At 60.8% G+C, this 66,083-nt stretch overlaps 4 protein-coding genes across 5 annotated transcripts in view; 1 reads left to right on the top strand and 3 right to left on the bottom strand.

The window, feature by feature from the left end:
* The window catches only part of PUF60 (poly(U) binding splicing factor 60), a 21,091-nt gene extending 20,156 nt beyond the window's left edge, over positions 1-935 (bottom strand). The window contains exon 1 of the mRNA XM_054385641.1: positions 903-935. Within this exon, the coding sequence (XP_054241616.1) occupies positions 903-929 (27 nt within the window). The 5' untranslated portion in view covers positions 930-935. The remainder of the gene's footprint in view (positions 1-902) is intronic.
* Positions 936-5,768: 4,833 nt separating this feature from the next.
* Positions 5,769-31,619, bottom strand: NRBP2 (nuclear receptor binding protein 2). Of its 2 annotated transcripts, none has more exons than XM_054385677.1 (18): positions 31,422-31,619; positions 21,295-21,417; positions 20,853-20,954; positions 20,611-20,700; positions 19,839-19,879; positions 19,665-19,759; positions 18,951-18,974; positions 18,460-18,543; positions 17,223-17,278; positions 16,537-16,632; positions 15,625-15,757; positions 15,311-15,413; positions 11,251-11,301; positions 10,795-10,930; positions 9,343-9,396; positions 8,661-8,724; positions 7,974-8,029; positions 5,769-5,854 (listed from the first exon to the last, which is right to left on the bottom strand). In XM_054385677.1, the coding sequence occupies exons 1-18, from the start codon at positions 31,536-31,538 to the stop codon at positions 5,786-5,788; spliced, it is 1,494 nt and encodes a 497-aa protein (XP_054241652.1). In that variant the 5' UTR covers positions 31,539-31,619; the 3' UTR covers positions 5,769-5,785. The 2 variants fall into 2 exon arrangements, with proteins under 2 accessions (XP_054241652.1, XP_054241651.1); XM_054385676.1 differs by having other exon boundaries at positions 15,625-15,754; positions 31,422-31,588.
* A 13,153-nt stretch (positions 31,620-44,772) lies between these two features.
* GRINA (glutamate ionotropic receptor NMDA type subunit associated protein 1) lies at positions 44,773-49,653 on the bottom strand. The gene is made up of 6 exons (XM_054385383.1): positions 49,332-49,653; positions 48,427-48,539; positions 48,124-48,324; positions 47,084-47,212; positions 45,966-46,109; positions 44,773-44,963 (listed from the first exon to the last, which is right to left on the bottom strand). Exons 1-6 carry the CDS (start codon positions 49,651-49,653, stop codon positions 44,814-44,816), a joined length of 1,059 nt encoding a protein of 352 aa, XP_054241358.1. The 3' UTR covers positions 44,773-44,813.
* A 4,353-nt stretch (positions 49,654-54,006) lies between these two features.
* On the top strand, positions 54,007-59,260 carry PARP10 (poly(ADP-ribose) polymerase family member 10). Its single transcript, XM_054385430.1, has 10 exons — positions 54,007-54,267; positions 54,411-54,653; positions 55,131-55,364; positions 55,721-56,283; positions 56,379-56,591; positions 56,711-56,786; positions 56,888-57,838; positions 57,974-58,113; positions 58,204-58,381; positions 58,693-59,260. The coding sequence occupies exons 1-10, from the start codon at positions 54,060-54,062 to the stop codon at positions 59,022-59,024; spliced, it is 3,138 nt and encodes a 1,045-aa protein (XP_054241405.1). The 5' UTR covers positions 54,007-54,059; the 3' UTR covers positions 59,025-59,260.
* The last annotated feature ends 6,823 nt before the right edge of the window (positions 59,261-66,083 follow it).

The following is a 66,083-nucleotide window of genomic DNA, read 5'->3' as shown; positions in this document are numbered from 1 at the left end:
TTTCCATTTTACAGCCCATAAGATGAATGGTCCAAGTAAGGCTGAACCGTGCCCTAAGGAAGTACTTTTCTACTTAAGGTTAATTCCTAAAGAAAATAAACAAGCCTCTGAAACGAGAGCTCCCTTCTCTGCTCTGGAAAGCTCTAAAGAACGTTCCCGAAACTACGAAGTACTCACAAAGATCGACGTTGTTGCGATCTTCTCTTGAGCGCATGAAAGCAGCGATAGGAAGCACAAAGCTACCACCCCCAACCAGGCACCAAACCCGTTCTGCCAGGAAGGGCGGCCCGCAGCTCACCCGTTAACCGCAGGCTTCAAGCTAAATACTTGTATCGGACCTCCAGCACCTGGCTGGGTGTTTGGAACCCAGCAAACAAGCCCCAAGAGAGCAGCGAGCGCGGATTCCAGCACCGTGAAACCTGCTGCCAAAGCACCGGCACAAAGCACAAGGCAGACACCGACGGGTAAGCACAACGCTGCTGACAGAGAAAGCCGTGCGGAGCCTTGCACCGCTCGTTCGGACCCGCCGCCGGCCCCGGCTTTGGCAACCTCAGCCAGCGAGGCCCCCTGGGTCGGCGGCCCAGAGCAGCGGGGCCTCGGCTGCGCCAGCTGGACCCTCACCACACAGGGCCGCAGGGGGGCCGAAAGGGCCGGTGCCGGCAGGAAGACCTCCCGCGAACAACGATGGGCCCGAAACTCCCTCGGTCCTCCACAGAGACCCAGTAGAGTGAAGGCCCCGTCCAGCGGCCAGACGCGAAGTCCCAGCCCGCCCCAGAACCCAGCGGGGTTCAGCAAGGCTCAGCGCATCCGCATCCCCTGGGCCGAGCAGAAGCGAGCCACTCTCCGTCAATACGCCCCGGCCAGCGGCGCGCAGAGCAGGCCAGGCCGGGCTCGACACTCACCAGAGCGATGGTCGTCGTAGCCGCCATCTTGTCCACCCCGTCAGCTCCAGCAGCGACTCTCGCGAGAGCCCCGCGGGGCGCGGGAAAGGGCGAACTGTCGCGAGAGCTGCGGCGGTAGGGTTGTGGTAGAGGAAATCTCGCGAGAGCTACGAGGGGCATGTGAAGGTGTGGGGTTGGTGCCAGGCGCTTTCTCTGCTGCCGGCTGCGGGCTCCTGGGTTCAGCCTTCAGCGTCCCCCCAACCCCGGGGATGCCCCTGGCCTTAGCGTCTCCTCCATCCCCCGCCCCGGGAGTGCCCCTGGCCTCAGCGCCCCGTGGCCCTGTCTGCGTCAGTACCGGCGGCTCAGTCGGCGCTGGGGCTTGTTAGGGTCCGGCGGACCTCGGCTCGGTAGCTGCGGTTTTCAGCGCCCCCTAGGGCTGTTTGTCCTAGCCCTCGGAGGAGTCTTTGGCCGCACCGGTCCGGGCCTAGGGGCGTACGGAGACCGGGGGACCCCAGCGACGTTTATCGCCCCGGAAGCGCTGTCGGCCCCAGCCCCGGGGAGTCCTTCCCTGGCCGCGCCGCGTTTGTGCGGGCCGGTACGGTGCGGTGGTCACTGCAGGGACCGGGCAGTCCCAGGCTACAGCCATGCTACTGCCGCCGGAATCCTCTCGGGGGTGCCGAGGAGCTGCCAGCGCTGCCGGACCCGCCTGGCGGGCAGATTCTGGGCGGGACCCTGGTGAAAGCGGGGCCCCGGCCGCCCCAGGGCAGTGTGCGGTCAGTCTGTTGACATCCCGGGCTAAGAACCTCCGTTACTTGCCGTGAAGTTCCGTAGCTGCTGGCTGTGCGGGTGGAGGTCCAGCCCTCACTCGTGAGAAGGGAAAGGACACCAGCTACCCCTCCCGTCCACCTTTATTCTTGGCTCTGCCAGGTGGATCCAATTCTTGATATCCCAATTTGGGTGCATCGGGAGGGGCAGGCAGCCTGGGCACGGCTGAGCCCTGGAACAGGAGTGGAGGTGCTACCCTGAAATAGGGCCCCCAAAGAGCTCACCCGCAGTTGTGATTGTGCTGTAACGGGAGAATGCCCCTTGCAAGGGGCTGAGATGAGCTATGGCATCTTCATTAACCACAATTAACCTGGCAGGAAGGTGGCCACGCTCCAGAAGTGATGCAAGACTGGAGAAAGGCTACCAGAAGTTCCAGGTTCTGAAAGCCTGAAAGGTTTGAGTCAAGCCAATAAAGCTTGGCACAGCTAAAAGATGGTTTGGTGTGTAGAAAGTCTGCCACTGCAAAGTTCTTCAGATAAATGTACAGGGCAGGGGGTGACCACCTGGGAAGCTGCTCCAAGGAGAAGGGCTTGGGAATGCTGGGTTCACCACCAGCCAGCAAGGTGGCCAAGAAGGCCAATGGTCCGGGGGCATGAAGAAGAGTGTGGCCAGCAGGTCAAGGGAGGTTCTTCTCCCCCTTTGCTCTGCCAGGCTGAGGCCACAGCTGGAGAACTGGGGCCAGTTCTGGGCTCCCCAGTTCAAGCCAGACTGGGAACTATTGAACAGAGTCTAGTGGATGCTGGGGAGCTGCTGAGGGGCCTGGAGTATGTGTGAGGAGGAAAGGCTGAGACCTGGGGCTTTTTAGCCTGGAGAAGAGCAGCCCGAGAGGGGCTTTTCCCAATGCTAAGAGCTAAAGGGTGGGGAGGAAGAGGCTGGAGCCAGACTCTTGCCAGTGCTGCCCAGGGACAGGCCAAGGGGCACCAGGCACAAACTGGAAGCCAGGAGGTTCCCTCAGGAGCAACCTTTTAGCTTGTAGGGTTCCAAGCCCTGGAGCAGGCTGCCCAGAGAGGTTGTAGAGTCTCCTTGTGTGGAGAGCTTCCAAACCCACCTGGGTACTGTGACCCCTGGCACGCAGCTGTGGGTGACTGCTGGAGCAGGGGGGTTGGACTGGGCAAGCTCCAGAGGTCTCTTCTCACCTCACCACTCTGGGATCAGGGGATCCCATGAGGTGGAACACGCAGTGGGCCTTCTCTCCAGCCAGTCTAAGTGACTGCTACTGTTGAGACACAACAGACTCCTCCATGATGGAACCTTTATCTGCAGCTGCTCTGCCAGGAGCTACACACCCAAGCCATGCTGTACCTGATGCTGTTAACCCTGTCCCACTTGATGCCAAGACAGTGCCAGGACACAGAGGCAGGAATTCCAACCCTCAGCAGCCACTCAGACTCGATCCCAGAGTCTGAGGACAATCCCTTCCTGTAGAACTGGACTCCAACAGCTGGGGCCATTCAGCCTGCAGAAGGCTCAGGGTGATCTCAGTGGGGACAAATAACCTGAGTGGTCCCATCCCACCCTGGGGGCAGCCTGTGTGTGCTGGCACAGGCTGGTGACCAGCTCACCATGGGTGCAGTCCCACAAGGTGGGACCAATGAATGAATCCAGTGGGTGAAGTGTGCCAGTGCTGAGCTGACCCAGCTACCCGGAGAGCTCTCTCCCCTGGCAGAATGCCAGCACCTCCTGCAGAGGGCATTTCTGAGTCAGCAGCTGCCTGGTGCCTCTCCACTAAACTTCCTCTTGCCCAGTTTGTCTGATGCTGGGGCACACATCAGCCTGGGGATGCCACCTCAGCCCTGTGGGCTGGCAATTGGGGAAAATCAAGTGGTCCAGGGCATGCTCTGCCCAGAGGCGTTGTTCAGGGGCTTTATTGATTTGTCAGCTGGCGAGGCTGGCACACAGAGCACAGCTGGCAGACAGGGCACCAGCTGGCAGCTCAGCAAGGCATCCCCGCGCAGCAAGGTACAGGCTGAGCGAGGTACAGTCGGTGCCATGGTGGAGGCAGTGCCACACGGAGCACCTGGCACGGCACAGAGCACAGGCAGTGCCTCATGGAAGCATCCAGCACAGTGCAGAGCATTGGTACAGCACAGAACATTGGTACAGCAGAGAGCACTGGCACAGAACATTGGCACAGCGCAGAGCATGGGCAGCACAATGTGGACAGTGCCACATGGAGAGCCTGGCACAGTCCACAGCATTGGTACAGCACAGAGCACTAGTGCAGTGCAGAGCATGGGCAGCACAATGCAGGCAGTGCCCACATGGAGGACCTGGCACAGTGCAGAGCACTGTCACAGAACACTGGCACAGCACAGAGCACAGGCAGCATAATGTGGGCACTGCCACACAAGAGCACCTGGCACAGCACAGAGCATCGGCACAGAGCACTGGCACAGTACAGGACACTGGCACAGCACAGAACACCAGCACAACGTGGAAGACTGGCACAGTGCAGGACACTGACACAGTGCAGGACACTGGCACAGTGCAGAGCACCAGCAAAGTGCAGCATGATACAGCTGGCTCCCAGGGCACAGCACGGCACAGCACAGCATGGCATAGCACAGCATGGCTTTGGCATGGCATTGGAGAGTTCCTGTTCACAGTCCCTGCCACCCGAGCCCAGCGTGGCAGTGCCAGGGATGGTCCTTTTCTCCTCCCCATTCCCCAGATCCACCCCAGGAGAAGCAGGCAGGAAGGGCCCAGGGTGCCCCCTCCAGATGCCAAGAGGCTTTAGGAGGCTGTGAGAGAAACTGGGGAATGAGAAGGGTCCTGTCGAGCACCCGTGAGGCTTCTGCTGCTCCTGCTGGATCCAGCTGATGGGTTTGGGGTTTGGACGCCTTCTGCCAGGTCAAGTCCAGCTCACAAAGTCCTCTCCTCGGCCAATGCCAAGGCCTGCAGATCTACCATGGCATCGCCATGGCTCTTCTGTGCTGGGGGAACCTGGGCAGAACGGGAGGAACCGGCAGTAAAGGATGGAGGGAGATGAACCAGAGGTCCTCTCCTTGTTCCTCCAGGTGCTACCAGCTGGCAAAGAGGAAGCACAGCTCTGGGACCTGCAGAGAATAAAGCTCCTCATTCTGAGGGACATCTGTGACCTAGGGGATCCTGCAGCAGCTGCCATCCTCACACACCTCTGGGAAAGGCTGCAGGGAGCTGCCCCCTCCCCAGCCCCTCTCAGCTGCCTCTGGCTGGCTGCTTCAGGAGCGGGCAGCAGAGCATCTTCTGCTGGGGCCCAGCTTCTCTTGGCGCAGGGGAAATGTCTCCTGGTGGCTCCTCCAGGTGCTGCTGCCTCCCCACAGCATGGCTCCAGCGGGCACTGCTGGTGGGCTGCAGGGGAGGGTGGGCAAGAGTCTGGCAGATCCCTGGCTCTGGGCACCACGCTGCTGCGGGGGAGGGTGGGTAGGAGTCTGGCAGACCCCCAGCTCTGGGCACCACACTGCTGCAGGGGAGGGTGGGCAGGAGTCTGGAAGACCCCTGGCTCTGGGCACCACACTGCTGCAGGGGAGGGTGGGCAGGAGTCTGGCAGACCCCTGGCTCTGGGCACCACACTGCTGCAGGGGAGGGTGGGCAGGAGTCTGGCAGACCCCTGGCTCTGGGCACCACACTGCTGCAGGGGAGGGTGGGCAGGAGTCTGGCAGACCCCTGGCTCTGGGCACCACACTGCTGCAGGGGAGGGTGGGCAGGAGTCTGGAAGACCCCTGGCTCTGGGCACCACACTGCTGCAGGGGAGGGTGGGCAGGAGTCTGGCAGACCCCCAGCTCTGGGCACCACACTGCTGCAGGGGAGGGTGGGCAGGAGTCTGGCAGACCCCCAGCTCTGGGCACCACACTGCTGCAGGGGAGGGTGGGCAGGAGTCTGGCAGACCCCCAGCTCTGGGCACCACACTGCTGCAGGGGAGGGTGGGCAGGAGTCTGGCAGACCCCCAGCTCTGGGCACCACACTGCTGCAGGGGAGGGTGGGCAGGAGTCTGGCAGACCCCCAGCTCTGGGCACCACACTGCTGCAGGGGAGGGTGGGCAGGAGTCTGGCAGACCCCCAGCTCTGGGCACCACACTGCTGCAGGCGCCGGGAGCAGGCTCACAAGGGAGGGGAGCGGTGCTTGTGGAAGGCATTTTCCAGGAAGGTCGCCAGCTTCTCGCAGTCATCCTGAAATAGAACACAAAACATGCCAGGGCACCAGCGTGGCTTGGCTGCCGTGGACATGGGTGGGAAGAGACCTTAAAATCATCCAGCTCCAACCCCTGCCATGGGTAGGGACACCTCCTCCTAGACCAAGTTGCTCAAGGTCTCATCCAGCCTGGCATAGAACACCTCCAGGGAGGAGACATCCACAAGGTTGGGCTGATCCCCAAACTGCTCCTTGCAGCTCTGAAGGTATCTCCAGCATCACCCCTGGGGTGGCACCAGCTTCTGCAGATGCCTCAAGGCCAAGAGCCCCTGGTGAGGGGTTGCAGAGCCCACAGTGTCCCAGCCCAGCTGGCTGGAGCTGTGCCCATGTCCCCCGGCAGCTCCCCCCCAGGGCAGGACACGTGTCCCCAGCTCCTCCATCCCTGGGAGGGAAGCCAGGTGTGACCACCACAGCGTGGGTGTGCTGGGTGAGGAGGACATCTGCCACTGGTCACATCAGAGCCAAAAACGGGATGGAATCTGCTCAGGAGGAACCATCCACCCACAAAGAGCAGGGGCTGGGGGACAGCTTGGAGCCTCTACAGCTTCCCTGGGCAACCTGTTCCAGTGTCTCACCACCCTCCTAATGTCTGATCTAAATCCAGCTTCTTCCTCAACCTCCTTCCTCAGATGGTTCCATCTCCAGCCACTGAATCCCCATCTGAGTTTTGCTGGGGGAACAGAACAACTCACAGGCACATCTGGACCATGCTCTGCATGTGATATTCACTGAGAACACCAAAAATTGGCCAGGAATAGAGCCTTTGGGTCAGTTTAATTTCAACTTAATTAAGTGGCCACTGAATCTCAGGTTGTTCCTATGGCCAGCTGTCACGGGTCCTCACTTGGTCAGTGTCCAGCCCTTGGTCACCCCTGCTGCTGAATTGCTGATGCCAGGCAAGTTCTTGGCTCCTGAGGGCAAGATGTGTGGCCCAGGTGGGATCTTTTGTTAGGCTGCTGGAAAACCAACATCTGGGAGCAGGACTCCTTCAGATGAGAGTGGTGAGACACTGGAACAGGCTGCCCGGGGAGGTTGTGGGTGCCCCCTCCCTGGAGGTGTTCAAGACCAAGCTGGATGAAGCCTTGAGCAACCTGGGCTAGTGGAAGGTGTCCCTGCCTACGGCAGGGGGGTTGGCACTGCATGATCTTTAAGGTCCCTTCCAACCCAACACATTTCCTGATTCTATGATTCTAGGTCAGGAACGGGCAGCAGAACTCCAGGCTGGGAGTTTGAGGTTTAGATCAGATGTAAACTTCAAACCTCTGAGAGAAAAGTCTGGGACCTGTGGGGTAGGGAAGATGCCAAAGAGGGGAAGATGGGTTAAAAGGAGGTCATCTCCTTGGAGGAAGCAGGAAGTACTTTACAGTCCATGGGAGAAGGACCTGTGTGGGCTGTGTTCTGCAGCAGGAGCTGCCCCAGCCCCACACACTCTCCATGGTGCAGGAGAAAGCACTGCAGCAGCACATCAGAGCTGGGCTGCAGGGTCACCACGCTCGGATGCAGGCAAGGAGAAGGTCTGACTGCCCTTCTCCCCAGGTGGACTCCTGACTCTCGCTCACTTGCGCTGCCCTGTGCCTAACGTCAGCACCCACAGGGAGGAGTCCTCCCAAACTCTGCCTCCACCCCAGAATCCCAAACTCAGACAAAATCACAGGAAATGGGGTTTGATTTCTGCTGCCTCTCCCCAAGCTCTGGGTGGGCTGGGTGGACTGGGCTGCTCCCAGTTGCTCTTGGGACTCTCTGCAGGCAGCTGAAGGAGCAGCTGAGTGCTGGGGGGCCACCTCCTCTGGCACAGTGAGTTCAGAGATGTCCAGGCAACACTGGGACAACTCTGGCAGATGGGAGGTGGCCTCAGCTTCCTGCTCTGGTTCTCACCCTGAGACTGAGGACACCAACCCCACCATCATGGTAGGACTGTCCCTTCAAAACAGCAACCCAGGGCCAGGCATGAGCAAAGTATGGAGGCAAAAACCCAGACAGCCCAAACTCCACTCTCTGGGTGATGGAAGTGGGGTGGAGGAGCTCATCCTCTGCAGTGTCACACGGGCTTGGGGACTGCAGCAGCACAATGGAGATGAGGAGTGGTGAGGGCCTTACCTCGTGGATGAACCCATAGTGCACCAGCTCCGTAGCTAAGTCCTTGGAGTTATCAGCTGCAGAGACAAGGCATGGTGAGGACATGGAAGCTCCTGCATCTCCTAGCTCCTCCCCTACCAGCAAAGCACCGATCCCAGCCCACAGCACACCTGCTTCACACCTCACCACGCTTCAGGGCACATGTTGGGCTGGTTCAGGAACTGCTGGGTAGCCCTGGGGCACTCAGAGCTGGGCAGGGATGGAGCTGCACAAGGTCCAGGGCAGGAACGAGCCCCAGTCCCACCATGCCCCACAGCCTTGGCAATGTGGCACTTTGGGATGTGCCCCATGTTTGGGCTCAGCTCGTGGAGAGCAGCCAGGCCAGGACCTGGGGCAGCAGAACACAAGGAGCCGGTGAGGCAGCAGCTCCCATGTTCATTCCCAAGCTTTGTGCTTCAGTGGGGCAGTCCAGGGGCTCCAACACCCTCCTTAGGGTGCAGGTTACCACCACGTGCCAGGGGCTCCAAGCCCTGGGGCAGAGCAGACAAGAGTTGGTTTCACAGAGATCTGAGGGTTTGCTCTGCTCTCCCAACAAAAGGAAGAAGGAAAAGATGTTTGGAAACCCAACCTCTGTCTAACCCACCCTGCCCAGAGCCACCAGGCAATGCTTCTGCACTCACACACAAAATGCCCTTGCAGGAAACCTACTGGGCAGCAGGTCATAGCTCAGCTGGCGGTGCAGCTTGTCCTCCAGGATCAACAGAAGGGTGAGCTGCAGGAAGAAGAGAGGGCTCCTTACCACACACAGCTTCTCCACAGGACAGGAAGCTGCTGAGTGCCACCAGCACCCATTACTGTTGGCAGTGGTGGGCTGGGGACTGCCAGGTGCTGGGTGTCTGAGGCAGGGTGGTGTGAGTGTCTTGGAGGGAAGTTCTCTCAACAGTGACTCCACCTGCAAGTGTCCGGCTAGAAAGGAGTAGTTAAAAGATGTCCAAAGACATCGAGGTCTCCCTGCCCTGCAGCCAGAGGGGGCTGGTGGCTTTGTTCTTCTCTGGGCTTCTTTTATGACAGAGGGAAAGGGGTAAGTGAAAGTGGTCAGGCACTGGAACAGGCTGCCCAGTGAGGTGGTGGAGTCATCATCCCTGAAGATGTCCAAGAAATGAGTAGATGTGGCACTTCAGAACATGGTCTAGTGGTCATGGAGGTGTTGGGTAGAAGATTGGACTTGATGACCTTAGAGGTCTTTTCCAGTCTTAATGACTCTGAAATCCTTTGGGTTCTGCAGTAAACTACTTGAGACCAGCCTTCATCCCAGCCAGATGCCAGAGGTGGGTTCAAGACCTGCATGTCTTGCCCAGTGCCTGGCATGGAGCAGGAGCTGGATACTTACATGCCACTGGGTCTTGTCCTCGTTCAGCTCCATGTTGCATTGCATCTGCACCACCTGGAGGAGCAAACAGCAGGCACCAGATGGGGTTAGAGCTGCACATGCCCAGCAAGCTCCTCTGACTGCCTACAATGATGGCCAGGAGACAGAGGACAGGGCAAGAAGAGTGGCTGATGATGGTGGCTCACAACGTCTCACTGTGTGCATGACAGCAAAGGACAAACACCAACCCCTGCCCAAGGGGAGCAATAAACTCTGGCCAGCACACAGGCAGCAGTGGCCTGGCTGGCAGGAGGCTTCACTGCTGGAAAGACTCTGGGGCCATGGTGGGCAGCAAGCAGGACATGAGCTGCAACGTGTCTTGGCAGCAGGAGAGGCCAGCAGTGTCCTGGGGCACAGCCAGGGTGTGAGGGAAGTCATTGTTCCTCTTGTTGAACTTCATCCAGGTGCTGCAGCTAATTCTGGGCCCACAGAACAAGAAGGACATTGATGAACTGGAGCAAGTTCAGGGAAGGGCCATGAAAGTGATCCTGGGCTGGAGGCCTGAGGGAGCTGGGCTTGCTCAGCCTGGGGACAGGAAGGCTCTGTGGGATGTGACACCAGCCTGCCCCTACCCATGAGGGGGCTGTGCTGCAGCACCAACCTGCTCTGCTCAGGGCTGGATTCCTCAATGGTTTGGGGTGCTTCACTTCCCTACAGAGGAACCTGGAAGGGCTGGATTGATGGGCAGAGGACAGGGCAATGAGGTGCCAGGCCAAGCCCTTGGGTCCCACCAAGGCCAGGAAGGCTCCAGGCTGGGGGCAGGAGGGGCTGGAAAGTGCCTGGTGGGAAAAGCCCTGAGGGGTTGGTGGCAGCATCTGAAAAGGAGCCAGAGTGTGCCCAGGTGGCCAAAAAGGCCACCAGCAGCCTGGCCTGCAGCAGCCCCAGGGTGGGCAGCAGGAGCAGGGCAGGGATGGTGCCCCTGGACTGGGCACTCGGGAGGCCACCCCTTGAGTCCTGGGGCCAGGTTTGGGGACCTGACTCCAAGAAGGACCTTGAGGGGCTGGAGATGTCCAGAGAAGTACAAGGGAGATGGAGAAGGGGTCTGGAGGAGAAGGGTCTGGAGAGCTTCTGAGGAGCAGCTGAGGGAGCTGGGGGTGTGGAGCCTGCAGCAAAGGAGGCTGAGGGGAGACCTTGTGGCTGTCTGCAAGTCCCTGAGAGGAGGCTGGAGCCAGGTGGGGCTGAGGTCTCTTGTGCCAAGGGCTGGGCCAAGAGTAAGTGGTCTCTGGTTTCCCCAGGGAAGGTTGAGCTTGGCCATGAGGAACAATTTCTGCCCTTTGAAGCTTGTTCAGGCCTGGCCCAGGCGACTCTGACCAGGGCTGGAGCTCAGAGAATGGCTGAGGGAGAGGGGTTCCTGCAGCAGGATGTTGGGCATGGGACCATCCACCTGCTGTCCCCACCTAGGACTGGCCTTACCTTCCTGGTCTCCACATCAAAGGGCTCTGGGGTGGGAGTCTTGGCCTTCTGAGAGTCCTCCTGGGGCTGGGAGAGCACTCGGGGGAGGGCATGGGGCCTGGACACGGCAAAGTTCATCAGGGGGTAGATCCCATTCCTGGTGCAGACACAGAGGGAGGACAACCAATGAGCCCTGTCCTGCAGCCCTGGCACAGCTCATCTTTGGAGCTCCACGGCCCTGACCAAGGACCTGCCACCACAGAGTGGCTGCACTGGCAGGGGGGCAGCATGGTGGGGAGGTGGCCCAGGCTTGCTCACCCCTGGGGGACCTCATCAGGAGCCACACACCAAGGTCTGCTGTGAATGGGACCTGCTCCAGTTCTGCCCTCGAGCCTGGCTGCAGGCTGCCCAGGCAGAGACCCTATAGCTCAAAGCTGGTCAGACCCCCCCAGCTCAGCCAGCACCAAGCCAACCCACCTGACATCCTCCAAGAACTTGTCAAGCTCCAGGAAGGAGACCTCGGAGTACCTGGGAGAGAAAGAGAATGAAGCTGGCTGGAGAGAGCAGAGCAGTGCAGGCGTGCTGTGCTGTGCTGTGCTGTGTTGTGCTGTGCTGTGCTGTGCTGTGCTGTGCTGTGTTGTGTTGTGTTGTGCTGTGTTGTGCTGTGCTGTGTTGTACTGTGTTGTGCTGTGCTGTGCTGTGCTGTGTTGTGCTGTGCTGTGCTGTGCTGTGTTGTGCTGTGCTGTGCTGTGTTGTGTTGTGCTGTGTTGTGCTGTGCTGTGCTGTGCTGTGTTGTGTTGTGTTGTACTGTGTTGTGCTGTGTTGTGTTGTGTTGTGCTGTGCTGTGCTGTGCTGTGCTGTGTTGTGTTGTACTGTGTTGTGCTGTGCTGTGTTGTGTTGTACTGTGTTGTGCTGTGTTGTGTTGTGCTGTGCTGTGTTGTGTTGTACTGTGTTGTGCTGTGCTGTGCTGTGCTGTGTTGTGTTATGTTGTGCTGTGCTGTGCTGTGCTGTGTTGTGCTGTGCTGTGCTGTGCTGTGTTGTGTTGTGCTGTGCTGTGCTGTGCTGTGCTGTGCTGTGTTGTGCTGTGCTGTGTTGTGTTGTGTTGTGCTGTGCTGTGCTGTGCTGTGTGTGTGTGTTGTGCTGTGCTGTGTGTGCTGTGTTGTGCTGTGTGTGTTGTGTGTGCTGTGTTGTGTGTGTTGTGTTGTGCTGTGTGTTGTGTGTGCTGTGCTTGTGTGTGTGCTGTGTTGTGCTGTGTGTGTTGTGTGTGTTGTGTGTGTTGTGTTGTGTGTGCTGTGTTGTGTTGTTGCTGTGCTGTGTGTGTTGTGTGTTGTGTGTGTGTTGTGCTGTGTGTGTTGTGCTGTGTTGTGCTGTGCTGTGTTGTGCTGTGCTGTGTTGTGCTGTTGTTGTGCTGTGTGTGTTGTGTGTTGTGCTGTGTGTGTGCTGTGTTGTGCTGTGTTGTGTGTGCTGTGTTTGTGTGTGCTGTGCTGTGTTGTGTTGTGTGTTGTGTGTGTTGTGTGTGTTGTGCTGTGCTGTGTTGTGCTGTGTTGTGTTGTGTTGTGTTGTGTTGTACTGTGCTGTGCTGTGTTGTGCTGTGCTGTGTTGTGTTGTGTTGTGCTGTGTTGTGTTGTGTTGTGTGTTGTGTTGTGCTGTGCTGTGTGTGTTGTGTGTTGTGTGTGTGTTGTGTTGTGTGTGTGTGCTGTGTTGTGTTGTGCTGTGTTGTGCTGTGTGTGTGTGTGTTGTGCTGTGTTGTGTGTTGCTGTGTGTGCTTGTGTTGTGTTGTGTTGTGTGTGCTGTGTTGTGTTGTGCTGTGCTTGTGTGTTGTGTTGTGTGTGTGTTGTGCTGTGTGTGCTGTGCTGTGTTGTGTTGTGTGTGTGTTGTGCTGTGTGTGTTGTGTGTGTGTGTTGTGTTGTGTTGTGCTGTGTGTGTGTTGTGCTGTGCTGTGTTGTGTTGTGTTGTTGTGTGTTGTGTTGTGCTGTGTGTGTGTGTTGTGTTGTTGTGTTGTGTTGTGCTGTGCTGTGTGTGCTGTGTGTGTTGTGCTGTGCTGTGTGTGTTGTGTTGTGTGTGCTGTGCTGTGCTTGTGTGTTGTGCTTGTGTGTGTGTTGTGTTGTGTTGTGTGTGTTGTGCTGTGCTGTGTGCTTGTGTGTGTGTGCTTTGTGTTGTGTGTTGTGTGTGTGTTGTGTGTGTTGTGTTGCTGTTGTGTGTGTGTGCTGTGTTGTGCTGTGTTGTGTGTGCTGTGTTGTGTGTGTTTGTGTGTGCTGTGTGTGTGTTGTGCTGTGTTGTGCTGTGTTGTGTTGTGTTGTGTGCTGTGTGTGCTTGTGTTGTGTGTGCTGTGTTGTGTGTGCTGTGTTGTGTTGTGTGTGTTGTGCTGTGTTGTGTGCTGTGCTGTGTGTGTGTTGTGTTTGTGCTTGTGTTGTGTGTGTGTTGTGCTGTGTTGTGTTGTGTGTTGTGTTGTGTGTGCTGTGTGTGCTGTGTGTTGTGTTGTTGCTGTGCTGTGCTGTGTTGTGTTGTGCTGTGTTGTGCTGTGTGTGTGTGCTGTGTTGTGTTGTGCTGTGCTTGTGTGTGTGTTGCTGTGTTTGTGTTGTTGTGTGCTGTGTTGTGTGTGTGTTGCTGTGCTTGTGTTGTGTGTGTTGTGTGTGTTGTGCTTGTGTGTGTTGTGTGTGTTGTGTGCTTGTGTGTTGTGTGCTGTGTGTGTTTGTTGTGCTGTGTTGTGTTGTGTGTGTGTGCTGTGTGTTGTGCTTGTGTGTGTTGTGTTGTGTGTGTGTTGTGTTGTGTGTGCTGTGCTGTGTGTGCTGTGTGTGCTTGTGTTGTGTGTGTGTGTGTGCTGTGTTGTGTTGTTGTGTGTGCTGTGCTGTGTGTGTGTGTTGTGTGTTGCTGTGTGCTGTGTTGTGTGTTGTGTTGTGTTGTTGTGTGCTGTTGTGTGTGCTGTGCTGTGTTGTGTGTGTGTTGTGTGTTGTGTGTGTGCTGTGCTGTGTGTGCTGTGTTGTGTGTGCTGTTTGTGCTGTGTGTGCTGTGCTGTGTTGTGTTGTGTGTGTTGTGTGTGCTGTGTTGCTGTTGTGCTGTGTTGTGCTGTGCTGTGTGTGTGTGCTGTTGTGTTGTTGTGTTGTGTTGTGTGTGCTGTGTGCTGTGTGTGTGTGTGTTGTTTGTGTTGTGCTGTGTGTGTTGTTGTGTGCTGTGCTGTGTGTGCTGTGTTGTGTGTGTTGTGCTGTGTGTGTTGTGTGTGCTGTGTTGCTGTGTTGTTGTGCTTGTGTGTGCTGTGTTGTGTTGTGTGTGTTGTGTGTGCTGTGTGTTGTTGTGCTGTGTGTGTTGTGTGTGTTGTGCTGTGTTGTGCTGTGTGCTTGTGTTGTGTGTGTTGTGTTGTGCTGTGTGTGCTGTGTGTGTTGTGTTGTGTGTGCTTGTGTGCTGTGTTGTGTGTGCTGTGTTGTGTTGTTGTGTTGTGCTGTGTGTGCTGTGTTGTGTTGTGCTGTGCTTGTGTGCTGTGTGTGCTGTGTGTTGTGTGTTGTGTGCTTGTGTGTGTTGTGTGTGCTGTTGTGTTGTGTTGTGTTGTGCTGTGTGTGCTGTGCTTGTGTGTGTTGTGTTGTGCTGTGTGTGTTGTGCTGTGTGTGCTGTGTTGTGTGTGTGTTGCTGTGTTGCTGTGTGTGCTGTGTGTGTTGTTGTGTGTGTTGTGTGTGCTGTGTGTGTTGTGTGTTGTGCTTGTGCTGTTGTGTGTTGTGCTGTGTTGTGTGTGTGTGTTGTGTGCTTGTGTGTTGTGTTGTGTGTGCTTGTGTGCTTGTGTGTGTGTTGTGTTGTGCTGTGCTGTGTTGTGTGTGTTGTGTGTGCTGTGTTGTGCTTGTGTGTGCTGTGTTGTGTTGTGTGTTGTGCTGTGTGTGCTGTGTTGTGCTTGTGTGTGTGCTGTGTGTGTTGTGTGTGCTGTGCTGTGTGTGCTTGTGTGTGTTGTGCTGTGCTTGTGTGCTGTGTTGTGTTGTGTGTTGTTGTGCTGTGCTGTTGTGCTTGTGTGTTGTGCTGTGTGTGTGTTGTGTGTGCTGTGTTGTGTGTGTGTGCTGTGTTGTGTTGTGTGTGTTGTGCTGTGCTGTGTTGTGCTGTGTTTGTGTGTGTGTGTGTGCTTGTGTTGTGTTGTGCTGTGTTGTGCTGTGTTGTGCTGTGTTGTGTGTGCTGTGTTGTGCTGTGTTGTGCTGTGCTGTGCTTGTGTGTGTGTGTTGTGTTGTGTGCTGTGCTGTGCTGTGTGTGTTGTGTTGTGTGCTGTGTGTTGTGTTGTGCTGTGTTGTGTGTGCTTGTGTTGTGTGTTGTGTGTGTTGTGCTTGTGCTGTGCTGTGCTGTGCTGTGTTCTGTTGTGCTGTGTTGTGCTGTGCTGTGCTGTGCTGTGCTGTGCTGTGCTGTGTTGTGCTGTGCTGTGCTGTGCTGTGCTGTGCTGTGCTGTGCTGTGCTGTGCTGTGTTGTGTTGTGCTGTGTTGTGTTGTGCTGTGAGACCAGGGCCAGCTGGCTGGAGGCAAGTCCTGGGCTCATGGCCATGGCTGCTCTGGAACCTCTCCCTGATCCTCACCTCCACTGCACTCCAGGCCTACCCTCCCTGCGGATCTCTGCCATCACCATGTTCAGGTCCAGCTCCTTGATCTTCTCCTCTACCACGTTCTCTGGCATCAGATCTGGGGTGCAGGCAGAAAGGGGCCATCAGCTGGGAAGTCCCATGAGGTGGCCTCTGCAGCACGGCTTCCAGAGAAGGTCTTGGAGCCCCTGCCTCTCTCCCCAGCTCTGCTGGGACAGTGGCAGGAGCTGGGGTGGGGCAGGGTGGCCCATGGGTGCTCTGCTGGGACAGTGGCAGGAGCTGGGTGGGCAGGGTGGCCCATGGGTTCTCACACTGGTTGTTGATGAAGCAGTGAGCTGCCAGCAGCTTCAGGGAGTGGACTTCGAAGAGCACCCGGTGGAAGAGCAGGCTGTTGGCGGTGGGTCGCTTGTCTGGGTTGAGGGTCAGGCAGGACAGAATGAACTCCTGAGGGACAAAGCAAAGGGACCAGCTGGAGGGGAGCAGGGCTCCACCTGCTCCAGCCCCACCACAGCTACCACAGCTCTGCCTTGCACCTCCCAGTCACTGCTCCCTGGGGTGGGCACTGGACAGAGAACCAGAGCTGAGAGAGGGACCAGTGATCAGGTCGGGGGTGTGCTGGGGGACACCCATGGGCTAGCAACATGCCCTTGGGGCCAGGAAGACCAAGGGTCTCCTGGGGGCATTCAGCAGAGTGTGGCCAGCAGCACAAGGGAGGTTCTCTTGCTCCTTTGCTCTGCCCTGCTCAGGACACAGCTGCACAGCTGGGGACAGTGCTGGGCTCCCCAGTTCAGAGACTGGGAACTACTGGAGAGAGGCACTGGAGGCTGGGAAGCTGCTGAGAAGACTCTGAGGAGGGAAGGACCTGGGGCTGCTGAGCCTGGACAGGAGAGGACTCAGAGGGAATTTTCTCAACATCTGCAGGGTGGGGGGCAAGAAGCTGGGGCCAGACTCTTCCCAGTGGTGCCCAGGGACAGACCAAGGAACACCAGGCACAAACTGGAAGCCAGGAGGTTCCCTCCGGAGCAACCTCTTGGCATGGAGGCTTGCAAGCCCTGGAGCAGGCAGCCCAGAGAAGTTGTGGTGTCTGAATAGCTTCCAAAGCCACCTGTGCATTAGGATCCTGGGCACCTGCTGTGGGTCACCCTGCTGGAGCAGGGGGGCTTGTCCTGGGTGAGCTCCAGAGGTCCCTTCCAGGCTGAGCCAGGGGTGCCAGCCGTACTCACCCGCATGTTGGGGTCGTCCAGCGAGTGCCGTGCCCGCGCGATGGCCTCCTCGGAGACCCTGGTGTCACCATTGCTCTGGATCTCCAGCACAGCCATCTGGGGAGGAACCAGCCCAGGCACATCTGAGCACGGCCAAGCCTTGGGGCAGTCCTTCAGGGCTTCCCAAAGGGACATCCCCTGGCAGGTCCTCCCCAGGACCCACCACCCAGCCAAGCTCTGCACCTCCTGTGCTCCCCCAGGCTCCCAGGCTGCTGAGTCCCTGCCCTTGGGGGCAGTTTCTGGCCGGATCTGGGCTGTTCACAGCTCCGTGGTGGGACAGACATGGGAGGCACAAGGCAGACAAGGGCCATGCTCTGCCTGGGCCAGCTAAGCTTGGCGTACCAGGGCCTCTTGGAGCAGCATGGTCTGTACCCATCCCTGTGCCCTCCTGCCAGGGCTGCCTCAGCCCAAGGAGGAAGAGGAAGCACCAGCAGAGTTGGCCAAGAGGCACCAGCCAGACATTGCAGGGGGGAGCTGAGCTGCTGCCCCCAGGGCAGGGTGGACCAGCAGCAGGAGATGTTCTGCTGACCCCAGGGAGATGCCTCCATCGCTGCAGGAGATCCCCAGCTCACAGCCTGAAGAAGGTACCCAGGCCACCGTGGTGCCCAGCAGCTGCTCTGTGCCCAGGGCTGGCTGCAGTTCCGTACCTCCAGGGCACACATCCCAAAGGAGAAGATGTCCACAGCCGTCCCGTCTGTCTTCTCTGCAAAGCCAAGCCAGGACCACCTCAGCTCACCTGGCCCCGGTGGCATCTGCCAGGTGTTGGGGTGCTCCCCAGCCACGAGCAGAGCCACCCCTGGTCAGAGCCAGCCCTGGTCCTGCTGGGACCCTGTGCCTCACCAGTGACTGCCACAGCAGTGCCCATCCCACGCAGGCTCCACATCCCACTGCCCACCAACAGCTAGCCCCAAATCGTACCCACAGCAGTGCCAGGGTTGCATGGAACCTGCTTGGTGACTCATGGCCAACAGTGCCAGCTGTGACTGCACCCAGAGATCCTGCAGAGCCCTGCACCCACACCTGGCACAGGGCATCCCCTGTCCCTCTGCACCCACACCTGGCACAGGACTCCCCGCATCCCTCTGTGCCCATGCTTGGCACAGGAGTCCCTGTGCACCTCTACACCCATGTTTGGCACACGACTCCCCACATCCCTGTACACCCATACTTGGCACAGGACTCCCCACCTCCCTCTGTGCCCATGCTTGGCACAGGACTCCCTGTGCACCTCTACACCCATGTTTGGCACAGGACTCCCCACCTCCCTCTGTGCCCATGCTTGGCACAGGACTCCCTGTGCACCTCTACACCTATGCTTGGCACAGGACTCCCCACCTCCCTCTGTGCCCATGCTTGGTACAAGACTCCCTGTGCACCTCTACACCCATGCTTGGCACAGGACTCCCCACCTCCCTCTGTGCCCATGCTTGGCACAGGACTCCCTGTGCACCTCTACACCCATGTTTGGCACAGGACTCCCCACCTCCCTCTGTGCCCATGCTTGGTACAAGACTCCCTGTGCACCTCTACACCCATGCTTGGCACAGGACTCCCCACCTCCCTCTGTGCCCATGCTTGGTACAAGACTCCTTGTGCACTTCTGCACCCATGCTTGGCACAGGACTCCCCACATCCCTCTGTGCCCATGCTTGGTACAGGACTCCTTGTGCACCTTTGCACCCACACCTGGCACAGGACTCCCCACATCCCTCTGTGCCCATGCTTGGTACAGGACTCCCTGTGCACCTGTGCACCTCTGCACCCATGCCTAGCAGAGGACTCCCCACATCTCTCTGCACCCACGCCTGGCACAGGCCCTCCTGTGTCGCCGCACGCTCAGGGCTGGCACAGGCCCCCTGCAGCCCCATGCCCGCTGGCACTCACGGCCGTACTCCGGGGGGAAGAAGTGGAGGTTGCGCAGCTCCTCCCTCTCGATCCTGATTGGGCTTCGCAGGTCGTCCGGCAGCGCTGCGGTGGGAAGGGGACACCTCCAGCACCTCCGCCCCTCCGAGCTGCCCACAGGGGGCTGTGTGCCCTCCTGCCCAGCAGAGCCGCCCTTGGGCACCCCTCTGCTCCCAGATCCCAGAGGGACAGAGGTCCTGGGGGCTCTCTGTGCTCTCCTGCCCAACCAGCCCACCCGTGGGCACCCTTCTGCTTCCATGTCTTGGCTGCCTGCAGAGCCCAGAGGCTCCTCCGAGGCACCATGTCCCGCGGTGAGAGGTGCCCAGGGCTTGCAGGGGAGGAGCCCCAGGGGTATGGAAGGGGTTGGAAGGGATCTCTGGAGATCAGCCAGTCCAAGCCCCTGCCAGAGCAGAGTGAGACTGACCCAGGGATGGGACCAAGGTGGCAGTGAGAGGTGGCAGAGAGGCACTCACCATTTGCAAACACCCGGTGCCAGACTGCCAGGCAGCACCGGGGTGGGCACATGAGAGGCAAGGAGTGGAGGAGAAAGAAGAGAAGGTTCCAACCCTTGCTCACCATCGCAACACCATCCCACACTATCCCAGCACCACCTCACACCAGCCCAACACCACCCCAACACCATCCCACACCACCTCACACCACCCACCACCATCCCAACACCATCCCACACCACCTCACACCACCCACCACCACCCCAACACCATCCCACACCACCCACACCACCCACCACCACCCCAACACCATCCCACACCACCCACACCACCCACCACCATCCCAACACCATCCCACACCACCCACCACCACCCCAACACCACCCACACCATCCCACCCACCCACCACCATCCCAACACCACCCACACCACCCACCACCACCCACACCATCCCACACCACCCCAACATCATCCCAACACCATCCACACCACCCAACACCATCCCACACCACCCACACCACCCACCACCATCCCAACACCATCCCACACCACCTCACACCACCCACCACCATCCCAACACCATCCCACACCACCCCAACATCATCCCAACACCATCCACACCACCCAATACCATCCCACATCACCTCAACACCACCCCACACCAGCCAATACCACCCCAACGTCATCCCAACCCCATCCCACACTTCCCCATATCCCTCAGTGCCAGGTGCCCACCAGAGCCGATCTTGATGAGCCCATTGTGCTGGATGAAGATGGTGTCACTGGTGAGATTGCCATGGATGATGGGAGGCTCACAGGAGTGCAGGAAGCTGGGGGGCACAGAGCACCCCTGAGCACCTCACCTGTGCCCAGGGACAGGCAGGGCAGTGCCAGCTGTGCCCTCCTTACCTGAGGGCAGACAGGATCTGGGTGCACCAACGCTTCCAGGCCTAGGGCAGAGACCAGAGCTCCCATCAGTGCCCAGCAGCTGCACCTGATCCCTGCTACCCATGGCCCAGGGGGATGTCTGGCCCCCACAGCTCTGCAGAGCTGCTGCCTAGGGAGGTGCCAGGTGTTGTGCCACCCTCAGCAGCCTCCTTTCCAGCCCCAGCCTGGAGGTCAGCACCAAGTGCTAATGGGAGCAGGGACATCAGGTGCCAGCTCTGGCAGTGGGGTCCACAGTGCTCATCAACAGCTGGAGAAGTGCCAGGCTGGTACCAGGCTGAGCTCCACCCTCCCTGGGCACCTCGCAAGGTCAAGCACAGGGCCCCGGAAGGGTCCCCCAGGTCCTCAGCCAGTGGATCCCTGCCTGCAGAACCCACCCCAGCCCCACTGGCAGTGGGTTTGCAGGTGGCACTGGTGCCTCCAGCCCAAGCCCTGGTCCCTCACTGGTGGAGAAGCAGCTCCCTGCTGAAGCCCAGGCAGCAGTACCTCACTGTTGCAGCTTCCAGAAGGTTCCCCACCCCGGAGGCAGGTCCCAGGAGCAGGATCCTGTCCTGGGCTCTAGCTCTGACTACCACCAAGGTTCCACCTCCCTACAGCAGAGAGTCCCTGGGTAACTTGGGGAGCAACCACACACTTGCTCGACCTTCTAAGAGACCAGAGACCTCCTCTGTGCCAGCAGGTACAGAGCTGCCCAGCTGTGTCCCCAGGGCCCCCTGTGCTGCTCCCAGGAACCCACCCTGGCGTTCATGGCCTTGTGGTTCTTCTTGGTCTTCTTCAGGAACTGCTTCAGGCTCCCTGAGGACACATACTCCGTGATGAAGATGACCTGGCAGGGAAGGTCAGCATCAGCTCCCTGGGGTTCCTGCCCTCTTCCAGTGGGCAGCATGGAGCCCTGGCAGGGCTGGGATTGCCCCTGGATGCCACGGGCGTCCCTCCCCCAGCCTGGAGACCCCTGCAGATCCTCTGAGCCCTCCCTACCCGAGCCTTCAAGTCCTTCACATCCAGCCAGTACTTGTGGAGCTTCACGATGTTGGGGTGATCTACCAGCACCAGCTGCTCAAACATGGTCTTGATCTTCTCCTGTGGGCAGAAGAGTACAGGCAGGGTGCCAGGAGGACACCTCTGAAAGCAAGGGAACCCGTGGCTGGGGAGGGGGCTGTGCCCCTGGGCACGGGAAAGCTGGGTTTTGGGGGCAGCAGACAAGGGAGCTGCCTCTGAGAGGGCAGGGAAAGCTCAGTGCCAGGGAGATAGGAGTACATGACGAGGTGAGCCACCACTACCAGGCACCAGAGATGCCAGGGTGGGTAGGCACAGTCCCTGATGCGACACTGACCCTGGTGGCACACTGACTGAGGTGTGCCAGGCACTGGCGATGCCCAGGGCTGGTGAGCAAGGACACTGCTGGGTATGTGACACCAACCTCGTGAGCTTTGAAGGCCTTCTTGTCAGTGAAGAGCAGCTCATTCCACACCACCTCCACACCCTCCTCTGTGTCCATGGCCAGGAAGGTGCTCTGGATGCCAGGCATGTTGCCCTGGTTCACCTGTGGGCATGGGAAGGGGTGAGACAGCCTGGCTGTGCCCTGACCATGGCCACCATGCTGCTGGAGGCACATCCTGTGGGAACATGGCCCTGAGGTCTCTGCTGGAGGACTGCAGGGTGAGGGGGGCAAACCCCTGTCTGCTGCCTGTCCTGCCCTCAGGACTTGCCTGCTCAGCACCCTGGGCACCACAGCAGCTGGCAGCACATCTCCGGGGTCTGAGTGCACAGGAGAGAACCAGGATGGGGCCAGTTCCCATGCCAGCTCCCCTCCTGAGTGCATTCAGCACAGTGAGGTTCTTCCAGCTTCCTCACCCCTCTCTGAGTCATGGAATGCTTTGGGTTGGAAGAGACCTTTAAGCTGATGGAGTCCAACCACTGACCCAGCACTGCCAGGGCACTACCAAACCATGGCCCTCAGCACCACAGCTCCATGGCTTGGAAACTCCTCCAGGGATGGGGACTCTGGGCTTGGCACAAGAGATCTCAGCCCCACCTGGCTCCAGCCTCCTCTCAGGGACTTGCAGACAGCCACAAGGTCTCCCCTCAGCCTCCTTTGCTGCAGGCTTCACAGCCCCAGGTCCCTCAGCTGCTCCTCACAAGTTCTCCAGACCCTTCCCCAGATTCATTGCCTTTCTTTGGACACCTCCAGCCCCTCAAGGTCCTTCTTGGAGTCAGGGGCCCAAATGTGACTCAAGGTGTGGCCTCACCAGTGCCTACTAGGCATGAAAAGAGGATTGTTCCGTGACTGCCAGGGCAGAGCCCGGCTGTGTCCCAGGGCAGCTGTGGGCACAGACGTGGGCACACGGCACCCCCGGCACTGGCAGGGCGCAGCCGGGCAGCTCATGGCCCAGTTCCTGCTGCAGACACACAAAGCACCTCTGTTCCTTGTTCTCCACACTCCAGGCTCCACCAGCTCCACAGAGCCCAGCACGGAGCTGCCAGTGACCACAGCCTCCCAGTGCTCCCAGCAGCCACTCAGTGCTCCCAGTGCAGGCACAGCCCGAATGGAAGTGCCCAGCATGGGCACTGCTTGGGCACAGTAGGGAGACAGCTCAGCCCTCACCCACAAGATCCCCCAGTCCCAGTATGATGGGGTGGGAAGCGACCCTGGAGCTCACCCAGGGCAGCCCCCCTGCTCCAGCAGGGGCACCCACAGCAGGTGCCCAGGATTCCCATGCCCAGCTGGCTTTGGAAGCTCTCCACACAAGAAGACTCCACAACCTCTCTGGGCAGCCTGCTCCAGGCCTTAGAACCCTCCAAGCCAAGAGGTTGCTCCTGAGGGAACCTCCTGGCTTCCAGTTTGTGCCTGGCTGGGAAGAGTCTGACCCCAGCCTCTTGCTCCCTACCTTTTAGCTCTTGCTGAGCATTGAGAAGATCCCTTCTCAGGCTGCTCTTCTCCAGGCTAAACAGCCCCAGGTCTCTCAGCCTTTCTCCCTCAGAGTCTTCCCAGCCTCAACTGGCCACTCTCCAGTAGTTCCCAGGCTCTGAACTGGGGAGCCCAGCACTGGCCCCAGTTGTGCAGCTGTGACCTCAGCAGGGCAGAGCAGAGGGGAAGGAGACCTTCCCTTGACTTGCTGGCCACACTCTTTTGAATGCTCCCCAGGAGACCCTTGGCCTTCTTGGCCATGAGTGCACAGTGCTGGCTGATGGGCCGGCAGAACGTTCCCTGCTCCAAGCAGAGCTGGACCTTCTGCTGCAGAGCCAGGCTGGGGCTGAGCAGCTGCCCCAAGCTCCACAGGCACACAGACACTGCCTTATGCACATGGACACCTCTGGGGTCTGAAGAGACCAGCTGTGGGTCACCTTGGTGACCTCAGGCTGTGCTCTCAGGGGTTCCTGGCAGCTCCATGTGCTGCTGCTGGTGAGCACATGGGGTGGAAGAGGCTGGGGACCTCCCTGCTCAGGCAGCTTCCAGGCAGGAGCCAGCCCTCAAGCTCACTGGGGACACAGCGGCCGAGGTTTGCAGGAGGTTTGCAGGAGATCAGGTGGCTCCTTACAATAAACCACTGCCTTCTGCACCTCACTGGGCATGGAGCTGGCCAGAGGAGGAGGCTCACTGTGGGGGTTCTGGGGGCCCTGGGAGAGCAGCGGTGGCACAGGGCAGGAGATGCTGGCATTTAGACCAGGCTTGGAGAAGCAAACAAGGACAAGCTGGGTTGTCAGCTGTCTTGAGTTGCTCTGGGAGATGTGAAGGGCATGGCCATGGTGCCTGGACTCTACTGCTCCCCTGCTTCTCCCCAGCACCCACATTTGTGTTCTCAGGACAAGCATATGCTGGCCTCATCCAGAATCATTTCGGTTGGAGATCTCCAAGATCATGCAGCCCAACCCAGCACTGCCAGGGCACCACCAAACCATGGCACTCAGCACCACAGCTCCACAGCCTGGAAACCCCCCCAGGGATGGGGACTCCACCTCTGCCCTAGACAGCCTAGGCCAGCCCTGCACAAGCCTCAAGGGGCAGAAATTGTTCCTCATGGCCAACCTCAACCTCCCCTGGGGAAATCAGAGGCCACTTCCTCTCATCCTCTCACTTGTTTTGTGGGAGAGGAGACCAAACCCCTCCAATGCTGGTACTTCCATGTGCCCCTGGCAGAGGTCTGTGCTCATGTTGCCCCACCACAGGGCAGAAGCCTGGCTGCTGGCAAGGAGAGGAGGCTGGCAGGACATGAGGATGGAGACCCCCATAGCATGCACAGTTTACCTGAACCCTGGTGACACCACAACTTGATCCCTCTTGGCACAGGGAGCTGGCAGGATTTGCTGGGCACGAGGCTGGGCAGGGAACACGACGTGCCCGGGAGAGAACCTCTGCAGAGCAAACCCTGCTGCAGGACCTCCTGAGCCCTGCCTGGGCTTCTCCAGGGACTTTGCTCAGGTTACAGTTGGCAAGGAGGTGCCACGCACAGGGACACACCTCGGGCTGTGTCCCCTCAGAGGAGGCAGAAGATGGAGGATGGGGACAACTCTGCCAGCCTGACTCTCAGCTGCCCTGCCCACCTCCATGTCCCCAAGCTCAGCAGAACCTATCCTACCCTCTTTACCCCACACTGTGGCTGCGTCCCCAGTGGCCTCTCAGCCCCCCAGGGACAGGGAAAGCAGAGGGCGGGCAGGTGGAGCTGTGCCCAGGGACAGGAGCTGGAGGAGGTCCTGCAAGAACAACAGAGAGCGGGCAGTGGGCATGTGAGGGTGAGGAGCTCACCCAGACTCCAGGCACCCAGGGGCAAGAGGGTCACCCGTGTGTAAGAGCCCTTTCTTGTACTTGTAAATCAATAAAGATAAAATCACCTTTGCTCCCCACCCAGACAACAGCTGCCTGGGGGGATGGAGGGGTTGGGGTAGGGAAAGACCACTGGAAATATGCAACAGAGATAAAACACATCCTGGCCTGATTAGCCCAGGAATGTGTGAACAGGGCGGAGGCCACACTGGTGCCGACCCCTGGAAGGTGCAACAAAGATTAAGATCTGCTGTGAAGGACCTGCCGGATGGGTCAGCTCTGCCCAGCAGGGAGCACACCTGGCAGGCACATGTGCAGCGATGTGAGCAGGGTGTGGGCTGGGTGAAGCTGCAGGGAATGAACCAGGAACAGTACAAACGCCCTGAACTACACCAGCTTAGAAAAGAACATCGCCGTGGATCAGCCTGCAGGCAGCAGTCCAGGACGTCTCACCACCACCACCGCACCATGCCGTGCCCTGAGATTTGCCTACTGTAGAAGAAAAGAACTCCTGAAGAAGAGAGCAGAACTCCACTGAAGACAACACACACTGGAAACGTCACGGGACAACACAAGCTGAAAAGGACTCGGGCTTTGGAAGCTCTCTCTGTCCCCTTCCAGCCCAGGACAGCACAAGAACCCTGAGCATCTCTCCCCCTCCCTCCTCTCCCTTCCTCGGACCTCCTCCAGCCAAAGAAAGCGTCTTGGGGGGAGGGTGATAATATAATTCCTTCCCGGCTCTCTCTCTCCATTTTAACTCTCTCTCTCCCTTCTACTGTTCTGTCCACGTTGTCCTTTAATAAACAGCCTTGCTTTTGATGTTTGGCCCTCATTTGTGTCGTAATTCCACAGCACAGGAATGTTCAAAACAGAACCGAGGCTCTCTCCCCCATCAGACCCAGACACCATGGTCTGGGCAGTGAGTGCCTAGGGGTAAGGGGGGGTCACTCACAGTGAGGGATACCTGGGGGTGAGCAGCCCACCCAGGGTCCTGCTGTGGGGTTCTCTGGTTGAAGAGCCAACTCAACCCCCACCCTAAGCTGGGGTCTCTGCCTGGGGTTGGAGCCCCTTTGTCCCCAGGGACGTGGCCAGCACCAGCAACAGCACCAAGCAACTATGGAGAAACCTGAGCCTGGCAGGGTGTCACCTCATGACAGGGACACCAGAAGCTGTGACAGAAGAGCTGCCGGGTGACATCCATCTATCTGCAGCCCATAGCAGGACAGCTCGCTGGTGGCTCTGCAGGAGCTGGAGCTGGAGCAGGGGCAGAAGCAGGGACAAGTGCAGGAGCAGGGGCAGAGGCAGGAGCAGAAGCAGAGACAGAGGCAGGGGCAGGAGCAGAGGCAGGAGCAGGAGCAGCAGCAGGGGCAGAGCCAGGAGAGGCAGGAGGAGAGGTGGCAGGGGCAGGAGGAGAAGTGGCAGGGGCAGGAGAAGAGGCAGGAGCAGGAGGGAGACATCTGCAGTGCCCGCTAAACCTGTTCTCCCCAGTGCTCCTGTTACACAACCAGCAGGTGAAGGGAACTCACCAGACGGAAAATATTTGGATTCCAGAGGAGCATTTGGGTCCCACCCTCACAAAACCACCTTCTCAGCACTAACTGAACTGACCTAGACACACTGGGGGCCAGGAGAGCAGGGGCTGAAAGGAACCCATGGCCAGCACTGCAGGATGTGCAGCAGCAGAGCTCTCCCACCCCAGAGGCACCCACTCCATCCGGCCCTTGGACATGGACTTTCCCAATCCATCCAGACCCCCTGCCCAGCAGCAGCAGGAGGAGGTCACTGGTTAACATCTGTAGACTTGAAGATGAATCCCTGAATCCCAGCACAGTAGCAGCTGGAAGGGAGCGGAGGAGGAGTTACAGCGCAAGACCTGGAGCAGAACTGGCCTGGTGCTGGCAGGAGGGGGCTGGACATTGCCCAGCCACTGCATGCCCCTGGGTGCCTGCCCCTGTGCCCAGCAGCTGCTGCAGCAAACCCTGGGGTCCCTGTTCTGCTGCCTGCACTGGGCACAGGGACAGGAGGGGACTTCTCCACTGCCCAGATAAGAGCCACGAGAGACCCTGAGTGAGGAAGTGGTATCTGCCAGACCATGAATCATCCACAAGTGCCTGGCCAGTGGGCAGGGGTGCCCAGCAGGCAGCTAGACCCCAGGAGCTGTTTGCTTCAGCCCAGGAGGTGTTGGCTTTACACCAGGAGCCGTTTGCCCCTAGGCAGGAGACTTGAGCCCAGGCTGGGCACTGCCCTGAGCCACTCCCCAGCTCAGTGGCACTTTGGAAATTCACTGGCACATCCCAGAGCCCAGGACCAGATGGCAGGAGGGATAGAGAAGACTCTGCAGAACCTGGCAGGAAAGGAGAAGGGTTCTCACTACCAGCATGAGCTGGGTATGAGGCAGGCAGGCAGAACCTGGGTGGGTTGGGCTAGGAGCAGGAGGGGACAAGGACAAGCTGGGCACACAGCGTCCCAGGACCCCAGTGCCTGCCAATCAAAACTGCAAGCAAATGCCCAGGGGGTGGGCTCTGCAGGACTCATCCAGGTGATGAACTGTGCTGGTGATCCCATTCTATCTGGAGAAACCCAAACAGCAATAACCCCCATTAAGAGGGATGCACCGGGATGGGGATTTCCCCTCCTGCTGTGCTGGCACCCAGCAGACCCAGCTGAAGATCTGAGTAGTGTGGTCTCCAGGAGAGCCACCACCCCACCTCACCAACCAGCTCCTGAATGCTGTGGTGATGCCAACACCACCAAATGCCAGGAGCACATGATCGTCCTCAGCCCATTTGGTGACGTGGCTGTGGGACACCTCCACGGTCCCAGAGGTGGCACACAAAAGGCCCCAGGGCTGAGCATGTTCTATGGTTACAGCAGAGAGTAACCAGAGAAGAAGGAAAGAGGAGACACAGGGCCAGGAAGGAGAAGAAGCTTCCAATACCCATCCACCAGGAACAATGCCCCCAAGTAGGAAGACCAGAGAGGGGGGCAACACAAGCTTGGTGAAACCAGAAAGGACACAAACCAGGGGGATGCCAGCAGCTGCCAGCCTGCTGAACCTGGAGCTGGGCACGTGTGGGGCACGGCAGAGACCCCACAGCAGGCAGGAGGTGCCCTGGGAGCTCACTCAGGAGCTCTCCAAAGCAGGAGGTACTGTGGTGGAGCAGAGGGAGGGGAACAATGAGCGTGTTAGGGCAGGAGAGAGGACAAGCCCCAGCTCCAACCTCCACCACGCTGACGTCAGGTCCCTGCCAGCAGCAGAACAAGGCCAGGGATTGTTCCACCCGCAGGGCTCAGCCAGGATCAGGGGAGCCTTGGAAGGGGGAAGGAGAACAGGAGAGGAGACCTGGAAGGTGACAAGGAGGAGGCTGGGTCCAATCCAGCCCTGCCTGTGTCTGGACTCCATGCTGAGAAGCCCTCTCTGAGGACTCCTCCGTGCTGAGAAGACCACGTCCATCTGTCTCTGAGTTCCAGAGACCTCACCTGGTGTCCCAAACAACCCCAGTTAAACCCACCCCGGGCTGTCCCACCTCCAGTTTGGGACACGGGGCAAAGCCTTGTGCCAGTGACCTGCCTGACCACCCATGGGCACCAGCAAGTCCATCCTGGCATGTCTGCAGTGAAGCTGCGGCACCAGCACGAGCAGGAGAGCAGGGGGCAGGAGCAGACCCAGCCAAGCCCCTGGCTGCTCCCCTCAGTGGAAACAAGGGTGGTGGACAACCCCACGGAGTTGGAGGGTCTCTAGGCAACCCACGGCAGGATGGGTGACCCCCATTGCAGGGGTAAGCAGAATCCGGGGAACCCCCTGCCGCTCCACGCCTGTCCCTGTGGTCTGCTGCCATCTCCCAACCTTTGGCAACACTCCAGAGGTTCCCTACTGCAGATTGCTCCAAATCACTCAATTTCCCTCAAATCCTCCTGCAGCAGCTCCTCTCCTCCCTCCTGTTCTCCTTCTCCTGCTGCTCCTGCAAGTTACAGACCCGGCCAAAATGGACTATTTCAGGTAAAATCATGCCTGGCCTTTCTCCATCTCCACCAGCCAAGCTGGAGTTGGGGCATCACAGAGCAGAACAGAGTGATGGAGGCCACAGCAGAGCTCCAAGTTGCAGAAAGCTCTAAAGTTCAGTGCTGTGAAAACAGCTGAGGTTTGCTCCAGCTCTTCTGAAGAGAACAGCCTGAGGAACACCAACAGTGACCCAGAGCATGGACCACAGGCAGAATAACATGTGGGGACACCTGGAGATGGGCAGGTGAGGTTGGAGAGGTGGTTGAGATAATGACCTGAATCTGGTCAATATTAGAGATCGACGTGGTGGTGGTGAACAGTGGTTACCAGGGATCATTAGTGTTCACCAGTGCTCCTCAACAGCAGTGTCCACAAGTAATAGATGGACTCTTCCAATCAACATGATTCCATGATCTTTGGGTCCTGAAGTCCTCTCTCCAATGGATGAAGGGTTTGTGCAAGCAGCAGGAATGCCACCAGACTGTTCAGGGTCCCAAAGGCCACCCAGAAGCCTGTGTGCAGAAAAGGAGCGCTGCAGAACTCACACAAGCAGCAAGCCACTTGGTTTTCCTCTTCCTGGCCACTGCAACTCCTTCAGGAGACTAGGAAAAGTAAATGGAGTCACCAGAAAAACAACTTCTGAAAGAACTTCTGAAGCAACTTCTCTTCCCACATGGAAACGACCCCACAGCAGTGCTCCTGGGCTGCTCCTCCACACGGATCCAGGGCAGAAGGGAAGGAGGCAGAGCTGGCATCCAAGGTGATGTCCCCAAGGCTCACAAGACATTCTCCATATGTTCTCCACACACTCTGAGTGCTTCTGCTTCCTGAACTATTCCTGGAAGTTTGTGACTTCCCATCCACGAGGAATGTTGTGTCACCAGCAGGTGAAGGATGTTGTGAGGGAAATGTTCTTCCTGGTGTCCCTGGCCACACTCAGCCCTGCATGAAGACCTTGGCAGGTTTGAACTGTTGTTCTCTGTACCTGATGGTGGTGTGATGAGGCACCTGGAGAGCTGAGCTGCTGCTCTGTCTTCTGGTGGAGCTGTAACAGCCTTGGTGTCATCCTCTGCACGTGTCACTAACACACCAGCAGCCCCTCACAGACTGTGCCACAGAGCACCATGCCTTCAGCATCAGAGCATGGAATGGGATGGGATGGGATGGGATGGGATGGGATGGGATGGGATGGGATGGGATGGGATGGGATGGGATGGGATGGGATGGGATGGGGGGTTTGTTACAGTCACAGAATCATGGAACTGTTGGGTTGGAAGAGGCTTCCAAGCTCCTGGAGTCCAACCACTAACCCAGCACTGCCAAGGCTCCCACCAAACCATGGCACTCAGCACCACAGCTCCATGGCCTGGAAACGCCTCCAGGGATGGAGACTCCACCACTGCCCTGGGCAGCCTGGGCCAGGCCTGCACAAGCCTCAAAGGGCAGAAATTGTTCCTCATGACCAATCTCAACCTCCCCTGGGGAAATGAGAGGCCACTTCCTCTTGGCCCAGCCCTTGGCACAAGAGATCTCAGCCCCACCTGGCTCCAGCCTCCTCTCAGGCACTTGCAGACAGCCACAAGGTCTCCCCTCAGCCTCCTTTGCTGCAGGCTCCACACCCCCAGCTCCCTCAGCTGCTCCTCACAAGTGCTCCAGACCCTTCTCCTCCTTCTCCAGATTCATTGCCCTTCTTTGGACACCTTCAGCCCCTCAAGGTCCTTCTTGGAGTCAGGTCCCCAAACCTGACCCCAGGACTCGAGGGGTGGCCTCCCCAGTGCCTGCTAGTCCAGGGGGACCATCCCTGCCCTCCTCCTGCTGGCCCCCTCAGCTTGCCAGCTGCTGCTGAAGGTGTGATGCTGGAGCCCATCACCCAGTTATGCCACCACATCATGAACCACTCTGCAGCCTCACTGCCACTGTCCTGCCACGTGCCCCTGCCCACCATCCCCACCTCTCCTTAGAGGTGGCACAGGGACCCACCACCAGAGCACGGGGCAGGGGGCTGAGGTGAGATGAGGTGGTCCAAAGCCTTTGTCTAGAGAGGAGGAACCGGGTGCCTAGTCCTGGGGATGGAGGTGCCCAGGGTGAAGGGGTACAGGGATCAGTCCTGCCACCGTCATTCACCAACAGAGTCCCTGTTCCTGCAGCAGCTGCCCAAGCAGTGACCCGCAGCCACCAGCCTGGCCCAGGAAAATCTGCCAGGACCCAGCTTGGTGCCAGCTCCCACCCCACACCAGGCATGGCTCCTGGCACCAGGCACCCAGCGCCGGGGCATGGCAAGCCCAACTCCCCACACATGGCACGGCCTGGCTCCTCGCACCAGGCACCTCCACAATGGGCACTGCACACTGGGCACCCCGCACCGGGGCATGGTAAGCCCAGCTCCCAGCTTCCCATATTGGGTCATAGCCTGGCTCCCTGCTCCGGGCACCCCACACCAGGGCACGGCAAGCCCAGCTTCCCATACACGGCACAGCCCAGCTCCCTGTGCTGGGCTCTGAGCTGCTCCCCACACTGGGCTGCCCACACCAAGACACCCTGCACTGGGACACCCCGCACCGGACACGGCAAGCTCAGCTTCCCATACTGGGACACAGCCTGGCTCCTCACACCGAGATCCAGCCCAGTTCCCGAACCAGGACCCTCTGCCCGGGGCTCCCCTTCCCCGGGGCCGCTCCCCCGATCCCGCAGCCGCGGCCATGACCGGGTGCCGGCAGCGCTGCCTTGTCCCGGTCCCTATCCCGGTCCCTGTCCCGGTGCCCGTTCCGGTGTCCGCACGCACCTGCTCGCGGCGCTTGTGCCAGCGCCCGCAGGGGCTCTCCTCCAGCACCTCGCTCTCCTCCTCGCTCTCCTCCTCCTTCTCCTGCGCCAGTCGCGCGTCCGGCTCCGGCACCGCCATCCCGGGCCGAACCGGGCTGAGCCGAGCCGAGTCGCTCCGAACCAAGCCGAACTGCGGGCTGACAGCGCGGAGCTGCTCCGAACCGAGCCAAGCCAAGCGAAGCTGAGCCGAGCCGAGCCGAGCTGAGCTGCGCCGACCGAAACCGAACCGCGGGCTGGCGGTGACGAGCCGAGCCGCTCCGAGCCGAGTATCTCCGAAATAAGCCGAGTCTATCCGAGACGAGCCGAACCGGGGGCTGACAGCGCCGAACCCCTTCGAACCGAGCCGAACCGCTTCGAACCGAGCAGCTCCGAACTGCGGCTCGACGAAGCCGACCCGCTGCGACCCGAGCCCGAACCGCTCTGATCCGTTCCGAATCGCACAGAGCCGCTCGGAGCCCAGCCGCGGGCTGTCAGCGCCGCGGGGCCGTCCCGGGCTCGTCCCGCCCCGCTCCGGACGTGCTGCCGCGCACGGCCCGCCCCGCGCCGCCCCGCCCGGTCCGGCCCGCTCCCCGGCACCCCGGCACCCCCGTCGAGCCCCCCCCGCGACAGCCCCGCTCCTCGCAGGGCCCGGAGCCCGGCCCCGCACCCTCCGCTGGGCCTCTCTTCCCCCGGCCTCTGGCCAGGCCTGTCTCGGCGGGAATCCCGAGCTCCCCCGGCCCTCCCAGCAGCCCCGAATGCTGCCGCCTTCATCCCATACCTCCACAGCCATCATCTCCACCATCACCATCATCACATCCAGCACCTCCACCATCACCATCATATCCATCACTTGCCCCTTCATCATCACCTGTGTCCTGTGTGACCCTCATAAAGTTCGACAAGGCCAAGCCCCAGGTCCTGCACCTGGGTCAGCACAACCAGGTGTCAATGCAGGCTGGGGGTGAAGGGCTGGAGAGCAGCCCTGGGGGGAAGGTCTTGGGGGCTGGTGGGTGAGAGGCTGGACATCAGCTGGCAGCAGGTGGAAGGATGGTGGAGTCTGCCCTTCTGCTGAGACCCCACCTGCAGTGCTGGAGTCTTCAGCATGGACCTACTGAAGCGGGGCCATGAAACCACAAAGATGATCCAGGGCTGGAAGCCCTCTGCTCTGAGGCCAGGTTGAGAGAGTTGGGGTTGTTCAGCCCAGAGAAGAGAAGGCCCCAGGGAGACCTTCTGGTGGCCTTCCAAGACTTCAAGGGGGCTCCAGGAGAGCTGGGGAGGAACTTGACCAGGGGGTGCAGGACCAGGCCCAGGGGTTTTGTGTTTGAACTGGAAGAGGGCGATGGAAACTGGAGCTAAGGGAGAAATTCTGCATTGGGAGGATGGGGAGAGCCTGACCCAGGCTTCCCAGATTGTCACCATCCCTGGAACCATTCCACATCAGGTTGTTGGGGCTCTGGACAACCTGTTCTAGTTGCAGATGTCCCTACTAAGTGCCGGGGTTGGACTGGATGGCCTTTGAAGGTCCTTTCCAAACATTCTGTGATCTCCCTACCATCACCACTGCCACCTTCCTCACCATCTTCCCCAGTCAGGGGCAGATCCATGACAGGTTCCAGAGGGCTGGACTCCTGTGCACCCAGAAAACTCTTCAGCAGCTCTACGTGAGGAGTCTTCCAGATGTTTTCATTCCTCCTGACAGCTCCTGGCTCGCTCAGTGTTTTTCTCCTCTTCTGGCCAGCTCTGGTTTCTGTCAGCACATCCATAATTTGTTCCACTCCATTCCATGCACGTACCGGTGCTTCCTTGCTCCTCTGGGAGACCTTCTGTGCCTCTAGCCCCTCCAGATGGACCACAGTGAGTGTGGGGGTGGGACAAGGAGGTGCTAATGATGCCCAGCAGGTACCACACACAAACCCCCAATCCCCTGAGACACAGCATGGACAAACAGGAGATACCTCCTTGTGTGGCCATCACCAGGTCCAGCCTGGCACCTCACTAGGCTGCTCTGACCAGCTACAGCCCTGTGGCACTGGCCCACGCTTGCCTCTGATGGACCCTGTTCCTTCCTCCTGGGCCATGAAAGCACATCCTGGACCATGGCCACCTCCAGGCACACACAAGCCATGGCCACCTCCAGGCACACATGGACCACTGCCACCTCAAGCTGTTCCACTACACTGTTGCCACCCTGCTGCCACCCTGCTGCTAGGTGCCACAAGCTTCCACAGTGACCTTGTCCTGTGGCTGCCAGACAAGACTCCTGGGAGAGTCAGCCGCAGGTTCTTATCAGTGTGGAAGGTAAAAGTTCAGCTGGAAACCAGTTCAAGGACAAGAAGGACAAGGCTGAAACCAGACACAAGCCACCCGCCCTGCCCTGGTTGTCCCTCCTGTCTGCCCGTGTCCCAGCGTCACTCCCGGGACATGTCTCATCTCCTCTGGCCTCTGGTTCCCTGTGGCAGCTCTGCCACTTGCCTCCCAGTTTGGCTGCAGCCAGTGGGGGCACAACCAGCACAGTGGTGACCTCCCAGTTTGAAGAGGTGTCCTCCCCAAGGGACAGCTCTGCCTAGACAAGGCAGATGGGCCCAAGAGACTTTGAGACCCAGCAGTGCTCAAAGCCAGGGAGGGCAGGAACCTGAACAGAAGACCTACAGAGCCCCAGGATGATGAGGGTCTAAAGGGGTCCTGGTGGGACAGGGAAGCCAAAGTTATCCCTTGATGACCCCTTGAGTCTGCAGGAGGCCTTTTCTTCACAGGGCAGAGTTGTCCCAAAATGAGGTGACAAAGGAGCAGATCAATAACACGGATGAGATCCTTCCCCTAAAGCTTTGGTGGGACTCAGTCATGGAAGGGCCAGAGAAGGCTCCATGGTACCCCAGGCTGGCTCCACACCAGGGCCTGCTGCTCACCACGTTCAAAAACACCCACAAACAACAAACAACACATTGGCAGCTCACTGGTGACACCACACCAGTGAGGACAGCCTGCTCTGAGCTGGCCACAACAAGCTGCAGAGACCCTGGTGACAGGGGAAGGGCCCTCAAAGGTGTGGACAAGGCTTTCCCATGACACAGCTCCACTTGGAGAGAAGCAGCAAAGCCAGGGACACGTGGACTTGGGCACCATGAGTGGCATGGAGAGAGGAACAGTTCTTCAGGATGTTATACCACAGGGCAGGTGGTGAGGAGGCTCATCCAGAGCTGTGGAACACACCAATGAGGGTCACCTGCTGACTCTTGGGGTAAAACGTTGATGGCCAGTGGTGGAACTGGTTACCATGGGATGTCTCCAGCAGCCAAAGTGGAAAAGGGTTTTGAAAGCCATCAGGCACATCTGCCAGAGGACAATTGATCAAGGGCTGTGGAGGAGACCAGATGGAGCCTGAAGGCTCTGAGCTATGCATGGTCAGATGCCAGGAGTCTGCCCAGATGCAGCTGCCCAGCAGCATGTGGTCCTGCTCCACTTCCTGGGCTCTTCCTCTTGGGATCTGCTCCCAAGGAGAAGATGGGATGCTGGGCTTACAGGTGCCCCAGGGGAGATGCTCCCCATGCTTTCTGGAGGAAACACTTCTGCTTTTCACACATTCTCTGTGGACCTCTACTGCTTTCAGTCCATGTGTGTGGGACACATCCATGGCTGGACACTGCTGTGTCCCTGGATGGGCCGTGCTTGGTGCATAGGTACCCCCCACCAGTGTGCAGTCCCCATGGCTCCTGTGCTGGCCCTGGGGAAGGTCCCCATGAATCTTGTTCTGGCTCTAGGGAAGGTCCACAGGGGTCTTGTGCTGGGTCCTGCAGAAGGTCCACTTGGATCCTGTGCTGGTCCTGAGGAAGGTCCCCATGGGTTCTGTGTTGGGTCCTGAGGAAGGTCCACATGGATCCTGTGCTGGGTCCTGGGGAAAGCCCACATGGGTCCTGTCCTGGTCCCTGCAGGGACCGGCAGCCACCCAGGAGCTCCTTGGTTCAATCACCATGGGTCTCAGGTACCTTCAGCACGCTCCAGTTTCAAGGGAGGGACTTCTGGAACCCTCTCGGGGTTGGTTTCCTCTCCTTCCAGCCTGCTCTGCAGGATTTGGGTGCTGCAGGAGAGCCCTGGTGCCAGCAGGACCATCCCTGCTGGCAGGAGGAGGACGTGGGCACGTTGCCAGAGCTGCTGGTGCTCACACCCCTCACGCCGGGCTGAGGCTCCCGGACTCCCCCTTCCAGGGGGCCCCTCTTGGCCGCCGTCTATTTTTATCCGGTGATGGCTGGGGCTGGGACGTGGTGACATCAGCTGGTTGTGCACAGCTCGCACGTCGCTGCGGTCGGAGGTCCAGCCCGGCTGCCGAAGCGGCCCCGCCGCGCCGACCGACATCTCCCCCACCGCCGCTTTGTTTTCTCCAGCGCCTTCCTGGGTGGTTGCTGCAGGCATGTGGCCGCACGGAGCCGCTCAGGATCTGCTGGCGTTGGCCGAGCTCCAGGCTCCGTCCCCGCCGTGCCCACAGTGCCCCACGGACGTCCCTGCAGGTGTGGGACTGAAAATGTGTGATCTACCGTGTCAGCAGGCAGCTCAGAGGTGGGAGCTGGGGAGAATCCAGGGGAATCCAGGGTGATATCCAGAGCTGCAGGGTCAGCAATCCCCTGGGAATCATAAATTCATGGAATGGGGGGGGCTGGAAGGGACCTTGAAGATCATCCAGCTCCAACCCCTGCCATGGGTAGGGACACCTCCTCCTAGACCAAGTTGCTCAAGGTCTCATCCAGCCTGGCATAGAACACCTCCAGGGAGGAGACATCCACAAGGTTGGGCTGATCCCCAAACTGCTCCTTGCAGCTCTGAAGGTATCTCCAGCATCACCCCTGGGGTGGCACCAGCTTCTGCAGATGCCTCAAGGCCAAGAGCCCCTGGTGAGGGGTTGCAGAGCCCACAGTGTCCCAGCCCAGCTGGCTGGAGCTGTGCCCATGTCCCCCGGCAGCTCCCCCCCAGGGCAGGACACGTGTCCCCAGCTCCTCCATCCCTGGGAGGGAAGCCAGGTGTGACCACCACAGCGTGGGTGTGCTGGGTGAGGAGGACATCTGCCACTGGTCACATCAGAGCCAAAAACGGGATGGAATCTGCTCAGGAGGAACCATCCACCCACAAAGAGCAGGGGCTGGGGGACAGCAGCCAGAGCAGTGACAGACAATGGTGAGGACAGCGTGTGACCACTGCTGGTGGAACAGCATGGCCAGGGCTGCAGGACAGCTCAAGGTGATGATTGGAGGAGCTGGACATGGTGGTGGGAGGAGAGGAGGCACGGAGAGGGGTGATGGGGTGCAGGGTCAAGGGTGGAGGTGACACAGGATGGCCAAGGTCCTGGAAGCACCATCAGACACAGTGGCCGAAGCAGGTGAGGCTGCTGCTGGTCCAGCTCCCGCCAGAGAAGGTTGATTTCATTCCATGTGTTGCTTGGTCATGCACAAAGGACTCCTGGTTTGTGTCAGACCTGGTCACCTGCTCTCCGGCTCTTGGCAGGCTGCTGGGAGATCTTGGTGCTGCTCCACAGCTCTGGCAGGATCTCTGACTCCTGGTCCTCAGCACAGGAGAGACAAGGACCTGCTGAAGTGGGGCCAGAAGAGGCCACAGCAGTGACCTGAGGGTGGAAGCCCTCTGCTGTGAGGCCAGGCTGAGAGAGTTGGAGTTGCTCAGCCTGAAGAGGAGAAGGCTGCAGGGAGACCTCCTGGTGGCCTTCCAGGACTTCAAGGGGGCTCCAGGAGAGCTGGGAAAGGACATGATCAGGAGGTGCAGGGCCAGGCCCAGGCATGCTGGGTTTGAACTGGAAGAGGGTGGGGAGAGCCTGGCCCAGACCCCATAGAGGTGGGAGATGCCCCATCCCTGCAACCATCCCAGGTTAGGTTCTTTGGGGCACTGAGCAACCTGCTCTGGTTGGAGATGTCCCTGCTGACTGCAGGGGTTGGACTGGATGAGCTTTGCAGGTCCCTACCAAACCATTCCATGGTTCTCTGATCTCAGAGGGAAGCCCCTTGGTGGACACTGTGGTCAGGGCAGTGAACACCTTGTGCCTCAGGAGGCTGAGGTGGCCTCCAGCCCATGTCCTGGCCTCCTGTGATAGGCTGCAGGTCATCTCCTGCTCTCCAGGCTGTGGTTTCCTCCTGTAACCCTCAGTAAGTTCCTTCAGGTCTCTTTCTGCAGCTCCCTAGGACGCGAGGCCCTCCCAGAACCTCCTGAAGAGCCCCAGAGCTGCCCCTACCCCTACCCCAGCTCTCAGGGGGACACTGATGGGTACTGGAGAGCTGGGGCAGGTTCTGGGGCTGGGCAGTGGGAGGTGTGGGGGGACAGTGCCATGCAATAGGATCAAGGAACGGTTTTGGTTGGAAGAGACCTTTGAGGTCATGAGGTCCAAAGAAATTCTCCAGCTGTGGGGTCTTGCAGACTCTTTGGACCTCTCCCACCCTGCCCATGTGCATCCTGTGTTGGGTGAGGAGGAAGGGGGTGGATGAAGAGTGAGGAGGAAGAGTGAGGAGGAAGGGTGAGGTGGAAGGGTGAGGAGGAAAAGTGAGGAGGAAGGGTGAGGAGGGTGGGTGCTACTGCCTCATGGGTGGCTACTGCCTCATGGGTGACTCCAGCCCAAGGGCTCTGAGGCCAGTGGCCCAATCTTTGCTGTTGGAGCAGGAGGAGCCAGGTGTCACTTGGGTTGTCACCTTGTGGCTGGGGAGTTCCCCTTTCCAAAGCTTTCAGACATCCTTTGGACCTTTTGTTGAGCAGAAGCAGCAGAACCAGTTCTGTGGGAAATGAAGCAAAGCTTTCATCACAACAACATCTTCTGTTCTTTCCTCTCTTTGAAGTAAGAGCTTCCTCCAGGAGCCTGAACAGCAGACCTTCAGCTGAGCACAGCAGCTGATGGCAGCTCTGGGCTTTTGGACAAGCAGCCAGTGGAGACCTCTTGGTGAATCCCACTTTGAGCTGTTGAGACAAACCCAAGATGGCAGCAGGCAGCAGCAGATCCCCATGGTGACCCCAAAGTCACAACCCCAGACATGGCTGTGGCCTCCTGATGGAATTACAGACTCCTTCAGGTTGGAGAAGACCTTCACATTCCATGTCCTACCTCCCCCTGGAGACTGAGCTGTGCTGGAAGGGGAACTTGGGTTCTGGGAGCCACAGGAATGCTTTAGTCATAGAGCTGGTGGCACCACAATGGGCCCAGATCCCTGTGCTTGGCCAGGAGGTTGGTGGAGTGTGGCTGGGACAGCAGGCAGGGACAGCAGGCAGGGACAGAGGTGACATTGGGGGATGGGCTAATGAGTGTGGGAGGAAATGGAAGGGCACAAAATGCAAAGTCATGCCCTGGAGCCACCAACAAACACTTGGTCCATGAATTAGCTCCAGTTTGGAGATGATTAAAAAGGAAATGGCCAGCAGTGCTCAGCCACCCGAGCAGGGACATGGGCAGCCACAAGGTGCAGCTGTGGAGACCTGGTGGGATGTTCTCCAGGGAAGGTGGTGACCAGGGGGTTAGTTACAGACCATGCACCAGCCAAGCCAAACCCAGGAGCTCGTGGTTGAGAAGGTCTCCTGAAGAAAGCAGGAGATGGAGTGCAGGAGGAGAGCAGCCCAGCATGGTGGCCCCTCAAACAGATGTTGGGGGAGATAAGATGGCCCAGAGTGGCCTTATCAGTGCAGAACAGGGGAGCAGGAGGAGATCTGCCCAAAGTGATGGATGGGGCTTGGCCTGAGCTGGCCAAAAACCAGGAGGACCTCCCTGGCTGCCCAAGGAGGCAGGAGCTGCAGAGCAGAGATTCAGGGAGCCTGTTCTGGAGAAGGGTTTCCACAGGAAGCTTCTGGGAGCTGACCCAGAGCACCCTGCCAGCCCTGTTTGCTTTATTGGGTGGGTTGATGTCCTCCAGCTGGGGTACCAGGCCTGGCTGGCTCCATGTCCCACACCTGAGGGCACATCATGGAGGTCTGTGGCCCCTGTGGGTGGAGAACATCACTGCTGAGCAGGGAAGGCTGCTGTTCTTGGGGGGCTTCACCTGCTCCCCACCCATGGTGGTGGCTTTGCCGTGGGCACAGTGTTGGCCTTGCTGGTTTCCCTCTCCCTTCCAGCAGGGCAGGTCCTGGGGCTTTGCTCTCATCCCAGTGTTCTCCCATGGGATGGAGATGTTCCTCAGCGCACCCACAGTGGGGAGATGACCTGCAGGGACTGGCAGCAGCTGCTCAGACCACCCAACCCTTTCTTTCTTCTCCTGTGTTGCCCCCATACCTCCAAAGCCTGTTCAAATGCTGCTCACCCAGTTGCAAAACAGATCCCTCACCCTGTGTCCCCTTTTCTTCAGCAAGTTCCCGTGGGAGTCTGATCCAGGTCCCATCTGGAGCCCAACCTGCACCATGTTCCTAGGCAGCCTGGAGCTGGCACCATTCCCTGCAGGAGCTTCACCATCCCAGCTGCTCAAGTACCCCTGCCCACCACAGAGTCCAGGCTCCTGGATCCAACCTAGAGCCAGCCTCAGGGGCTGGGGCCAGATCCCTGCAGCTTGGAGCCAGGTAGGCATCAGTCTCTGCTCCCATGGAAGTGATAGGACAAGAGGAAGTGGCCTCAAGCTGACCCAGGAAAGGTTGAGTTTGGCCATGAGGAACAATTTCTGCCCCTCGAGGCTTGTGCAGACCTGGCCCAGGCTGCTCAGGGCAGTGGTGGAGTCCCCATCCCTGGAGGGGCTTCCAGGCTGTGGACATGTGGTGCTGAGGGCCATGGTTTGGTGGTGCTGTGCCAATGGTTGGACTCCATGAGCCCAGAGCTCTTTTCCAACCTAACCCATGCCTCTGTGGTTCAATGACCACCATGAGGACGGTACAGTGGGCACCTGAGTGGTCAGTACTGGTGCCAGCTGGGCAGGGGCCTGCTGCTCCTGGAGGGGCTCCCAGGGGGAAAACTGGAACCATGACACCAGCAGCCCCTTGCCACACCCCTGCCACAGCAGGCTGCCCTGTGTGCCTGGCATGCCCAGCATGCCAGCACCATGGGGAGTCTGACCAGCTCCAGCTGCTTTGTGCCCATCAGTTCCACCAGCACTGTGGTGCCCTGGCAGCAAGGAGCCCCTCAGCACCATGGTGGCATCTCACTAGGGTGGCCATTGGCCATCAGGTCCTTCACTGCCAGCAAAGCCTCAAGATGCCAGCTCCATGTCCTTGGCAACCAGAGTCCACCCAGTGCCCAGCTGGTGGCCATCATTGAGCCAGGATGGTGTGGACCTGGTGGTCAGGTGAAAGACAGGCTGAGAGTCAGGCACCACAGCCTGTTGTCACAGTGCCACCAGAGAAGGGTGGCACGAATCCCTGGTGAAACGAGGAGGTGGGCAACACTGGTCCTGATGACACTGGGAGGTTGATGACACTGGTGCCAGTGTCATGGGGAGGTTGGTGACATTGCTCCCACTGACATGGGGAGGTTGGTGACACAAGGAGGTTGGTGACACGGGAAGGTTGGTCCTAGTGTGTGAGAGCTCCACTTTTGTCTCAAGCAATGTGCGGTGCTGAAGCTCTGAATGGCCCCGGCAATGGCTGTCGGTGGCCCTCGGGGACCTCCTTTTCGGAGCTGCAGCAGCCCCGCTCCTGGAGCTGTCTCAGCGCCGGCGGAGCGCAGCCCTGAGGCGGGATCCGGGCGGCCCCTGCGCTGCGCTCCACAAGCTGCGGCAGCTGCGCCACGGCGTGGCCGCGATGGGTACTGCACTGGGGGGGGGCACGATGGGCACTGCATCGTGGTCGTGGAATCACGGAATGCTCCAGCTTGTACCTGTTGTTCCTTGTCCTATCGCTGGACATCACCAAAAAGAGCCTGGCACGTTCAGCTTGACACCCACCCCTCAGACATTTATAGACATTGATCAGGTCCCCTCTCAGCCTTGTCTTCTCCGGCCTAAACAATCACAGGCCTCTCAGTCTCTCTTCATAGGTGAGATGTTCAAGTCCCCCAATCATCCTCATAGGTCTCATTTGGACTCTCCAGCAGATCCCTTTCTCTCTTGAACTGGGGAGCCCAAAGCTGGACACAGTATCCCAGGTGTGGTCTCACCAGGGCAGAGCAGAGGGAGTGGAGAACCTCCTTAGACCTGCTGACCATGCTTTCCTTGATGCACCCAGGATGCCATTGGCTTTCTTGGCCACAAGGGCACATTGCTGTCCCACGCAGAACTTGCTGACCACTAGGACTCCAAGGTCTTTCTCCATGGGGCTGCTCTCCAGCAGGATGACTCCTAGTCTCTACTGGTACCTGCTGTTATTCCTCCCCAGATCCAGAGCTCTGCACTTGTCCTTATTGAACTTTGTGAGGTTCACCTTCACCCAGCTCTCCAGCCTGTCCAGATCTCCCTGGATGGCAGCACATCCCTGACCCTGCTGGGGTCTCAGCCACCCCCACCAGTTTTGTATCATCAGCGAACTTGCTGAGGGTACACTCAATCCCCTCATCCAGGTCACTGATGAAGACACTGAACAAGACTGGACCCAGTGCTGATCCCTGGGGAACACCACTGGCCACAGGCTTCCAACCATACTCTGCTTCGCTGATTACAACTCTCTGAACCCTGTTGCTGAGCCAGGGACCAACCCACCCCACAGTCCAACCATCTGAGCCACTGTCCTTGAGTTTACCTACAAGGATGCTATGGGAGATGGTATCCAAAGCCTTGCTGAAGTCCAGGTAGATGATATCCACTGCTCTCCCTTCATCCATCCACTTGGTCATGCCTTCATAGAAGGCTATCAGGTTAGTCAAGCTATCAGGTTAGTCAAGCAAGATTTCCCTTTGGTGACTCTATGCTGGCTACTCTTGATGACCCTCTTTTCTTCCAGGTGCTTAGAGATGGCCTCCAGGATGAGCTGCTCTATCACCTTTCCAGGGATGGAGGTGAGGCTGGCTGCTCTGCAGTTCCCTGGGTCCTCCTTCTTGCCATTTTTGAAGACTGCAGTGACACAGACTCTCCTCCCGTCCTCAGGCACCTCTCATGTTCTCCATGAGCTTTCAAAAATGATGGAGAGTGGTAGAGCAGCACCACCAGCAGCTCCCTCAGCACTCCTGGGTGCACCCATTGGGGTCCATGGCTTTGTGCATGTTCAGTCTGCCCTGGGGTGATGGGCACTGCCGTGGGGTGCCCCATGCAGATCACACATGATTCACACCCTCCCTGTGGGAAGGGGACCTGAGGGCTATCAAGGGACAGCAATATTTTGGGTTCAGAGGTTGCAGACACCACAGGAGCCCTCACTGGATGGATGCCCACCACAAAAGAACCTGGGCTGACCCTGTGAGCTGGACCCAAGGCTGCTGACATTCCCTTCCCTTCTCACTCCTCAGCTCTCTCTTCTCCTTTCCCCATTCCCTCTCCTCTGGTCCCACCAAGTGTCCCCAAGGCCCAACTGACCAAGGGCTTCCATAGACCCATCCCATAGATGGAACCCATCAGCCGTTTGGTGACCATGTTCGGTCCTAGTGACAGGGGAAGGTTGGTGACACTGGTCCCAGTGACACGAGCAGATGGGTGACACTGGTCCCACTGACACAGGGAGGTGAGTGGTGTGGGTCCTGGGTGACACTGGTCCCACTGACACAAGCAGATGGGTGACACTGGTCCCAGTGACACAGGGAGGTGAGTGGTGTGGGTCCTGGGTGACACTGGTCCCACTGACACAAGCAGATGGGTGACACTGGTCCCAGTGACACAGGGAGGTGAGTGGTGTGGGTCCTGGGTGACACTGGTCCCACTGACACAAGCAGATGGGTGACACTGGTCCCAGTGACACAGGGAGGTGAGTGGTGTGGGTCCTGAGTGACACTGGTCCCAGTGACACAGGGAGGTGAGTGGTGTGGGTCCTGAGTGACACTGGTCCCAGTGACACAGGGAGGTGAGTGGTGTGGGTCCTGGGTGACACTGGTCCCAGTGACACAGGGAGGTGAGTAGTGTGGGTCCTGGGTGACACTGGTCCCACTGACACAAGCAGATGGGTGACACTGGTCCCAGTGACACAGGGAGGTGAGTGGTGTGGGTCCTGGGTGACACTGGTCCCACTGACACAAGCAGATGGGTGACACTGGTCCCAGTGACACAGGGAGGTGAGTGGTGTGGGTCCTGGGTGACACTGGTCCCACTGACACAAGCAGATGGGTGACACTGGTCCCAGTGACACAGGGAGGTGAGTGGTGTGGGTCCTGAGTGACACTGGTCCCAGTGACACAGGGAGGTGAGTGGTGTGGGTCCTGAGTGACACTGGTCCCAGTGACACAGGGAGGTGAGTAGTGTGGGTCCTGGGTGACACTGGTCCCAGTGACACAGGGAGGTGAGTAGTGTGGGTCCTGGGTGACACTGGTCCCACTGACACAAGCAGATGGGTGACACTGGTCCCAGTGACACAGGGAGGTGAGTGGTGTGGGTCCTGGGTGACACTGGTCCCAGTGACACGAGCAGATGGGTGACACTGGTCCCTGGTTCTAGGGACACTGGTCCCAGTAAGAGGCACAGGCAGAGGCAGGAACTGACCTGGGGGGGGGGGTTTATTGACAGCAGGAGCCACAAATGAGGGGTGGGACACAGACACCCCCAGGGAAGGGACAAATTAAGGGGGGGCAGGGGAGGAGCTTAGGTCCTGGGGGTCCCCATAGGGACCCTCCCACAGTGCCCTCCCCCCACCCTCAGCCCTGTCTGTATCATGGGGGGGAGTCCTGACCCTGCCTGTTTGGCTGGGGGGAGGCCAGGGGGTAATGCGTGCAGGGAGGGGAGTGGGATGGGGGGACCAGGAGGTGTTGGGTGGGAGGGATTGGGATGTGAAGGGGGGACTGGGGTGAGGTGGGGGTGGGATTGGGATGAATGGGGGGACTGGGATGAGGTGGGGGGAGGATTGGGATGAGGTGGAGGGAGGATTGGGATGATGGGGGGGACTGGGATGAGGTGGGGGGAGGATTGGGATGATCGGGGGACTGGGATGAGGTGGGGGGAGGATTGGGATGATGGGGAGACTGGGATGAGGTGGGGGGAGGATTGGGATGATGGGGAAAAGCTCCACTGTGGGTGGGGGGACAAAGTGCTTCCAGTCCACATTCAAAGGGGGGGGGACACACAGCCCATATTCACAGCAAGAGGGGGCCAGCAAAGGGTCTGGGCAGGGTGCTGGGGATAGGGTGAGGGCAGGAAGGGCATCCCATATGTGCCCCCTCCCCCCATTTTTATCTGGGGGGGACTGAAAAATTGGGGTGGGGAACCAAAAACTCTAAGGGGTGATTTTTTGGGGGAGTGGGGGGAGGTAAGGGATGATAACACTGAACTGAACGAGGGGGGTGGGGGTAGGGGCTGGGCTTGGGGTGTGGGGAGGCAGAAAGCAGGGTCCAAGGCGGGGTCCTGGGGTGGGGCAGCTACTCCTTGGCACGGCCAATGATGGCCAGGAGGTAGAGGAAGATGTTGATGATGTCGGTGTAGAGGTTGAGCGCAGCGAAGACGTGCTCCTCAGGGCTCAGTGCCAGCTGCTTGTTCCCCAGCACCAGCTGCGTGTCCACCGCCAGGAACTGGGCAAAAGGGGGGGCACTAGTCACGGGGGGGGCACAGTGCGGGGGGGTAACTCCCCAGGACCCCCCCCCGACCCATAGAATGCCCCCCACAGAGATGTGCTCCTTGTTCCCAGCACCAGCTGTGCCCCTGCTGTCAGGAGCTGCCCAAAATGGGGATAGGGGGCACACACAGAAGGAGTTGGTGACACCAAAGGACTCATAGAGGCCCCCCCCAAGAGCCAGAGAACCCCCCCAGGACCCACAAATCCTCCCCACACTGAGATGTGCTCCTTGTTCCCAGCACCAGCTGTGTCCCCACCACCAGCTGCTGCCCAAAATGGGACAGGCACCTTTGAGAGTGGGGCACAGGGGGGGCTGGGGGCACACAGGATCTGCCCAGCACCCACAGAACCTCCATACTGAGCCACCAACTCTGACGTGCACCAGGAACTGCCCCGCATAGAGGGGCACCATTGGGGGTGGGGGGCACAGGGGGAGTTGGTGGCACCACAGGACTCACAAAGCCAACTATGTGCCCCCATATTCTGGGTACCCTCCCTGGTGTTGCCCCCCCTCCCCATTACTTTGCATGACACCCCCCATTACTCTGGGTGCCTCCCCCCCCTGCTGTCATCCTCCCTCCATTATTTTGGGTGCCCCCCCCAATATTTTGGGTGGCCCCCTCATTATTAGGGGTCCCCCGCAGTACTGCCCCCTTCATTAATTCAGATGCCCCCCCATCATTTCAGGTTCCTCTCCCTTTGCTGCCCCCTGCCATTATTCCAGGTGTGTGTGTGTGCCATTATCTGAGGTACCCCCACTTTGCTGCCCCCCATTAATTGAGATGCCCCCCCTTTACTTCCCTCCCCATTATTTTAGGTGCCCTCCCCCCATTACTTTGAGTGCCCTTCCCTTCACTTCCCTCTCCTGCCTCCACACCCTTATTCCAGGTGCCCCCCACCATTATTTGAGGCACCCCCTGGCGCCACCCCCCCTCTCTCAGGGTGCCCCCCAGCTCACGCAGGTGAAGAGCAGGGCCCCCAGCGAGGCGTAGATGATGTCGAGGATGCGGCTGCGGATGAAGATGCAGAGCAGGGAGAACAGCACCAGCACCACCAGACACACCAGCAGCACTCCCCGGCACGAGGTGAAGTCGTACTTGGTCTGGGGAGGACATGAGGGGGTCACACACCCCATGTGGACACCCCCACTGGACCCACTTCAGAGCCCCCCACATCCAGCTCAGAGCCCTGAGTTCCAGTTCAGAGCCCTCCAGAACCAGTTCACAGCTTCTGCTCCAACCACGGAGACAATGGTGAGGGTCACAGGCCCAGTCTGGAGCCTCCCAGTCCCATCATGAAGCCCGGGGTGTGTGGGGTGGTCACAGACTTGATAACGATCCCCCCAGACCCACTTCAGAGCCCCCCAGACCCACTTCAGAGTTCCCAGTCTCACTTTGGATCCCCCCACTACAACCATGGAGCCTGGAGGAGCTCACACACCCAGTTTGGACTCCTCCAACTCCAGTTTGGACACCCCCAACTCCAGTTTGGACACCCCCAGTCCCACCATGGAGCCTGGAGGGGGTCACATATCCCATACTGACCCCCCTCGGAACCAGTTCATAGCCTCCAGTCCCAATTCAGACCTTCCAGTCCCAACTTCGACCCACCCAGCCTCACTTTGGACCCAGCAAAGCCACCATAGGACCCTAGTAAGAGGCTCACACACCCAGTTTGGACTCCTCAGTACAAGTCTGTACCCACCCAGCCCCAGTCTGGATCCCCTCAGACCCAATTTGGATGCCCCCAGCCCTAGTTTGAATGCCCCCCAGCTCCAGTTTGGACCTCCCCAGCTGCAGCTTGGACCCCTTCAGCCCCAGTTTGGAGCCCCTCAGATCCAGTTTGGAGCCCCTAAGCCCCAGACTGAACCCTCTTAGCCTGTTTGGATCCCTCCAGCCCCAGTCTGGACCTACCCTGGCCCCAGCTGGACCCCCTCAGCCCCAGTTTGGACCCTTTCAGCCTATTTGGAGCTCCCCAGCTGTGGTTTGGAGCCCCTAAGTCCTAGTCTGAACCCTGCCAGCCCCAGTTTGGACCCCCCCCCAGCTCCAGTATGGACCCCCCAGCCCCAGATGGAACCTGGAGCGAGAAGATGACGACGGTGAAGCAGACGCCGACGGTGATGCCCACGGCCATGATGACAGCATCGGTGTCATAGAAGCTGGCGATCATCCCCACCATGTAGGACAGGCTGAGGGTCAGGATGGACTGGGGACACGAGGGGACATGGTCACAGTGGGCATGGGGGCACCAAACCTCTGGATATGGGGACACCAAACCTCTGGATATGGGGACACCGAGCCCCTGGGTATGGGAACACCAAACCTTTGAGTATGGGGACACCAAGGCCCCATACATGGTGACACTGAAACCCCAGCAATAGGGACACCAAACTTCCAGATACAGTGACACCAAACCTCCAGGCATGGGGACATCAAACCTCTGGGCACAAGGACACTAAACATCCTGGTGTGGTGACACCAAATCTCCAGGTATAGGGACACCAAAGCTCTGCACATGGGGACACCAAACCCTCAGGAACAGGGACACCAAACCTCTGAACCTTCAGGAATGGTGAGATTGAAGTTCTGGGCCTGATGACAGCAAACCTCCAAGTATGGGGACATCAGAGCTCTGGGTATGTGGGCACCAAAGTTCTGGGTGTGGGGACACCAAACCTCCACAGTCTATGTCCTTCACATAGGACTCTTGGCTCTGCTGGGGCCACAGCAGACACCCAACCTGGTGTCACTGGCCCTGGTGACACCAAGCCTCCACAGCACCCCACATCAGGGCTCTTGGCTTTGCCATGACCATAGCAGGCACCCCAAGCCGTCCCTCATCCCGGGACCTTGGTCATGTCCCATCATTGGCCCTGCTGACACCTGACCTTCATGGCACTCAAAGTCCTCCATGTGGGACTCGTGGCTTTACCACACCCACAGCACACACCCCAAGGTGTCCCTCACCCCTAGGCTTTGGTCCTGTCCCACCACTGGCTCTGGTGACACCAAACCTCCACAGCACCCAGCATTCCCCATGGAGGACTCCTTGCCTTTGCCGTGGCTGCAGCAGCCACCCCAAGGCGTCCCCCAGCCCAGGGCCACCGCGGCGCTCACCAGGGCCACCATGTTCCAGGGGTGCTTGCGTCGGAAGTCGCCGCAGCAGCTGAGGACGATGAGGGAGATGAAGAAGACGCCGTAGGACACGTAGTAGGTCCAGACATTGCGGCGCACGAAGCCCTTCACACCCCCCACGAAGGTGAAGACGGCCACGAAGGCGAAGGTGACGCTCAGCTGCAGGGTCAGCACCAGGAACACCTGGGGAGGAGGAGGGGGTGTGGTGGGTGAGTGGGGGGTCCCCGAGGCCATGGTGGTTCCCCCCCCACCCCGAGGAACCCTGAGGTGCTGGCGGGGTCCCACCTTGCGGATGAAGGCCTGGCGGATGCTCTTGTCGTCCCAGTGCGCTGTGGGGAAGTCCTGGTTGTCATAGTAGGAGGGGGGCCCATCCTCGTGGTAGGTGCTGTGCAGGGGGGCTGGGGGGCAACAAGGAGGGGGGGGTGCTCAGGCGCAGGGAGGCTTGGGGGGCTTCATGGCGGGGCTGGGGACACCCCTCAGGTGACTGTGGTGGGACCTGGATCCAGCTGGTGGTGGTGGTGAAGGGGAGAGATGGAGCTCAGGGAGGTCCTGGGGGGTCCCAGGCAGGGCTCTCAGGGGATGGGGAGGGGAATCTCAAAGGGGCTGGGGAGTCCAAAAGGGGTTGTGTGTGGAGTCCTAGAGGACATCAAGGGGGTGTCTCAGAGGCTGGGGGGGGTCCTGGGAGATCCCACAGGGGGGTCTCAGGGGCTGGGTGGAGGTCCCAAGGGGCATGGGGAAGGGCATCTCAGGGGCTGGGGAGGGGGTCCTAGGTTTCTGGGGCGGTCCCAATGGGGTCCCTGGAAGTGTCTCAGGGGCTGGGAGAGAATCCCATGAAGCTGGGGTGGTGCCACAGGGGATAGGAGGGGTCTCAAGGGGGTCTCAGGGAGCATGGAGGAGGGCCTGGGAATGGGGGGAGTCCTGGGGAGCATGTAGGGAGGTGTCCCAGGGAGTTGGGTGGGCCCCAGGGGGCACAAGGGGGTTCCAAAGAAGCTGGGGTCAGGGGGGTGAACTCAAGGGGGTCTCAGGGAACAAGGGGGTCCTGAGGGGGGATGATAATGAAGAGTTCCAAGGAGGCTGGGTGTTGCCTCCTCCCACTTCCCCAGGGCTAAAATGAGGCCAAAATGGGACTAAATGAGCCCCTCTCCCCCCAACCCAGTCCCCCATTTCCCCCCTCATTCCCTCATACTCACAGTCCTGGTCCCCCGGTACCATGGGCTGGGGCTGGGCGTAGGGGGGCTGCGCGTAGGGGCCCTGGGGGTAGGGGCCTGGGGGAGGGTAGGGGCCAGGGGGGTATGGCCCAGGGGGGCCATAGGGCCCTGGTGGGGGTGGGTATGGCCCTGGCCCCTGTGGGAAGCCTGGTTGGGGGTAGGGGGCAAATTGGGGCTGGGGGGGGTAGGGAGCAGCAGTGGGGGGAGGGTAGGGGGGCTGCATGTAGCCCGGGGGGGCCGTGGGCTGAGGGCCCCCTCCTGGAAAGGTGTCGCCTGTCACCAGGAAACTCTTCTCGTGAGACATGGTGGAGGACCTCCCTGTCTGGGAGCTGTGGGAGAGGAGAGAGGGGGCTCAGGGACCAGCACTCCCAGTACAGACCCCCAGCACCATCACCCCCCCGGTACAGACCCAAGGCATCATCAACGCCCCCAGTACAGACCCCCAGCACCATCACCCCCCCAGTACAGACCCCCAGCACCATCACCCTCCCAGTACAGACCCCCAGCACCATCACCCCCCCAGTACAGACCCCCAGCACCATCACCCTCCCAGTACAGACCCCCAGCACCATCACCCCCCCAGTACAGACCCCCAGCACCATCACCCTCCCAGTACAGACCCCCAGCACCATCACCCCCCCAGTACAGACCCAAGGCATCATCACCCCCCCAGTACAGAGCCCCAGCACCATCAACCCCCCCAGTACAGACCCCCAGCACCATCACCCTCCCAGTACAGACCCAAGGCATCATCACCCCCCCAGTACAGACCCAAGGCATCATCAACGCCCCCAGTACAGACCCCCAGCACCATCACCCCCCCAGTACAGACCCAAGGCATCATCACCCCCCCAGTACAGACCCCAGCACCATCAACCCCCCCAGTAGAGACCCCCAGCACCATCACCCCCCCAGTACAGACCCCAGCACCATCAACCCCCCCAGTACAGACCCAAGGCATCATCAACGCCCCCAGTACAGACCCCCAGCACCATCAACCCCCCCAGTACAGACCCCCAGCACCATCACCCCCCCAGTACAGACCCCAGCACCATCACCCCTCCAGTGCAGGCCCACTGCATCATCAACCCCCCAGTACAGACCCCCAGCACCATCACCCCCCAGCACAGACCCCCAGCACCATCACCCCTCCAGTACAGACCCCCAGCACCATCACCCCCCCGGTACAGACCCCCAGCACCATCACCCCTCCAGTACAGACCCCCAGCACCATCACCCCCCAGTACAGACCCCAGCACCATCACCCCCTCCAGTACAGACCCCCAGCACCATCACCCCCCAGTATAGACCCCCAGCACCATCACCCCTCCAGTACAGATCCCCAGCACCATCACCCCCCCCAGTATAGACCCCCAGCACCATCACCCCTCCAGTACAGATCCCCAGCACCATCATCCCCCCCAGTATAGACCCCCAGCACCATCATCCCCCCAGTACAGATCCCCAGCACCATCACCCCCCCAGTATAGACCCACATCATCATCAACCCCCCCAGTACAGACCCACAGCACCATCACCCCCCCAGTACAGAACCCCAGCACCATCAAACCCCCCAGTATCCCAGTATCACTCCCCAGTATCCCAGTACCACCTCCCAGTATCCCAGTATCACTCCCCAATACCCCAGTACCACCTCCCCCAACATCCCAGTACCAGCCCCCAGTATAAGCAGTGTCCCGGCATAGGGCCCTAGTATGCACCCCCCCAGCAGGACCCCCCTCAGCCCCTGTTTCCACCCCGGGCCGGTCCTGCGGCTCTCGTTGCTGCCCCCCCGGGGGGTCTCCCGAGTCCTGCCCCCCGGGGGTCCCGGGCCCCCCTCACCGGTGCCCCGGGCCCGCACAAGATGGCGGCGTCGGCGCCGTTACCGCGGCAACGGAGGAGCGGGGCCCGAGCGGGGCAGGAGTGGGGCAGCAGCGGGGCAGGCGCGGGGCTGGCAGCGCTGCCCGCAGCCGTGGCACTGCCGCACCTCCCCAGCCCCACTCCCTGCGCCACGGCGGCTCCCTCGGCACGGGCACCCCCGGCTGCCATTGCCCTACTGCCGCAGCTCCGTGCCCAGCCGGGCCTGGCACGGCGGCTGGCACCGGCACCAGCCCTGCCCGCAGAGCCCGCCCGTGCCACGGCTGCTGGCGGGTGGGAGGTTGGCGAGGGCGGCCTTGGCTGCGGCGATGCCCCGTGATGGCCGCCACCAGTGCCACCGCCGCGGTGCGGGACGCGGCCTGGCACATAGCCTGCCGCACGGTGGGCACTGGCAGAGCCCCCGGCCAGTGCGCATAGCTGATGCTGGTGCCAGTGCCGGTGCCGCAGCCATGTCCGGGCACAAGACCTGGCCGTCCGGTGGCAAAGCCGAAGTGACACCATGTGATGCCAGGCCCGGTGCCATGGGGGGCATGCGGATGGATGGATCGGATGGATGGATAGGAGCTTAGCCATGGGACACGACGGGCACGTGCCCACCAGCCTGGCACAAACTCCCACGGGCAGCATCGGGGGAGGGGGGGCGTAGGAACACACCGTGGGCAGTGCCAAGGGAAGCACCGCAGGGCACCACACATGGGAGTACAAGGACCACCCCATGGGGGACATGTGGCATGGGGGGCACCCCATATGAGGGTGGCACTGGCATGGGGAGCGTGCCGCAGGGGGGTTACATGGGCAATGGGAAGCACCCCACAGGAGAGATACAGGGTGGCACCAACATCGGGGACACCCCAAAGTGGGGGTTACTGGGTGCAAATGGCAGGGGTGGCACAGGGGCACCCCGAGGAGGGGGAACACACAACATGAGAGGCAACCCATAGCGGGGTTATGGGGTGCACTGGGGGCACCCCACTGGGAGCAATGAGACATGCGAGGGGGTAATATAAAGGGGGGGGGGCACAAGAGATTTGGGGGCGGGGTGCACGATGCAGGGATGTGTGAGGAGGAGTCCGTAGGAGAGGACATGTGGGAGGGGTGTCTGGGGGGGACTAAAGCGGGGGATCCAGAAGGGGTTTGCAGGGGGGATGCAGGAGGAGGTTTGGGGGAGGTAGTGGGGGCGGTGGTGTCTGTTACAAGGGAGCTGCACGGGGGGTCCATGGATGGGGGTTGTGGGAGGGGGGAGTCGAGGGAGGGGTGCAGGGGAGGTTGTGGGGAGGAGTTCAAGGGGTTGAAGAAGGGGGAGGTAAGGGGGCGGGGAGAAGGTTGCAGGGGCTCTGTGGGGGGGTTCGGCGGGGGATGTTGCAAGAGAGGCTAAGGGGGGCCTTAGGGGGGTTCGAGGGGTGTTGGGTGGGGGCGTGTTGCAGGGGAGGTTTACAGCGGGAGGCTGCGGGGGTGTTCAGAGTGTGGTACGCAGCTCCCCCCACCCGCTCCCGCAGCCCCCGTAAGCGGCTTTGCCGGTAAAGCCACGGCGCGGCCTATTTCGGTCCGCTCAATCCTAATCCACGAGCGCTGACGCGGGGGGAGACGCCACGCACGGCCTCACCACAGCCCCCGAGCGCACCGTGAGGACCCTCCCAGCCCCGGCTCCGGCCCCGGCCCCGGAGCAGGGTCTCCTGCTGCCCGCTGCCCCCCGGCACCTGGTGCCCCCCCTTGCAGCGAAATGCGGCAGCGCGGGGGCGGAGGAGGGGGTGAACCCACGCGCGGGGGAGGCGCCGGGATCCCCGGGACTCCCCCATCCAAGAACGGCAACAACCCTCCCCGAGACCCTCTCATAAGGACCCCCCACCCCCGGCGCCCCCCCCCCCGCCCAGCTCACCTGGGCCGGGCGGCAGCGCTGGGACCGCTCCGGCGGCGTGGGCGGGGCCTGCGGGGCCAGGAGGGGCGGGGCCTCGAGGGGCGGGGCCTCAGCAACGCAGACTCCGGTCCGGTGACCTGCGGGGCCGAGGCCGGTGGAGGGCGGGGCCTAGCAGGGGTGGGGACTCAGAGGAGCAGGCGCTAGGCAGTGGCGGATGGGCGGAGCCTGATGTGGGGCGGGGTTTAATTGGGGGCGGGATTCGAGCAGCACAGGCTCCGGTTGGCTGCCGCTGGGGGTGGGCCTCGACTTCAACACTGGGGCGGAGCCTAATGGGGCAGAGCCTAATGGCGGGGCGGGGCCAGGCGGCAAATCGGGGTCAGCTGGACCCCGCCCCCTGCCGTAGGGAGGGGCCTGGTGGCACAGCGCCCCTGTGCGGCGGCAGAGCGCCCTCGACCGGTCCCATGGCTGCCAGCTCCGGTGGCCCCGCCTTGCGAGACCTCGTCCCGGCCCCGCCCCGTTTCAGTTTCGTTTCTGGCGGGGGGAGCCGGCAGCCTCTGGTACGTGCTGGGAGAACTGGGATGGGGCGAAGGGGGTCCTAGTCTCCACTGGGAGCACTGGCATGGGGTGCGAGGTGCTTCAGTCCTTGCCTGTAGCCCTGGGATGGAGTGCCGCGGGTCCCAAGGTCCACCAGGAGCAATGGGATGGGGTGAAGGAAGTCCCAGACCTCCACTGGAAGCACTGGGAAGGGGTCTGGCGTGCTCCAGTCCTTGCTGGGAGCTCTGGGATGGGGTGCGGGATGTCCCAGTGCCGAATGGGATAGGGTAAGGGGTGACCCAGTCTCATGCTGGGAGCGTTGGGATGGGTCAAGGCGGCTTTGGGAGCTGCTGTTGGCTGGGTTCCTTGGTCCAGGAGGTCATACTGGAGAGGTACCTGAAGTGGGGGTATCCCAGATTCCCCCTAGCGTGTTCCTCTCCAGGATGGCAGAGGATGAGCCGCGGCAGGGGGGCGACCCCCAGGGTGATCCCCCTTGCTCAGGGGTGCTGGAGGTTGGGGGGTTCCCCCCCAGTATGGAACTGGAGTTACTGGTTTTGTACTTCGAGAGCCGGCGGTGCTCAGGGGGAGGCCCGGTGCAGGACTGGCAGCGCCATGGTCCCCACCTCACCATCACCTTCCAGGACCCACGCGGTAAGATTCTGGGAGCACTGGAACAGTTTGTGACGTGTCCCAGTCCCCAGTGGGAGCACTGGTGAGAGGCTGTCAGCTCCCCTGGTGTGCCCCAGCAGGGGGTGGGTGCTGTGCCCCCTCAGTGACCCCCGTGATTCCCCCAGACGCCCAGCGAGTGCTGGCTCGGAGTCCCCACCGGCTGGAGGGGACCGAGCTACGAGTGGCACCGGCCCCCCCCTGGGACTTCTCCCGGCTGCTGCTGGGGGGCCTGAACTCGGCGACGCCCCCGGAGCTGCTGGAACCCCACCTGAGGACCCTCTTGGGCCGCCCCCCAGGAACCTTCACCCTGAGTCGGGGTCCTGCGGGCTGGGGACTGCTGAGCCTGCGCGACCCCCTCACCCCTCAAGGTGGGGCACTGTGAGCACTAGGATGGGGCACGAAGGGATCCCAGTCCCAAATGGGAGCACTAGGATGGGATGTAGAGGATCCAAATCTCAACTGGGATGGGGTACGGGGTGTCCCAGTCCCCACTGAGATGGTGGGGGAGAGGTGCCCAATACCACCGGGGAGCACTGGAGCTGTGGTGTGGAGGGTCCAAATCCTAACTGTGAGCACTGGGGTTGAGGCGTGGAGAATCTGAATTTTAACTGGAAAGAGTGGGATGGGGCAGGGGGTGTCCCAGTCCCAGCTGAGAGCACTGAGATGGGGCTGTGGGGTGTGAGTTACCATGTGGGTCCTGGTGGTTCCCTTGAGCCAGCCCTGGTGGTGGTACAGGGTGCGGTGCAGGGTGGCACTTGGTGGCACACGGTGGTGGCACGCAGTGCCATCAACCTGTCCAGGGCCATGCGGGGCCACCAGTGCCACCCTGGTGTCCCTGCGGGCAGAGCTGGCAGTGGTGGAGCAGCGGGCACAGTGCTGGGGGCCAGCAGGGGCCAAGGTCCAGCTGCAGCGGGTGCCACGCACCCCTCAGGTGCTGGTACGGACCACGGTGCCAGGACTGAGCCATGACCTCCTGGAGCTCTACTTTGAGAACCGGCGCAGTGGCGGTGGCAGCGTCCGTGGTGTGCAGGTGCTGCCAGGCGGGCAGGCTGCCATCGTCACCTTCCAGCAGCTTGATGGTGAGCAGGCACCGTGCCAACCCCAGGGATCGTGCTGCCATGGTGATGCCAGGGCTGGGGTGACAGCAGTGCTGGGTATCAAGGGTGCTGTGGCTGGGGTGATGCTGGGGCTGCCACAGCTGAGATGATAGCAGTGCCATGGGTGCCTGTGCTGGAGTGATGGTGGTGCCAAGGGTGCCATGCCTGGGGTGATGGTGGTGCCAGGGGTTGTTGAGCTGGGTTATGGTGGTGCCAGAAGTGCCATGGCCTGGGCAAGGGCAGGGGGCCAGGGGTTCTGTGGCTGGGATGATGGTGGTGCCAGGGCTAGTGTGATGGCAGTGCCAGGGTGTCACAGCTGCCTGTCCTCTCCCCTGCAGTGGCAGAGCGGGTGCTGGAGCGGCAGCACCAGCTGCAAGGCATGGTGCTAAGTGTGGAGCCCCACTACTCCTTCCTGGGGGCACCAGAGGGGGACGAGATCCCTGTGCCAGGGGAGACCCCATCCTTGGGCACAGCAAATCCCCCAGGCACCAGCACCTCACCAGACAGAGGCCCTCCAGTTCCTGGCAAGCTGGAGCCAACAGAACCAGCAGTGTTGAGCCCGATGCCAGGGGAGCTGCCAGACACCATCGCTGGGAGTCACAAGGACACAGAGGGGGATGAGGCCGTGGCCAGGCGGTGGCAGTGCCCGGAACAGGCAGCAACAGTGTTGGCATTGGCACAGGATGAAGCGTTGGTGTCGTCTCAGGATGCGGTGCTGGTGCCACCAGCGTTGGCACGGGACGAAATGCTGGAGTTGGCAGCTTTGGCACAGGACGAGGCACTGGTGGCAGCGGAGCCAGGTGCAGTGCGGTACCTTCAGTGCCACTACCAGGATCTCCTGGGCAGCATCCCTGAGGTCTCCCTGGTGCCACTGGAGGGAGGTGATGTCGCTGGGTTCCGGGTGAGACATGGTGGGGTGGGTCCCAGGGTCCCTCCCAGCTCTGCGGTGCCCACTGGTGCCAGATCCCAGCCCTGACCAGTTGTCACCACCGGCAGGTGAGCGGGCAACCAGATCAGTGCCAGGCAGCTGCCGAGTTCCTGCAGAGCCTGCTGGGCACTGTGGGCTCACAGCCAGTGCCACTGCGATTCCCTGGCATTGCCCGCTTCCTGCGGGACCAGAGTGGGCACAGCCTCCTGCGCCAGCTTGAGAGCCACTTCCAGTGCGTCATCGATGTGGACAGTGCCACCTGGAGCCCCCCGGACCCTCAGGTGTGGCTGGGGCTGGTACCAACATCACTGGGACAGCAGGTGCCATCATGCCTGTCGCTGGCATGTACAAGCAGCCCTGGTGGCAGCAGTGGCACTGACTTACCCCTGTGTCCCTGCAGCTGGAGCTGACAGACCTGCTCCCTGCAAGCTGCCACAGGGATGCCCAGCACTGGCCTGGTGATGCATCCAACATTGGTGAGGGGGCTGCTTGTGGTGCCATGGTGGGAAGGGGCCACAGGTGCCAATGCCGTGCCCCAGTGGGGGGCTCATGGTCAGGATCTTGGTCCTCCCTGCAGAGGAGATCAAGGAGCTGCTGGCAGCACTGCGCCCTGGTGATGCCACTGATGATGCCACTGATGAATTCACTGACAATGCCACTGACGATGCTCCATGGGCTGGTACCGAGCAGGATGCCAGTGCAGAGCCCCTGGCTGTGGGTAGTGGGGATGGTGCCAGGGAGCTGCAGTGGGGCACGGGTGATGCCAGGCTGGCAGAGGAGGAGGCGCAGATGGTGCTGGCGATCCAGCGCTCCATGGACAGCTCGCAGGAGGAGATGGCAGAGCTGGCACGTGCCACTGCTCTCTCCCTCCGCTCCTTTCAACGTGAGCAGCTGGCATTGCCCAGTGAGGAAGAGGAGGAGGAGGATGATGACAGCAGGCTCCGCGCTGCGCTGGAGGCCTCGCTGGAGGAGGCAGTGCCAGCGGCAGACATGGCACAGGTCACCATCTTCTGCTCCTTTGAGCGGGACGTGTCGGCGCTGCCACGGGCACTGGAGCAGGCACTGGAGGGGCAGCTGCAGGCACAGGTGGTGGTGAGTGAGAAGCTGCAGGTACTGCCAGCCTCCTGCCTGGCCCTCCTGCAGCGCCGGCATGCTGTGAGCCTCCAGCTGTGCAATGGCACTGCCACGCTGCGTGGCTTTGCCGAATACACTGCAGCTGCTGCCCGCGACCTCCGGGCCCTGCTCAGGCGACTGCCACAGCCAGAGCCAAGGCTGCGCGATGTTGGCACCACCACAGCACGCTGGGTGCGATGGGACCCCTCTGGCACGGCCATCCCCTACCCTGCCGAGGCTGCGGAGCAGCTGGAGTGTGCCTGGCAGTGCCAGCAGCGACGGCTGGACCTGGTGCTGGCCGGGCGACCCCTCACCATCGACCTGCAGCGGATGGAGGAGTTCGACATTGGCAGTGCCCGTGCCATCGCCATCTCCCGCAGCCAGCCCCCTGCCCACAGCGACCGACGCCTGCTCGGTGTGTGCTGGTGCCAATGTGGTGCCCATTTGATGCCAGAATGGTATTATGAGGCTAGCCCTGCCTTGCTGGGGAGTATTCTGTCTGGTGAGGTACCAACCATGCCATGTTGCCATTCACTGGGGTTGTACCCAGCAGGGCTGGAGGTGCCAGGGCTGGAAGAGGAGGAGGTGCGGCTGCTGTCACTGCCTGAGGGCTCAGAGGAGTTTGCTGCCACCGTGTGCCAGTTCTACCAGAGCCTGGAGGAGCAGCATGGCAGGATCAGCATTGTCAGGGTGTGTGATGACAGTGCCAGGGCAGGCTGGGCACATGCAGGCCCCTAGCCATGGTGTGCCCATAGTAGAGCCAGTTTGTACCCCCGACAGGTACAGAAGCTGATCCACCCTGTGCTGTACCAGCAGTACCAGCTGAAGAAGGGCAGTGTGGCACGGGAGTGTGCCCCTGGCACCACGGTGGAGCGAGTGCTGTTCCATGGTACCACCGAGGGCTGCAGCCGTGAGATTTGCCTGCACGGCTTCAACCGCAGCTTCTGCGGCAGGAACGGTGAGTGACAGGTGGGCATGGGCTGAGCCTGCTGTGGCACCACTGGCAGGTGCCAACCCGGTGTGTGCCAACCCAGTGCCGTGGGCACATCCTTGCTCTGGTACCACCAGCATGGTCCTACTACTGCGAGTACATGCTCACTCCAGTACCACTGCCCCATGCCCCCTGGCTACCTTTGGCCCAAGCCCACTGGGTACCTTTGGCATATGCCAACCCAATAGCGCTCACCTGGGTACTGGTGGCATATCCCAGTCTGCTGCTACCAGCAGGTGCCCCCCAGCACCTTTGGCCCACACCCATGGTGCCCACAGGTACGCTGTATGGCCTTGGCGTGTACTTCGCGGTGTCGGCAGCGCTGTCAGCCCGGGACCGGTTCTCCCCTCCCAGCCCTGATGGCTCCAAGTTCATCTTCGTGGCCCAGGTGCTGACTGGGGACTATGTAAAGGGGTCCCCGGGTCTCCGTGCCCCCCCACTGCGGGCACAGCCTGGCAACTGCCCGCCCCGGCGCTACCACAGCGTGGTGAACAGCTCCCAGCACCCCTCCATCTTCGTCATCTTCAACGACACCCAGGCCTACCCCCAGTACCTCATCACCTGCCGCCGGCAGGGGGGGGCCACCACGACCCCCACTGGCCCCCCCTGACCCTCCCAGGACACCCCTGAACCCAGTGCCTCCAGTCCCACTGCACCAGCTCCTGCCCAGGGGCAGGATTTGGGCATCCCAGAACAGTTCCAAGGGTCAGGGTCTGCGGAGGGGTGCCCACCTAGGGGTCACTCCTGCCTGCCCTGACCCGTTCCTCCAGCCCCTGCACCAGGGAAGGGCTCAAGGGGTCCCTGGGAGTTCTCAAGGTCTGGGGGGGTCCCTGCCCCAGGGCAGATTCCAAGGAGCCCCAAACTCGCAATAAATTTGGTGCCTTTTATTTCTGTCTGGTGATTGGTGGAGGGGGATCAGGGCTAGGGGGGGCTGCAGGGGGTGCTGTGTTTGGGGTTGTTCCTGGGGTCTGGCAGTGGGAGTCAAGCAGGGGGGCTATGAACTAGGCATCCGCCTGTGCCCACGGGAATCCCGGAAGCATTGGCACCCCTCCGTCCTGGCACCAGGACTCCCCCAGGTCATGTCCTCCCATCCTGGGATTGGTTCCCCCAAGCCGGTGCCAGGAGAATTGCCGCCAAGGACGACTCTGGGCTCTGGGTCAGGTAGGTGCCCAGGAGTGTGCCCAGGGGCTGTGGGTGGGGTAGGGGAAGGCAGGTGGTGTCTGGGGGTGCCAGGGATATTGAAGGTGCCAGGGACACTGGGGGGATGGCAGGGACATGGGAGGTGTAGGGACACTGCCTGTGCCTGGAGTCCCAAAGCCCATCCTTGGCACTACCCTGTGCTCCCAACCCAGCTCTCCCCCACAGCCCTCTTGACCTCCTGTGTGCCAAGCCTAGCGCCTGGTGCCAGCAGTGTCAGGATCTCCATGCCAGGCCCCGGCACACAAAGCTACTACTGGCATCGTGGCCAGAGCCTCTCAGCAGGGCTGGGTGTGGGGTCCATCAGCCTTACCAGGGGTCCTGGCCCATGCAGTGCCAGGGGCAGCCCTCGGGGTGCCACAGCCACCGCTGGTCTTGAGCAGAGGTCCTGGCACCGCCAGTGCCAAGCATAGCCAGACCTTTGCCCCCTGGCACTGGGGGCCAGTGGGGCCATGAAAGAGGCCTTTGTGTGGCTGCTGGCAGCAGCCCCACTGGCAGACCTGGCACCAGCACTGGCATCGGCACATGACTGCAGCCAGGCTGCTGCGCCCAGCACCATCGGGGCCTGAGTGGGGCTGGCAGAAGTGGCACCGGGCAGCAGGACAAGGGCATCAGCCACACCGGGACAGGCACTGGTGGCACACCCTCATAGCAGGGCAGGTACTGGGGCAGGCACCAGTGGCATGCTGGGACAGGCACTGAGATGGGTGCTGGTGGCACAGACGGGGGGCACACACCAGTGCCACGCGATGGGACACCAGTGACACACACTGGGACATGCCCCTGTGACTGCCAGGGTCGCTGGTCCCAGTTTGGCACATGCCAAACAAGTGCGGTGGTGCTGGGAGCAGCCAGGTGCGGCTGGGAGGGACTGGAAAGCACTGGGAGGCACTGGGAGGGACTGGGAGGTGCCAGGAGGCACTGGGAGGGCCTGGGAGGCACTGGGAGGCACTTGTAGAGACTGAGAGGTACGTGGAGGCCCTGAGAGGGACTGGGAGACAGTGGGAGATTCTAGGACATACCAGGGCACGGGCAGGGCGCGGGCAGGGCATGCGCCGGGCACAGGCAGCCGATACCAGGCCGGTGGCTGTTTGCGGGTGCCATGGCTCCTGAACGGGCAGCTCTTGGCACGGACGCACCCTCTGTACTTCGAGCACTGGGGCGGCTCCTGCTGAACTGGGAGCGCTGGGCGGGGTCGGCCCCTGACTTGCTGCTGGGGGCACTGCAGGGGGGTGAGCGGCTGTACTGGGAGCACTGGGTGGGGTTAACCCTTCCCATACTGGCGGCACTGGGCAGCGGTAACTGGGTGTACTGGGAGCACTGGTGGACACACCAGTGAGGGTTAACTGGGTGTATTGGGCGCACTGGTTAAGGTTAACTGGGTGTGCTGGGAGCACTGGTCAGCGTTAACCCTTCCCATACTGGGTCACCCCTCAGGGTTAACTCGATATACTGGGAGCACTGGTGAACGCACCAGTGAGGGTTAACTGGGTGCACTGATAGGGGTTAAACGGACACTCCGAGGGAGTTAACTGGGTGTACTGGTGGGGGTTAACCCTCCTCTCATTGGGTGCACTGGTGAGGCTTAAATAGGTGTGCTGGGAGCACTGGTCAGCGTTAACCCTTCCCATACTCGGCGCACCAACGAGGATTAACTGGGTGTACTGGGAGCACTGGTGGGGTTAGAGTTAACGGGGTGCTCTATTAACACTAGTGGGGGTTAACTGGACGCACCAGTAAGGGTTAACTGGGAGTACTGGGAGCAACGCCTAGCATTAACCCCTGGCGTGCCTGGGCTAACTGGGTTAACTGGGAGCTGGGGAGTGTGCTCGGGCCCCGCCCTCAGCCCCGCCCCTCGCCCCGCCCCCGCTGCAGCCCGGGGCCGCTTCGGGCGGAGCCGCTGCGGGAACCGGAGCCGGTGACCCCCCGCCGGTGACATCCCCGGTGCCCACCCCCGGGTCCGGTGCTCACCGCCCTCCCCGGTCATGCCCGGCGGGCAGCGCGGCGCGGGGTGAGTGCGGGCACCAGGGGGGCACAGGGAGCGCTGCCCCGGGGGTGCAGGGGATGCGCAGGGGGGCCCGGGGGTGCAGGGGAGGGCTCTAAGCCGGGGGACCTGGCGAGTGAAGGGGGGCTGGGGGGGGGAATTTGTGCCGCAGGATATGGAGGCTGGAGGTGCTGTGGGGATTTGGGGGTGCTGTGGAGGTCCCAGGGTGCAGGATGGGGGTTTGGGGGTGGTGGGGTGGGGCTGTGGGTCGCGGCTGGGGGCTCTGTGGGGTGCAGGATAGGGGAGCCTGTGCTGGGGGGGGCTGGGTTACGGGAGGGGGAGCAGTGCTGTAGGATCTGGGGGAGCTAGAGGCGCTGAAGGAGGTCTGGGGGCGTCTGGGGGGTGCTGAGGGGCATCTGACCTGGGTGAGCTGCGGGGGTCTGGGGGCTCAGAGGGTGCCGCGGGTTTTGTAGGTCGGGGGGGGGGGGTCGGTGCGGCAGGAGCTGGGGAGGGCTGCGGGGGCTGCAGCCGTGAGTCAGGCTTGGCACGAGCACCGCCCCCCAGTGCCACCCCCTGCTCCATCCCCCCCTCCGTGTGCCACCCCCCGCTCCCTCTCCTCTCCGTGTGCCACCTCCCCATGCCACCCCTTGCTCCATACCCCACATGTGCCACCCCGTGATTATCATCCCCCTCCGTGTGCCACCCCTTGCCACCTCCCCACTAATGTGCCCACCCTACATGCCCACCCCACATTCCTGTGCCACCCCCTGCTCCCTCCATGGATGCGCCCACTCTACACCTGTGACCCACACACATGTGCCCGGTGCTGCTCACCCCCACACATGTGTGGCCACCTCCTACATGTGCCCACCCCACATACATGTGCATGCCCTACATGTCTGCCCCACATGCTGCTGCCCACCCCACAGGTGTCCCATATGCATGCACCCACCCCTGCCCACCCACATGTCTGCCCTATATGTGTGTGCCCACCCACGTTTGCCCTACATGTGTGTGCCCACCCCTGCTCAGATGCCCACCTGTGTGCTCACCTCAGACATGTACCCACCCCACACATGTGCCCCACAGGTGCTTGCCCAGGCTCTGGAGGGTCTGTGTTGGGGGGTCCTGGGAGTGCCCTGCTCTGATGGCAGCCACTGGCACCTCCAGAGGGTTTGGGCTAAAAATGGCACAGAAAATCCTCCTGGGGGTGCCAGCGGCATGTGCTGGTGCCATGGGGCTGCCAGGGGCATGGGATTTGGCACCGGTCTCCCGAGAGCCGGTGCCAGTGACCCGGTGGGTTTGGAGCTGCTGGAAATGGTATCTCGGTGCTTCCTGGCACTGCAGGGTCTGGTGGGAAAGAGCTGTAGCCGGTGCCACTGCCGTGGCAGTGCCAGGATGGTGGTGCCTGGGTGGCAGAGGCCTCAGCAGCGCTGACGTGCAGTTTCACTTGGCAACCGCTGTCACGCTCCCCTGGCGTGGGGATGGCACTGGAACCATGGTGCCACCGGCTGGGCTGGGCCCTGGCAGCCTCTCCCGGCCAGTGGCACCGGCGCACTTTGGCCATTGGTGCCCCAGTGCCACTGTGACCTCATTGCATGTGGCTCTGATGCTCTCTGGCACTCCAAGCTGCAGGAACAGGGTGCTGGGGTGTCACCAGCGTGGGGTCCTGGTGCCACCATGGCTGTGCCCACTGCGGGACCGACCTCTCTGGGCATCACTACGGCTCTGCCCACTGCTGCCTCTTCACTGTGGCACCTCCCTTGTGATTATGGCCTTGGCAGCACTGCCTGGCATGGCTCAGTCCAGCACTCCTGGCACAGACCAGAGCATCATGTGCTTGAGGTCTCTAGAGGGCACTGTCTCGCGGGGTTCATGGCACCCCCTGGCACCCTTTAGCACCCCTTGACTCTGCCACAGGGCTGGGCGTGGTGCAGGTGCTGCTGGCCACAGCTGTAAGCCAGGCAGTTGGGGTGTGTCTGAGGGCTGGCACTGGGCGCGGTGGTTGCCGGGTGCTGGCAGGTGATGCCACAGGTGCCAACAGGTCCCTGACACCGTCCTTCTGACACAGGAGCCGAGGTGGGCACAGTGCCCGCAGCCAGGGGCGATGGCAGAGGAGAGCTCGAGTGGTGGCAGCAGTGGCTCCCCTGGGCCTGGGGACACCCTGCCCTGGAACCTGGGCAAGCACCAGCGTACCCGGCGTGCCAAGGCTGCGGCGGGCAATGGCACCGTGCTGGACCCTGCTGAGAGAGCTGTCATTCGCATCGCAGGTAGGGTGGCACCGGACACTGTGCTGGGGGGCTAGCTGGTGGTGGGTGTCGTGTTGGGGAGCTGGCTACAGCACTGGGTACTATGTTGGGGGTCTGGCTGGCAGTAGACGCTGCACTGGGCCTTATGTCAGGGACCTGGCTGCAGAGGACACCACAGGAGGTACCACACTGGGGGGATGTAAGGTGGTGGGCACCATGCCAGGCACAATGTCAGGGGTTCATCTGTGGCAAGCACTGTGCCAGGCATTGTGTTATGTCTGGCTTGTGGTGGGCACTGTGCCAGGCACCACAGCAAGGATCCAGCTGTGGTGGGCACCATGCTGGGTGTCCAGCTGTGGCTGGCATCATGGTGGGCACTGTGCCAGGTGTCTGCCTGGCAGCTGACACCATGTTGAGGGTCTGACTGGCAGCAGATACCTGCTGGGTATCGTATGGGGGCCTCCTGGCAGCAGGCATCACACTGGGCACTGCATCGAGAGTCTGTGACTGGCATCGGACTGGGCATTGTGTCAAGGGTGCAGCTGTGTTGGGCATCATGCCAGGTATCATGTCAGGGGCTCGACTAGCAGCAGACACCATGCTGGGCATCATGTGCTGGGGTCTGACTGCAGCTGGCACGTTGAGGGTCCAGCTGGTCGTGGGCACCATGCTGAGCACTGCAACTGCACCAGGAACCCTGCCAGGGGTCTGACTGCCAGTGGGCTTCACACTGAGCACTGCAATTAGTGGCTGCCTTGGGGTGGGCACCATGCTGGGCATCATGTGGGGCTCCAGCTGCGTTGAGCACCACATTGAGAGTCTGGCTGGCAACTGACATCACACTGGACAGCACACTGTGGAGAGACTCTGACAATGGGCACTGTGCCAGGTGCCACACCAGGGCTCCGTGACTGACACCCTGTCCTGAGTCCAGCTGGTGGTGGGCCTAAGGGTGTGAGGCCAGGGGGTGCCCCAGGGGTGGCAGGGCTGCGGCTGGGCACAGACCGAGCTGTCCCTGGCACTGAGGATACTAGAGGGTCCCCAGAGACATGTTTTGGGGTGTCCTCAGGATGCCCCTCAGTACCCAGGACATGTGCCAAGCGTGTCCCCAGGGTGTCCCTGCAGCCCCCACCGTGTATCCCTGGGGTGTCCCCCGGGTATCCCCAAAGTGGCCCTGGGATGCCATTGGGGTATCCCTGAGGTGTCCCTGGGGTGTCCCCAGTGCCGGGCAGGGGATCTGGTGACCATAGGAGGGGCTATGGTCGTCCCAGCTGTGAGGTTCCCGGGGAGCCCCCAGGGACACTCCCGGGACACCTCTGGGTCACCAGGTGCCACCCATGAACCCCTTAGTCTCTTCTTGCTGCGGGGGGGGTCACGTCACCAGCCCCGAGCCCCATGGCCCCAGCAGAGGGACCCTGTGTGCCCCCCCGTGCTCAGGCGACTGAGCCCCCTCCCAGCCCTCACTGTGAGGTCTGGGGGGCGACACGGGATGGGGGACGGGGGGCGGTCCCAATGGGCCCCCCAGTGCCTGCTGCTAGGGTAGTGGGGAGGGCCGGGTCCCCACCTGCAGCTTGGGGCTGGGGTGTCCCAACCTGACGGCCGCCACCCCAAAACCCAGCCTGCCCCCCTGCGCTGGGTTGGTGCCACTTCCTTTATTTTTAGGGCTGAGGAAGCTCCCGGGCCCGCGCTATGGGGCTGAGCTGTCGGGGAGGGCTTAGCTGTGGGGCAGGGCTGAGCTATGGGGAAGGACAGAACTGTGGAGCAAGGCTGTGGAGCTGAGCTGTGGGGCAGAGCTGAGCTATGGGTCAGGGCTGAGCTATGAGGCAAGGCTGTGGGGCTGAGCTGTGGGGCAGGGCTGAGCTATGAGGCAGGGCTGAGCTATGGGGCAAGGCTGTGGGGCAGGGCTGAGCTACGGGGCAGGGCTGAGCTGTGGGGTAAGGCTGAGCTATGGGGCAGGGTTGGGCTGTGGGGCAGGGCTGAGCTATGGAACAAGGCTATGGGGCAAGGCTGTGGGGTTGAGCTGTGGGGCAGGGCTGACAGGCTGGGCTGTGGGGCTGGACTGTGGGGCAGGGCTGAGCTATGGTACTGAGCAGTGGGACAGGGCTATGGGGCAGCAGGGGGTTTCCTGTGCCAGCTGGGGAGAGCCGGCTGTACCTGGCAACCCCATCCTGCCCCTTGGCGCCTCCAGCCCCACACTGTGCCCCTGCCCCATAGAGGGGAGTCTGTGCCCCATAGGGTG

The sequence above is a fragment of the Indicator indicator genome, chromosome 12 (genome assembly GCF_027791375.1).
Source record: "Indicator indicator isolate 239-I01 chromosome 12, UM_Iind_1.1, whole genome shotgun sequence".
NCBI classification, from domain to species: Eukaryota; Metazoa; Chordata; class Aves; order Piciformes; family Indicatoridae; genus Indicator; species Indicator indicator.
Note: the sequence above shows the minus strand (reverse complement) of the source record. Positions and strands in the feature narration are given on the sequence as shown.

Coding starts and splice junctions, on each gene's coding strand:
- NRBP2 (XM_054385677.1), bottom strand. CDS start 31,538: ATGGCGGTGCCGGAGCCGGACGCGCGACTGGCGCAGGAGAAGGAGGAG. Junction 8,725..9,342: donor AGGACAAGACCCAGTGGCAT/GTAAGTATCCAG, acceptor TTCTTCCTGCAG/CTCACCCTTCTGTTGATCCT. Junction 5,855..7,973: donor ACTATGGGTTCATCCACGAG/GTAAGGCCCTCA, acceptor GTTCTATTTCAG/GATGACTGCGAGAAGCTGGC.
- GRINA (XM_054385383.1), bottom strand. CDS start 49,653: ATGTCTCACGAGAAGAGTTTCCTGGTGACAGGCGACACCTTTCCAGGA. Junction 48,540..49,331: donor GGTACCGGGGGACCAGGACT/GTGAGTATGAGG, acceptor GTTGCCCCCCAG/CCCCCCTGCACAGCACCTAC. Junction 47,213..48,123: donor CCTGGAACATGGTGGCCCTG/GTGAGCGCCGCG, acceptor TCGTGTCCCCAG/TCCATCCTGACCCTCAGCCT.
- PARP10 (XM_054385430.1), top strand. CDS start 54,060: ATGGCAGAGGATGAGCCGCGGCAGGGGGGCGACCCCCAGGGTGATCCC. Junction 54,268..54,410: donor CACCTTCCAGGACCCACGCG/GTAAGATTCTGG, acceptor TGATTCCCCCAG/ACGCCCAGCGAGTGCTGGCT. Junction 56,787..56,887: donor TGGTGATGCATCCAACATTG/GTGAGGGGGCTG, acceptor TCCTCCCTGCAG/AGGAGATCAAGGAGCTGCTG.